Source organism: Camarhynchus parvulus, chromosome 1 (genome assembly GCF_901933205.1).
Source record: "Camarhynchus parvulus chromosome 1, STF_HiC, whole genome shotgun sequence".
Classification (NCBI taxonomy): domain Eukaryota; kingdom Metazoa; phylum Chordata; class Aves; order Passeriformes; family Thraupidae; genus Camarhynchus; species Camarhynchus parvulus.
In genome coordinates, this window is record NC_044571.1 from 89,218,107 (window position 1) to 89,273,199 (window position 55,093).

Here is a 55,093-nt window from a genome sequence, read left to right on the forward strand (position 1 = left end):
CATGGAGAACAATGGATGATGGTGGCCAGTACAAAAGGGAACAACTCTGCATGGGGGGAAAAACAACAACAACAACAACAACAACCAAATAACTTTTAGTTACAAAAACCAACAGCAAGTATGGCCATTCATATGAAGCCTCTGGGAGGAAAGCACCTATTGTGCCAGGCCCTCTTTACAGGCAAGCTGAGAAGAAGGTGGGAGGCACCATGCTTATCTTCTGCATCAAAGGGAAAACCAGGAGCCCTCTCCCTGGAGGAGTGATGAAGAGGAAAGAGGACATGTGCATTCTCTGCATAAGATAAGAAGGTGGCAGAGCAGGGAAGTTTTGCTGTCACCCCTAACAAAACTGGTGCCCTTGGCAGCTGGTCACTCCACCAGAATTTAGTACCAGTTTGGCACACAAGGGAAGAAGAATCATGTGAGCCAGGGGGATTCCTAATATTAGCAGATAAAGCCAAGATAAGTGAATGCAAACAAGGGGGTATGAAGAATAATTGATGATGGGGGGTGACAAATCAGGAGGAGTTTGGAGTTCAGAAAGCAAAGGGTGCTAGAATCTCTTTCAGCAGCCTTCCATTGCTCTGATGAAACCAAGCAGCTGCATACCCAGTCAAAGTGTCCCATAAACCATAGGTGGTTTGAGTTCCCCAGAAGGGAACACAATAGTCAGAGCATAGCCATGAAAGTGCATATAAAAGGTAAAATAAAAACCAGAACAACTTTGAAAAATTTTGTCTAGGAATGTTATTAAATATTCACACGACAGCGATCTTTTTAGAGATAATTATAACAACTCTGCATTTTACGTACTTCATTCTTTCTAGAAATACACTTGGCTGCGCCATAGCTACATGTTTTTTGAAAAGAGTTTATTTTGGTACTTGATTATAGTCTTATTTTTTAGATTAATATGAAATAATCAGTAAAGTGTAATTGGAACTGTACATTAGCTGGATGTTAAATCTTTACCAGGTCAACAGGTGTTAAGCTTCTGATCTCATTTTAGCAATTAGCGTTTTTATTAACCACAAGGAAAAAAACAGGAAAGTACTGCTAATAAAGTTTGCAGATGATACACAGCTTGGTGGAATGATAAACTGCATTGCGCTAGTTGTACACAGCTGGGTTATTTGGTAGGAAGGGGAACTCATTCAAGCAATAAGTCTGAACACACATAAATGGGGAAGGTCACAAACATGGAAACTAAAATACTTGTCACCCTTACATTGTGGGACTGTGGAAAACAATGACACTGAAATTGACAGATATTAGATTTAAAAAATTGAGCTCAGCTCGGTGCAGCAGCTGACCCTATTCTCAAACACATAAATGTTATTTATTGTTCTATTAATCTGTGCATCATCTGCAAACTTTCCCAGTAAAGCTTCTATTTTTATTTTTTTTCTTAGCAAATTGTTGAGAAGAAGCAGATGAATGATAATGAGAATAGCAATAGCATTGCAGCACATTTTGGTGCTTACCCTGAACAGAAGAGCTTAAAAAGCTGAAAAGATTAAGGAGTCACAATTGTAATTTAAAATATGTAAAGCCTATTTTACAAAAGTTGGGGGGGGGCGGGGAAGAAGTCTGTGCTGTTTCTTTAAGAAACAAAAATAAAAACATTCTTTGATTATAAAGGGAGAAGATTTCTTAAACTAAAATGTGTTTTAGCTTAAAAGGCAATGAGGTAACACAATCTAAAATTGGAAAGCAGACTAATTTATATTGGAAATAGGGTATATTTAACAGAAAATGGAACTATTTATAAAAATAAATAATAAGGTTTACATCAAGGTCTTTACATAAGTGTCTGGTGTATAACGACCCCCAATTTAAATGCAAATTAGACAAGCAGATCTCCCTGTACCCTCCTCTCACATTCTAAGGATCCTTATTCCAACAAGCAGGATGAAGGATTCACTTTATTCTTTCTAGATTGTCTTCTGAGTATCTTGGACAACCATGTAAGTCACGAGCAGATGTTCACACTGTAATATATCCTCTAGAGACGGTGAGAGAGATGTCAGATTAATTACCACTGTAAACAGCCAACTGCCAGTTCTCTTACTAAACTGAACAACCTGAGTTACAAAGCACAGGTTCAGACTGTGAATTCCTACCTTTTCCTGAACTTTCCAAATCTGTTTGCTTACGAGAATTTTCTAACAAGCAAGTTCTTAACTTCGCTGACCTGGTTTTGAAACTTTAAAGCTTTAAATTTTATTTGGTTTTTTCAATTAATTCTAGTATTAATATTTGAAGCCTTGAGTTTTTAATATGTTCACAGATATGAAAATATCACCATCTGTTGTGTATACAGGAAGAAGATTTGGCAGATGAGAGAAATAATTAGAAGACAGAAGACCATTCTCACTAATAATGTTGCCCAAAGTGAAACTGTTACTTGAAGATGTGCTTCCAATTTGGAAAGAAAAAAATCGCTGCTGTATACCAGCACAAACCTCCTCACTGCCCAAGACAATTACAAATTAAGAACCAGCCCAGATGATGATTCTATCAAATTGTGTCCCAAATTTGTTCCAGTTTTGCAAACAACAGTTCTCTGGGTTCAAAGGGGTGAGGGAGTACATTAATCTAGTGCAATATATTTTGGATTATATTTGCACTGATGGATATTATTATACTGAAGTTTTAAAAGGAGAGCATTTATGTAGGAGATAGGAAGATCTCAGGGTAGCTTCTAAACAAATAAATTTCCTCCTTTCCAGGGCTAAATTCCTGTAAGAATACCAAAAATTATGAGAAAGTACTGTAAATCTGGTGTCAAGTATTTCTTACATCTTTTCTCTCATTTTCCAGTCTTCTGTTATTTAAAAGGAGACAGATATGGACGGTACATCAGCGTCATTTTTTTCTCTTTTTGAATTCTGTTGACACTGTAGTTTTGGGGTTTTTTTCTGTGGATTTCATTTGACTTCCATGGGGTAAGTACGTCCATTCACCACTTCTAATGACACTCCCTAAGAACACTTATCTGGACAACAATATTTGCATGTAAAATGCAGTTTCAGATACAAAAGACAGGAGTTATTAAAAGCATTGCTCATGTCACACCCAAAAAATTGTTAACCATTTTAAAGATATACAATAAGATAGCTCTCTGCTGGGAATAATTGAAGGTCTCCTCAGACATCCAGGCTGTATTACTCACCGGAAATACAGAAACGGGTTTTCTATTTACTGTAGTAAAGCAACCTTGTCTATAAACTCCTTATTGCTGCAAACCAAAGGTGTGTGTCTGGGGAGGGCAAGGTTTTCCCCTTGATGTTCCAGGACATGGAAATACAATCCTTTTTCAGAAACAGATGTTTGCAATAGAAAACTTTCACTCCACTCTCTTCTGTTTTTAATCTGCTCATGGCAGGAAACACAGATTCAAAATGAATGTAAAGAACACAGTCACCATAACTGATGATAATACAAAAGAACACATAGGAAAGATTTCTTTTTCCCAACTTATTATAGGGAGAAAAGGTTTACAGATTTCAGAGAATTTTAGGTATTTTTATTTCCCAGTGGCTACCAACACTGTTTTTCCATTAACTTCAGAGGATACAGCTCTCAGCAATGTTTTGATACTACCAACAGTTTCAGCATACAAGAGACAGTACAACTCTTCTTCCTGCTCTCTGCCACATCTTCAGCACTTCCAAGTGACTCCCCTGCTAAAGCTTCACTGAACAGACAGATGTATAAAAATGGCCAAAAGATTCTTCCATAGCATGTGTAAAATACAAAATGAAACAGGTAAGAGTAATTGATTCACCCTCTTCAGGCAGTCTTTCTGCTAACCTCTAGGCTCTCAAGAATTTTGAAGATGTGCTTTTTAAACTACACCAAACTACACATCTCAAGTGAAGTTCTTCATGTATGACAGTGTGAAGGGTTTGGCTGGGCTCTTTCCTGTGCTGTCTGGCTGCCTGTTCAAACTTCTCCTCTCACTCTTCTTTACATCACAGCCTCCCTGGTCTCCCTTCTCCAGCTTGCCTAAATCCCTTTTCCTTGCTCTTTCATTCAAGTATTACCTTGCTAATGACAATCTTCACTTGTCAAAAACAACAATATTTGTATATTGATTTCTGCAAATTCGTTTACCACTCTGTGTGTCATGCACTCTTTGATCTGTGTTCACTTTTTTTTAACTGAGAGATATTTGGGGCAGGGGCGGTCATCTGGTGCATGCTTGAGTAATGCACAGCACAAAGGCATCCTATTTTAGACAGTATCTGAGAAATGCTGTAGCAAACAATAAAAACAATTATAATTACCCCTCCCACAAACTATATTAAAATACATGATCACTCAGAAATTAAAAAATGACAGCATCAACCCTTTGATGTGACTTGATTAATTTCTCTCTCTTCTTTTGTATATGATAACACTGTCTCTAGCTAAATCATAGTATACCACTTTTTCTGCAAATGTCTTGCTTCATTGAGTATTGTTAATTTTTTAAAATATTTTTTTTATCCAAAATGGTGTCCAAATCTTTCTTACCATAGGATTTCCTGTCATAATCCCTTCATTGAGTAGAAAGTTACAAATTTCCTTCTACTTTTTTTTTTTGTTATTTTTATCAGAGGATGTGAATGATTCAAGAGTATTAGTGAAATTATTTTGGCAATGCTGACTTGAAGAGCTGTCACTCTGTCTTAAAGATGGGAGATAAAGTGCAGATAAAGTAAGCATAAAACATAAATCTTACATGTTAAATTAACAGATATCTTCCAATATTTTATTCTGTTTCATGTTTCTAGCATATGGTACATTGGAAGCATAGTGACAAAAAAAATAGTTTTTAGCTTGGAGCGCACAGAATTTCTGATATTTTTTCAGGTGAGGAACAAAAAATACTTTAGCACACATGATTTTTCACAGCTGAAAGAAACAAAGCCAAATTTTCAAAATTTATTCAGCTTCTTGAACAATTCTTCCATTTTACACTCTGCTGCTAAAACCCAAACTTCTACTTTCTATGTTAGGTAGACAAGAAGGCTGTGCATAAAAACTCTCTTCACATCCCTAACTGACCCCCAGAAGCCAGTTCACATCCCAGAATGTTACATGCTCCTATGTAAAGCACTGTCTCTTGAAGGCTTCATGAAAATAAAAGTTTTGTGGGCTGTAGCCCAGCTACAGAGGTCTTCCTACCTGGAAAAAAAAAAGAATCAGACTTTCTGTTCTGCTTCTAGAACTTCCTGCATCTTCACTAATTACTTAACTGTACATGTGCCTAGTCTTTTCTTAAATAATTTTAGAGCTATCATGTGTAATTTCCCTGATTTTGATTGCTTTCTAAGCATGGAAACCCAAAGTGGACTTAGCAATTTCTGACTGGTACCCCAGTACTAAAAACTTGACTATATGAGCTACAGGACAGCACTAGAAATAGATTTACTTGTCCAACACAATCTCTAGATCTCTTGCAAAATCACCCTGTCCCACAGGACACACTGATCTGAAAGACTTTGTATAGAACTCTTGTTTTTAAGCCCACTGTCAGTTTGGTAATATTAAAACCAGCAAATTGCACTGGTGATATTTCGACTGAGTTCTGGTTTAAGAAATTTTCCTAATTTGGGTTCTGTAGCAAATTCCTCACATCTCAACAGTCATGAATGTATTCATAATGTGCATTGGAATAATAAGGGTAGGGGGAAAGTGTCTAGGAATAATGCACAAGAGAGGCCAGAGGTGTTTTGGCAGCAGTGGGAGATTTCAGAGAACAATAAACACTAGCAAGGAATCCTTCTCCTCCTAACTTGCCTATCTCTCAGGATGCAAGCTGTCATCTCCTCTGGGATTCTCAAGCCAACCTCTTCCTCATCTTACCTGCCTTACACATTCACCCCACTCTCCCTCGCTGCCTGCACCAAGAACATCCCATGCTTATTCTTCTACCCCTGCCTAGATTTCTGCCATAGCAGGGGGCTCTTCTTGTGTTAAAGAGCTGTTGTAAATATTGTATTGATTTTTTTTTGTTCGTGTTAAATAAAGACCTAAAAGTAATAACACAAGCTCAGTTCTTGTTAAAGAAAGAAACCCAACTTTAATTCAACCTATTACTTCAGTTTCAATTTGATTTCAGAACACGCTTTGCTTTAATAGATTCCTATTATCTGTATGATCATTATCTTTTTAGTGTTAATCACAAGTTTGTCAATATTTGTGTCAACAGCAAATTTCAACATAAATTATTCAGAATCTATTTCCTGATTCCCAGCAGCAGTATTGAGCAGGAAAAAGCACAGCTCACCATACAACTCTACTACAACAGATACTTTTGAAGACCTGTCATCTGATCAGCCCTTTGCCATCTCATGTATGTTTATCAGAATTCTCTGTGATACTAAGTCAAAGGTATTACAAAAGTCTCAAAAATTTCACCTTTTACTGTTCCATTCATTAACTCAAATTCTTATAACCTTGAAAATGAGCACTAATGCTTTTTCAGTAGTATTAACTTCATCTTCGTTCTTTAGTTTTTTATTGCTGAATTCTACATAACTTTTTTCTTCATCATTTTGACTCAAACCAATATTTAACTTACTGATTTATAACCACATTATAATATTGATATTTATTAGATGCTGAAAGCTTTCTCCCTGGTAAACATACTGGAAAAAGATTTTTGGTTTGAATTATCTGCAACTGAAAAATTGTCTTAACGTTTTCTTATCACATTACATCAATTTTCTTTGCAACTTTTTGAAGGTAAGTTTATATATTCCATTTGTCTCCAGCATCATGCTCTTCATGGCATCAGTTTAAGACAGCTCTACCTGCTCCATTTAGTCTCCAAAACAGATTAGTTCTAGTTGGGAGACAGGGTAGGGCAGCTGTCCATCCCTCCCACCATCAGGGGTACTGCCTAATGCTCCACTCAGATCATATCTTCAGTCTCACTTTAGTGGAGCAGCCACAGGCTTTTGTCCTATCATTTTTAGGTCTTAGAACTAGAAAATCTCAAAACATTCGATTTTTCAGCTTCTTCCCTGATGTTTCCCTCATCGAGTTTCATTTTTGTCTAGTTATGTTCTCAAAAAAGGCTGACACATTTTTGCTGAAACACTAAATAAAAACATTAAAGATGAACATCATACATAGAAATTTTCAGCTCAAATTATGCAAAATGTTTACAGTGATGATGCAAATGATGAAAAAAAATTATATATACAATTTCTGAGTTCAAGTAAAAGTTCTTAAAAAATCAAAGTATATTTTTTACAATTTGTATCAGAGTAGTGCCTGAGAAAGTAAATGAAGATTACACTTTCATGTACTAAGCACTCTTCATATATGGTTTTAAAATATAAAAATTGTCACTAACCAATGCATCAAAGTGAAAATAAATAAGCAGTTCTGTAAACCTATAGAGTGTTTAACTACTAAACACAGATTTTAGAGTTGGGAACTTTCCATAATAATATCCCCAGTGACAGGGTTGTAGTGGGCTACTGGAGATAATCACCAGTCCAATGCACGGTGCCACTGGTAACGTACAAGTGCACTTTCCTGATGCTGGTTTGTTTTCCCAGAGCCTGCAAAAGCAGATTCCCACAGTCACTGTCCCACATGTTTACAGACCTGCAGAAGAGCTTGGGTTCACATCACTGGGACACTGGTAACAAGCCTTTTGTGTCTCCCCAGCCTGGGCATTGCACGGGGGAGAAATGAACTGGGGAGAAACCAGGCACCTTTTGCAGAGAAGCTGACAGGAGGGGTTGATGTACAACTTCTTCGGGAACTTTTGAAACCTCATTAGTCACTTCGGTGCTTCTTGCCTTGGTTCTGTTACCTGGCGCAATGGAAGACACATGGCACAACGACTGGATTTGGGGACACGCTGTGTCTGAGGTGCTGGACAGCGAGAGCTCCTTCTGCCTCGGCTTTCGGGCAGAGCAGAGCAGATTGAGGGCAGAAAGCAGCTTTTGGGAGGTTTCTGCGGGGGCTGGCTTTAGTTAGTTTGACAGGACAGGCACAAGCGCGCATTTCCCAGCAGCGACCTCGCTGCGAATCTCTCCGTGGAAGAGCTGCCGTGGGCAAGGCCAGGCGGCCGGAAGGATGCAGGCATGGAGGAGGCGTCGGATGGGACGCGCTGCTGAGAGGAGCCGTTCCAAGGGCACCCCGCAGGTGACACAGGAGCCAGGGAAACCGTGAGGCGATGACCTTCATTCCCTTAAGGGCCTGCGCCCATGCCGCTGCCAGCGCCGCCCCTTCCCGGTAACCGCGCCCCGCCAGCGGCCGCTCCCGTACCGCGCCTGCGGGACATGCGCGGACCCTGCCGGGCTCCTGCCCCGTGTCCCTCCCCCCCGCCTCTTCCTTCCCGCCTTTGCCATGGCGACCCCGAGTGGCCTGATCCGGGCCCTACACCGCGGGACCCTCGGCCAGGTAACCGGCCTGGGGCATCGCCCCCGCCGCTTCCCGGTGTGCCCGGCGTAGGACGAGCCCCGCGCTCCGGCCGCGGCCGCCATCCCGCCCCGCGCCGCGGGCCGGCTCCGCGCATGCGCAGAGCGGGGGGCGGGGCCGGGCCGGCTCTGCCGCCCTTCAGGGAGCCGCGCTCCCCGCCGGCATTCCCGCTTTTCTGTCTGTCCTTCCCGCTCCCGGCTCGTCCCTCCCGCTTCCCGGCTGGTTCTCGCTGGCTCCGCTCAGCCGCAGGGCCTTTGACTCCGCGGGGCGCTCGGGAAGCGGGAGAGAGGGAGGCCTGAGCCGGCAATGCCGGCGTCGTGGGGGCCGTTCAAGCGCTGAGGTGCCGCTGGGGTTGTGCGCGGTTTCAGCCTTGGTCTTTGCTTCTTGCCTTTCGATTTTAAATGCACCTGCTGGCTACAAACTCGTGTCTTCTGCAGCAGGAAGGAAAAAACCAAACTTCATAAGTTTTTGAATGGACGTATGTCCGCCCCTCCCCTTGGTATTTACACGACCTCAGTGGGATGTAGTGTTTGAATTTCTTTAATACATTTGGCATTTTCACTGTAGCACATCAGGAGCCTCCCCCCTCTCATTCCCCCACATTCTACTAGAAAATTGAAATAAAGGGGCAGCTGATTGCTTTGCCTGTATTTTGTAAGATAACCCCAAGCAATCAGTGAGGTCAGGTAAGTATATATTCAGTGTCATCTTTGTAGGCAGCCTCCTTCATAGTTTTACGTCTGTGAACAGCTTGCCTTAGGAATCTAAATTTTTCTGTAGCTTGTTGCCTTGTTTTTAAAATAAGTGGAAGAATTTGATGACAGTAATACTAACATTGCATCATTTTAGAGGATGTTTCCCCTAGTTGGACAATTGGCTTTTTCCATAAAAATCTTGTTTTTGGCATGTCATCCAAATCCTGGATGGTATGGTATGTTTCAATAATGGAACACATTATTCAGAATGGTTGCCAGGGCAGATGTGTCTCATGTTACTCGTGAGAAGAAGTAGGGTAAGCAGAAGATCAAAGATTCCTTTCTGTTTCATGGTGTAATCTGTGTTGTCTGTGATTTTGCAGCAAGTGGGTTCTGTTACTCTCAGCCATGGAGCTGATATTTTGAGCACATCAAGCTGTAACACACTAATGCACAAAAAGTTGGTGTGTATGGTGGTGAACTGGGCAAACTACACATTGCAGGACTATTTCAGAACCAGGATTCTTAAAACTAAAAAGTCAAGGCATATTTCATTATGTACTAAAACAACTGATGACCTTGATTCTGCCCTTTCTATTGAGGAGGTAGAGTGAAAACAAAAGAGGAAGAACCTGTTACGCTATGTGAAGCTTTAATAACTGATATTTCACTTAGCAGCTGTGTTCTTCCTATTAGTTGTTAGTGTGAAGCAGAAGTAACGTTTCTGCTTATATTTTTTGTTTCAGAATTCATTTGTGTATAAGACTGTGTTGAGTTGTAGCAATATAGAAGAGGTAAAGAATCTCAGTATGGCATCCTCAATAAGCTTGCTGGGTGTTTCCATGTCTTGAGGTGCTTTGATTTGACTTCATTTACATGTGTCTAAATCTTCTTAGATTTATCACACTTAAAATATGAACAGTTACAGTGCCCCTGTAAATGCAGCAAAGCAGATCTGCCAAAGATACCTCAAATCACTCATTATTTTTAGAACTCAAAAGTTCCTTGAAAAATATTGAAAGGATTTGAATATGCTTATCTTTCCTGATGCACATGGTGACTCTTTTGGCTCTGTTCAGTATGACAACAGATGCCCTCCCCTGCTTTCATTCCTCCAACAAAGAAATCTCAATTTTCTTGCATAATGAAGAAATCTGCTTTGAGTGAATACAACTCAAATGGCACATGTTGTATTTGAACATTTACTCTGATGTGCATTTCTTTGCCACCTCTGAGTCACCTATCAGGTCAAGATTACTTACCAGGTGCTTTATGATTTTATGGCCCGGTTGCTGTTGCCATGATGTCTTAAAGGTGTGATTGCTCTGAGAGTGTGCTTCCTTCCTGATATTCTTTAAATGTTTTCATTAAAAAAAAACTAACAAAAAAACCTCCCACAAAGTTAGTGTTGGTTCACAGATTCACAGAATATTCTGAGTTGGAAGGGACCCACAAGGATCATTCGGTTCAACTCTTAAGTGAAACCCCATATGGGGATTGAAGCCGCAACCTTGGTGTTATTAGCACCGTGCTCTGACCAGCTTTATGTAGCTTCAGATCACTCACCCTCAAGTAACAGCAGTAATTTAAGTTGTTCCTCTGGTGCTAAATTTGTGAGTCCAGTGTGTTGTGGGATTTTGTCCCTTTTCTCTCTCACTTTAAGTGCCCTCTTATGCCAATCTGGAAAGAATTGCACTGGACTTGAAGTGGTACTTACACTGCATCTTCAAAAGAATTGAGGAGGAAAAATGGCTTCCTTGTTTGTGCTGTTCCTGTTGCCAGGCTGGACTCGGGAGTGGTCCAGCTACTACAATAGACAGTTTGGAACAGATCATGTATTTGCTGCCTGCTGATGAGGAATATTCAAATTTCAAGCTGGAAAAGTGTTTGCCTTCAAGCTTGAGCAGTGTGTCTACTGGCACCCTTATATTTTTGATGTTTCAGTGATTGATAATGCAGTTATAGTCACCAGAAGTCATAATTTATGTGGCTTCAGCTTTGTTTCACTGTAGTGCACAGTTCATCCCTGTGCTGGATTTACCATGCTGTGTGTGGAAAAGTTGCTCTGTACATTTTGTTTTACATATTTCTAGCACACAACTTAAATTTGTAGGGATAATAAATGTGGTTAAGAAGAAAGTAATGTTTTGTTGGAGAGGTTCATTACATTTGGGGTATCTTAACTTTTAAGAGCTTATTTTCAAATTCCCTGATTTGCTGTTCTTCAGTGCTGTCTAAGCCAGGGTTATAGAAAGTCATTTCATCAAGTCTGTTTCTTTGATGAGACATTCTTAAGAATGGCAACTACAGGCACTCCAGGGAATTACTGATAAAATCATGAGAAATCCAACTATGGCATAACCTGTCAGTAGGAAAATGTAATCTAAGGTGAGTCAGTCACTTGTTGGTGTGTGTCCTGATGAAACATGGATTGGGTTTAGTCCTGGCTGCAAAGGGGAAGTAGAAGAATGGCAAGGTCTTGCTTTTAATGATCTCATGCATCACTAGATGGCTTTCAAGACACTCAGCTGGAAAGACACATTTAGATGTTATTTGCCTTCAAGAAATCAGGAGTCTGGCATAATTTTTCTTTTCTAGTATCAAAGTAGCTATCACTATTACAATTACTGTAAGGATACTCTAATACCTGTATTGGTTTTCTTCCTGAGAATATCTTCTAAAGAAAACAAGAACTTCTCATTTTCCTGCCTTTTCTCCTACCCTAGTCTTCCTCTTTGGTAAGAAAGCCTTGCCTTGCCTCCACACATGATGTATTACAGTGGCTGTATTATTGTTGCTAAGCTGTACATTTTGATGTCCTACAACCTTCATCTCTTTTCAACTTTCACAAGAGCGATGCATCAGAAAGTGGATTCTCTGTTAGCTTTATGTGGTACAGAACTGCATCTTCCAGCCATAGAGGTTGGTGTTTTTTAACACAAAATCCTTTCCTCTTTGGTGCTAGAATTTAGTCTTTTTTTTTTTTTTCTGGCACTCCAAGTGGGATTTGCTGTAATGAAACTCAGGACACTGACTCTAGTGCATGCAGGTCATATAAAGAGAAAATTGGTTTGAGTCCCACTGTTCCAAGGATGTTGTTTCTATCTTTTGGTGAGTGTTGCACAGAAAATATCTCTGGTGAATGTTTAGTCAGGACCACTACAAGTGCAGGATCTTCAGATCCAAGGAAGCCAATATAGTGGTAATCTTAGCAGCTCATTTAGGAATGTATCTGCTTCTTTACCTGAGTCAATAGCTATTAAAAACACTGCAGTATAGATCCCTGAATGTAGCTTCTCTGGTTTGCTTTACCGTTCATGACCAAAGGTGGTGCTAAAATCAAGAGGCCTTTACTGCATCTTCCCCTGCTGTGGCAGCCTAATGAGTCTCAAGGCCAGTTAGACTAATCTGGCATGCCTTGCTCTTAACAAATCCACATTTGCTGTAGTTTTTCTCTACTTATCTTCTAGGAAATTGCAGAAGATGGGTTTTGTTCACTGAGTATTGATGCTAAGCAGGCTACTTCACAGACTGCTCCTCTTTTCCTGTGTTTTTGAAGATGGGAATGCCATTTTTCCTTTTTTAGTTTTCTGATACTTTGCTGGGCTTCTGTGAACCTCAGTGATTCTGGCCAGTATTGTCAGTACTTTAAGAGGACATCTTCAGATTGTTTGGGTCTGTGAAATTTGATTTACTTTTTTTGAGGAAGTATTGTTCCTTCTGTATTTAGGCCACCTGATCACTCTATTGTTACTGTGCTAGTCATGTTAATGACTGGTCATGTTTCGTATTTTTTAGCAAATATGGCTGTGAAAAAGGCAGTTAGGTAAAACTTGAAGGGTTGTTTTGGAGAAGACCATTAAAATGCTTTTTCCCAGATTGCAAATAAACAAAATTTTTTAGCTATGGTTACCATATGGGGCTCCAGAGAAAGGAAGTAACTGAAATTACCATGCCCTAATCCTTTAGGATTTCAAAGATTGTAGTTAAAACTACAGTGGGAGAGAGAGTTCAGTTTTCAGAATCATTCAGATGTGTTATGAATGAAATGCAAACCATTTAAATGCATCCATGTTCCCATCTTGAATTTGTTGCTGTCACATAGGGATCGCTTTGTTAACCATTAATGAAATGGGTCCCCAGGTGCATGTAACAAGCTGCACACATACACAGGTTACTGCAGCAGGTCAACTTCAGAATGCCTGTCCAGACACTTGTAGGCTGAAATTGATGGATGAACAGGCAGATTTTTAAGTGCTTGCTCTGGATTTATGATTGTGACAGTCCCCTGTGTTGCATCTCTTTCTTCTAGAGAGCATTAAGGTTGGAAATAGCAAAATGCTTTTGACTGAGGAAAAAAGGCTGGAAATGCAAGTACCCCGATGTCTCCTGGTGTCCAGTATGGGCTGGTTAAATATACTGTAATATACAGGAGCTTTAGGAAAGATCTAAGTGATTTGAGAAATTCTTTCCAATTAAGGTGGCCTCTATGTGGGTTCATTTGTAGAAATTGGTGCCTTTTATTTTTTATTTCCTATTTTCCTGAATTTTAACATTTTTTACTATTGTTATTGGGCACAGATACTGAAAGTTATTTTGTTACTCAGATCCTTATGAAATCAACTAGATTTAGCAACATATTCCAGCCTTTGGATTAAACCTCTGGTGTCTTCTATTCAGGTTGGAATGGAAGTTTTTCCTAATCAGTCATTTCTTTTTATTCTAATCACTAACTAGCTAAATAAATAAATAGGTAAACAATAGCTAAATAATATAAATATATTTAATCCTCTAGGGAGACTGGCTTATCTTTCAGGTAAAGCAATGGAATAGTTCTTTATGCAAGAATGAAATCATTAGCTTTTGTATCATTTTCAGAGTGGAAGGCAAGTTAGTATACAGCGAGAATATACATTTCTTGGATTTTCGCTGGATTTGAGAGATCTCAGGTTTCCACACAGATTTGTTAGACTTCCAGTTGTAGAGAGACTTCTTGTGATCTGCCTTGCTTAGTGCCTTGTCTCTACTGGATTTTGACCACTGTTGTAGATGCAGAGAGAGAGCCCCACTGTAAACAGACATGAAGGATCTTTGAGGCATGAACAGATCCTATTCATTTCATAATGGAGTTCTAACAATAAAATCTGGCAAATATAGATTGTTTTAGCAGGAAACAGCCCTTTATTCTGGCATCTTGTCAGGGCTTGGGTAGAGTCCCTCCATTCTTTCCCCCTCTGGCCCTTGCTTTCAGTGTCTTGACTAACCCTGTTTTTTCTCTTGAGGGACTTCCGAGTTTATTAATGTGTTTTTGTACGGGGAGTTTAATGAAGGATGCTGCTCTGGCCATCGTGGATGTTGGAGTTTGGTGTGAATTTCTCCAGTGCATATGTCCAACAAGCATTGTGAGTGAGTCTGCAGCAGATCACCTCTGTCTCTAGACAGCAGACCGGGGTCCCATTTTAATGCTGGCTCACTGGCAGATAGAATTTCCATTTGCTAGTACAGCAAGTGCTATTCTAGACACTTAACAATTACTTTTTCCATGACACAAGTTGTGGTTTATGCTGCAACTCTAGGGTTAGTTGAACAAACATTTTGTGGAGTTGACTCAAATTGCAGCAGGATCAGAAGCTGAAGTGAAGAAAAACCCCAAGTCAGTTAAGTCATCTTAGATCATAAATTTTTTGAGTTTTGCTGTGTTTGTAATCAGTGAATTGAAATTGTTTTCCCTTTGATTATTTGAGCCCTTAACTAACACTATCATTCTTGAAAGCCCCAACTCAGACAAATCGCATAGCAGATTTTATAATTTTCTGCTGTATCAGGCAAACCTATATATCCACTGGACAGGATTAAATGTATTTTTGCCCCCTGAGATAGATATCCACCTTGAGAGTGTGCTGAAGTTCTTGCTGCATGGGAGAGGAAATAGATACATATTTGTATATGTGTATACACACAAAAATAGATGGTAAAATATATATACTTAGTTTTTCATTTCCCTCATTCTTGTGCTGAAATGTGGTGATTGCTATCAAAAATGAAATATCTGCTTTTACTTTTAGCTTCAAGTTCTTTGAATTATGCTAGGGCGTGCATTTGCTCCTTGGAGCTGGCCAAAGCAATAGAGTGGTGAAGTTGATCCAGTTGCTTCAATGATGCCTGCACAATAACTGAATGAAGAATAAGAGTTGTGTGAAGTTTAAAAATAGGGGTTTCCTCAGTTTTCATGGTGTTGCATATAGTTCATGTTATAAACCCTTCTATGCTTCATTTGTATTTAGATTACACGTACATAACTGTTCAGACTAGGAATTTGTTTTTGTTTAGACTACCTGTATTGTTTATGGATAAGTGGTTTGGAGCTTTACAGTACAGATTAGAAGGTGAATTAAATGCTTCTTATTGGTATTGCAAAGTGTGGTAAACCCATCTCATTCACTTAGGTAGGTGGGTGTCAATATTTCTGTACAGAAAGATCCTAGGGTTGGATAGTGCTATATTTCCATTTTTGAAGCTCAGAGTTTCTGTAAGATTCTTCCGATTCCCAGAAGTATTCAGAAGCTGAAAGGAGGTGAAATTGCATGCATTCTCCATTCTGACAGATGGAACATGCATTGTTCTGAATTCCATCATTGTTGTTGCTGATCACATACACTCTGTGACAATTAATTATTGTATATTGGTCTGCATAGCATTGTCCTCAGAGTCTGGCTGACCTGTTAATCTCATTTGAAGGTTGTTGGACAGCATTAAAAAAGAAAGTAAATTGCAAAAGTCTTCACAACTTCCTAGTCTCACCATCATCTTTTCATTTTGCCAGGTGCATAGTTCTGACTTTGAAATCTGTGTGTGATAGCTGTACCTTGGGAAAGATATAGTAGTGTTTCCAAGTAAATAAAAGATTCCAGGCTTCCTGATGATCTCACCTAAGATTCATATAGCAACTATTGCTGTCATTTGCTTTCACACTTGTGGATGCTCCAATATGCCTGTCCTTTGGCAGTGAGATTGCTAAATGGCTTGTTTTGTCTTTATCCAACAGTTGGGAGCAGTTCTTTTCAGGGATTCTGCCTTAATCCTACATCTCATGGGCATTCACTTCTCTGCTTACCAGCATTGCTTTTTACATGAAAAACAGCAAAGAAATACAGGGAGGTACAAACTTTTAACAACAGAACCACGTTATGCTATCCTTCCTAAATATAATCTTTTTATAGCCACATCAAAGTTTCTTTCAAAGGTGGTCTTTGACTTCTTCTTGAATTGGGTTATCCATTTGCAAATATTTTTCTTGAAATCACATACTTGCCAAGATGTGGAAAGACTTTACTTAATAGGCATCCATAGGGTGCTTTCCGTTTGCATGGAAGAACAAAACAGTTTCAAACATTTCAAAGCCTCTTTGTTGCTTATGTAAAGGGAATGAGGGGTCCAGCCCTCTGAATTCCTGACTGAATCTCATTTTGCATCTCTGCTGGCAACAAATTAGCCCATGTAATTTCTGCAGTCAAGTTCACGTTCTGCTCTTCATGCACTTCCACTGGAGTGTTTTGTTGGGTACTTTTTTAACGATATCTACATTTTAGATCTTTGCAGAGTTAAAGCAATGTCAGCACTCTGACTCTTGTTCATCAAGCGTTAAGCCAGGTCACAACAGCCAGAGGTGCTGTCACTCCCTCCAGAGGGATGTTTTCACAGTTGACCATGAAACATTGTAAGTCCCCAGTATTCAGAATAGCTGCCAGTACCCGAAGAAAATTAAGTATTGTACATCTCTGGGATACTTACAGTAAAAGCAATTGGCTTTTTTTACACTGATATACTCCATGGGGTACATCCAAACTGGGAGTTGGTGATTTGCCTGGCTTTTTGTGGACCAGTTTGAATAATACGGGTAAGTTAGCAAGGAACATCTCATCTCCTCTTTAGGACAAGCAAAACAGTGAGTGTCACACACAAACTAGGGAACTTTTCATGTGATGTTTCTGTCCTCAAGCTGTCTAATAAGCAAGTCACAGCTTGCTGTCACCATTCTCATGTCACTTGGCTACATTCTCTTGACCTGAGCACAGATGAACACTTGTGTGTTCATTGTACCCCTCATCCATTACTCATCTGTTGCTTGCCTTTTCTGTGGGAGCAGCGCAGCCTGGTGATTTCAGGACCAGCCTGTGCTGGTAACAACAGTTTAAATGTAGTCTGTGAGTATTGTCTAGCTCCAGAAAACCTTTTTTAAATTCTCTAGAAGTCCCTTATGCCAGTGTGATTATTATATCTAAAAAACTTAAATTCATAGAATTCTCTCCAGCATAGACCAGGAGGATCAGCTGTAGCATTTTCTTTGTGCATGTGTGCATTATTAGGGAATTTACTGGGATTTCCATATTCTAAGGCCTCTCAACATCCATCAGGTGGTTTTAAAACTTTTCTATTCACCTGAGATGAATTTCATGCTGTGACCACAAGGTGAAAGTTTTTGAACAGCTGTGTTAATTTTGGCCCCATGTGAAACAAAGCCAACTTTTCCATGCTACAGGAAATTGCCAAATAAAATAATGGAGAGGAAATGAGCTACTCTTTGAGTTTCTAGGACAATATTCTGAAGAAACATAGTAATTCCAAACAAAAAGTATTTTTTAAAAAATATCCTTCTAGATGTAAGTTGATATTCTTTGTTTATATCCCATAGGGCAATCTTAGTAGCAAGCTGACTCCTCACTTGAAGAAAATATATAAAAAAATACAATAAAATCTCTTTCAGCTAGAGGTCAGAGAAAGAGCAAGAGCAATCAGATGGTTTTAAGAGATTTGGATACTACTGTGATCAAAAACATAAAACTTCTCTAATTTCTCTGTGAGGGAAGTATTTAGTTGTGGGGGCATTCTTTAGCCTTCTGTTTTGTTTTGCTTCAAGATTGTTAAGGTTTTGGTACTTAGAAGAGTGTAATGTATTAAAATCACAGCAACCTTTCCTATATCAAATAGTCTATAATTTATAAATATATTACACTTTTCACTGCATTTTGATAGTTCCACATGTATTTTGTAGCAGAATAAATGCTAATTTTTCACTTGTTGCTATTAACATTTATTCTGTTGAGCAATGTATATTTCTAAATGTAAGCAGGTACCAGTTTACAAGTGTTAAATGTTAACTTGTATTTCCCATCTTTCAACAACATGGAATGGTTTTTCAAAGCTTGTCAGTGTTCAGCTGCTGTCAGTGTTCAGCTGCTATCAGTGAAATGGCCTCAATTCTTGCATTTTTGTTGAATGCAGTTAGAAGGACTTGAATCTTGAAATGCCATGAGATCTAATCTATCTAAATAAAATTCTGATTTCTTTTCCATCCTCTTTGATCATCTCACTTTGACTTTAATCACGTCTATGTAACATTATGGGCTCAGAGGACTAGAACAGACCCTGCTTGGGGTGATCTGGTGTTTCCCCTGGCCCAAAATAAAAATTAAGTGCCCATACATCTTTATCAACATACAACATTTTTCTTTATTTATTTAATAATACAAAACCTCTCTAAGCATTCATCTGAAATGGTTTGTTTTTCTTACTCTTGGAAACTTTTTTTTACATTTGGTCTGAATCTTTCTTACTTCATCTTAGGCTCATTGTTTAACACCTTTTACTTTCACACTCTTCCTTCCACTGGACTAAAAACACTTTGGACTTTCCTCTGTAATGTTTTTTATTCAGGTCACTCATTGGACTTGGTTGAACTTTTATGGCCTCTTTCTACCACTCTTTTGAAATACAGGACCTAAAATTATCCAACTTCTGCATCTTGAGGCCATCCTCATCCTGAGTAAAATGAGCAAATTGTTTTCTGTCTCCTGGATTTTCATCCTACTCATATATTCCTGTGCAATTTTTGGTGTAATTTATAAATGTGGTGGTTTTGCAGCTGCATGATATTGATTAATGCTCACCTTTTAAAATATTACAAACCTCAGACCCTATTCTGTAGTTGCCTGGGCAGCTGTTCTCCTTCCTGTGTTTATGTGGTTGAGCAGACTTTTCTGTATAAATCTGTGTACTTTTACCTGGTAAATAGTGTTCTGTTTTTTCAGATCGTTTCTTTGCTTTGTCAAGATTATTTTATCTTGAGCCCTTATCATCCTTCTAACTTTATTTTGTCTGCAAATTTAATGAATACTCCATTTCATCATCTAGATCTTGTATTTTGAGATACGAAAATATCAAATAATAATGGACCCAACACAAAACCCGGAAAACTGTATTTGATATATCTTTCCTCAACCACTGTAAGCCATCAATAAGTGCTGTTCTCAAGATATTTTTTTCTCTCCAGTTTCACCCCCAGAGTATAATATTGTATTTGAGGTGCAATTTCTCTAGCTTGTTGGAAACTGAGATAGTATTGGAATTTAATGAAAAGTAGGATATAACCTTTAGTATTTCATTTCCATTCTAGCATCTCTTGTGCTATGGGAGGCTATCAGCATTTTTGAGAGGCACCAGTTCTTGAGAAACACTGCTGTCTTCTGTTATTTCTGTAATTTCTGCAGTTCATTCTTTGTTCCTGTATCTTTCCGGGACGTGAAGTTGAGCTGACTGATACAGAGTAACTCCATGAGGTCCCAGAGTGGAACACGAGGTTCTCTGTGGTCTCCCTGGCCCAGTGCTTCCATGCCAGTGTGTTTTGTGGGGCCACATATGGATCAGAAAGAAGCCAGACCTGATGGGTGCTTTGGGCAGCTGCTTCCAGGAAGCGCCTGTGCCTGAAAACTTTAGTTGTTGCTGGTTCAACCGCATTTTTCAATGAACAGTCAACTACTTTTTATATGGATTTGTATCTTAGGGGTGTTCTTCACAGTGTAACAAAGGTAGTCCTGCTTATCCCTCTCCTTTTCCCTGGTGCCATGTCTTCCAAGCAATGCCTACAGTACTGGAACTGTCAAATTTTCAGCTTTTGAGCATTGAGTGTATCATCTGATGGTTTTGGAAGCAGCATGTATCAATCTGACCTTGCCTTGCCTGTCTGGCCAGAATGTTCTTGCTGATGGTTCAGGCTTAGCTCCTGCTGCAGCTTCCTGTCAGTGAGGCGCTAATTACCTTCCTTATATCATAATTGTTAAAAAATATTGTTATAAATTCCTTTAGCCTTCCACCTACCCTGGGTGAAATGGACTCATAAGACCTGCAGTTAATGTCTATGGTTAGATAGTTTGACTGAAGAAACTTCATTGCCCCAGCTTTAAACAGGCAAGAAAATGGTTTGAGAATCATCAGTCAGGGTTAAGGTTGTATGAGGCAGCATCTGAGGCCGTTAATTGCAGTTCTGTGCACGCCTTTGAAACCCAGGAGGTGTAGAAGTAGTGCATGTTTCAGTGTGCATTGGACCTGCTCTGTAGCTGGGTTATGGCTCAGCTTTGAAAAGGAGCTCTAGCATGCTGTCCTTCAAGTTGATGTGGAGAACTGTAAGGAGCACAGCAGGAAAAATAAAAACCGCCAGGCTGTGTCCTTGCTAAGGAAAGCATTGTGGTTTAGGGTAAGGTTGGTGGCCACTGTTGGCTGCATGCAGACCCAATGCTTGGTTCCCTCACCAGCTCTGCACAAACGTTAGCACAGGTTCTTGTTCCAGGCCCCTGCAGAGAACTGGAGCCAGCTCTTCTGAGGCTGCTGCCTGCCTCCAGGTCCCTCACCAGAGGCTGTATCCCCTGTTCCACTCCCCGCGGGAGGGGAGGGTCCGTGGCTGCCTCAGGTCTGGAGGAACCCTGTGGTGTGTGGCGGCAGAGCTGTGGCAGCCTGGCTGTAGATAATGCTCGGGTCTGTCAGTGCAGCTGTCATTAGCACCCCGAGTGGCACGTGGGGCTCATAAAGCAAATGAGAGAATCCACTTGCGGGATGCAGCGAGCCACATGAAAGGAGCCATTTGCTGAGTCATCTGTACCAAGGCAGCGTGAGAGGGCAGCCTAACCCAGCCGCAGCTTCATTGAGTTCTTTTGCTAGCCCTAGAGGGCAGAGTTAAATTTATAGGGTGGGGTTAGTATGTGCTGTAAATGTTCCTCCTTCCAATGTGTTTTTCATTTGAAATATAAATATTAAAGTCCTACTGAAGTTTGAGTGCATTTGACATTCAAGAAAGGGATACCAGGCAGTTCTGTTTAAATCTTAATTTAGTTCAGTTTCTGGGCAATGGGTTAATCTTTACTCAGAAGCTATTTATCTGAAAACTTGCTCTGGTATAAATATGTTTCTTTCTAATTTAATGTTAGATCTTTATTCTCTCATTTTAAGAATTAAGCATGTTGAAATAGCATTTGTACCAGATGAATTTGACATTTTAAATTATCAGATCAAAATAAGCATGTTTAAAAGTTTCTACAGCAAGTTTGCAGAGAAGTAATTGCATTAAAAGCAATAAAGGAAACAAAGTATGTAATACATACACTGCTCCTAAGTTTCTCTTTTCCTTCATTTTTTTTTCTTTCTGTAACAACATTAATACTTAAATTGTCCCAATTAGGCTTTAAAATTTATGCTTTAGCTCATAAAATGTGACTCATCTGGCTTCCCTTGGTTTTGCTGCTTAATAACTGTCTCAAGACAGGTTTTGCTAAGCCAGTGTTAACAGATGAGCATATTATTTTAGCAACCAGAGCTTTGAAGTTGCAAAGTATTAATAAGGGAAATAAAAAAAATTGTAGACAGACGCAAAAGATGCAGTAGTTGGTGACTTTTGTCAGCCAAAGAATTTCTTTTGTCTCTGAGGCTGGAGCAAGGTTTTGGTTGTGTTGTTTTGGTTTTATTTTTCTTCCCTTTTTGATCCCTGTTGAGAGGATCTTTGTGTTAGAAATTTCAGATTTTCCAGTTTTTGTGTTTTATGCATGTCTGCGTTTGCTTATGCTGCTCTTTCTTCCCTTTGACTTCCACATTTTCTTTTTGTCTGGCAAATTTGAACTCGCTTGAGCTTGGGACAGCTGGGGCAAAATGAATCCCCACGAATAAAATTATAACAAGAAGAGCAAAGTCTGTGAATGATCCTTTGCTGTTTCCTGAGTCATTCCAGTGTCATTAATCAGCACTGGTGCTGTGGAGCCTTGTGGTGCATTATGTCGCCAGCACAGCAGCTTCTCCGTCCCTTTCCCCCACCCCCTGCGTGCCTACACAGTGGGGAAAACTAGAGAGGGAAGCCATCAATCTTCCCTGTCCTACCTGTCAGCAGTGATTCTCCTGTCGACTTCCTGCTCTCTCTGTCGTGCCCACCACCTGTGTTTAGAATTAGCTCTGATGCTGTGGATCTCACTTGGCTCTTCACCTGTTCTGCCCCGAGTAAATGGCTGTTCAAATAAAGCAGAGCAGCTAAATGCTGTGGCATGTGAATGGTAACCATCGCTGTTGCTTGGGGGGGTGATTTCTGTTGCAGCTGCTCTTGTAATACTGTCATAATTTTCTGTAATATTGTGGGCTTTGGGTCTAAAATCTCTTGCTTTTGCTTCAGCCCAGGGTGAGTTTGTGAGTCAGTCTTTTTATTATTTAGAAATTAAAATATTTATAAGATATATTATAGATGGAGGCATAAACCTATCTCTTATATGTTAGGCTGCTGGGATAAAGTCATTAACAAAGTCCAAAGAAACTAGTTAGTCCAAAGCTTTGTCCTTACCTTCAGTCACTCCAAGGATATAATTAGCAAAAGCCTCCTTTGAATTTGATTTTGAAGATGAGTCTGTCTCCCCCATGACTGGGTAGATTGAGAAGCTGACAGGCACCGCCTCTGTATTTCTAGGGCAGGATTAATGTGATCATTTAATGGTTTGTTGTTTTAAACAATAGGTCTTAACTGGACTCCAACCAGACACATTTTTATGTATGCTTTTATGTAATTTTAGAACATGCTTATGCCAAAATAAAAGGAGAAAACAATCCTGAGAATTGTTTGTTTACTGGCAGCTTTCTCCTACCTCCTTGAATGGGCGCTACGTTTCTGTTTTTAAAACCCAAAAGAGACTAAAGCATAGGCATAAGGTTACCCTATAATTGTAGCTTGTCTGCTGTCATTTTAAGCGTGTGATGGCAATATTTATGTGGAGTTGTAAAGAAGAGAGATTCTGAAAACCTGAGTTCTGTGAATGCTTTCACTTGATTTTTTTTCTGTAACTCTTTGTGAAGGGGGAACTATTTTATGACTCATTTTACTACATATTTGAGATGCAGTTTTTTCTTGACTGTACCAGGCAAATATGTGTATCCAACAGGTAAATAAATTCTTGTGTTCAGCAGTGACAGAATTCATGAAACTAAACATGAAATGTATAGCCAGGATACCAAGAATTGTCTGTAACATGGGATGCTTGGATCTGCATGGATCTTTTCCTTTATCAGCTTTGGTGTATCTTCCAGTTCTGGCACATCTATCTCATGAGAGGGAATGATTGTGGTTTTGACTCCTGAATTGAGTCCTTGACAGTTGTAGCTCACCTTCTATACAGAGAAAAGCTCTGCTTTGGTCCAAGAGAGCAGAATTGGATTTTTGGAAGCTGTCACCCTTCATGTTTTGCATTGAAAATGAATATGGTCATGCTATAGGATGGCAGGGCCAGACTTTATCCCTGCTCTGGGATAAGGATGTAATGCTTATTCCTGGTCATTTGAGAGCATTTGGATGTTGATATTTTTTCAGTATAAGGAGTGACAGTTGTTGATCTCATGACAAAAGGAAGGTTAGGTGAGAGAACACCTGAATCTTAATGGGTTTGGGGCCAAACTTCATTCAGTAATGCAGCTGAGAAATACACTGTGGTGTTTAGAACTGCCGTGCAGAGCTCTTTTAGAGAGAAAACAAAAATAGTAGGTGCTAAGTCATCTGTCAGATGCAGCACTTATAGCAGGCATGAGGATTAACGTGCAGCACTAGTGGTGTAGGTGCACACACCACACAGAGTTAAACATACGAACAGCAGGCTCAAACTGTGCTTACTACAGATGTCTGAATGAGTGAGTGCCTGTGGGCTGGAGCTGCATGTCTTGTGGCTTTCACTCTGCTCCATTGGGAAGTCTTCACTCCTTTTGTTTTTATCCTTTTCCAGCTCCAGTGCTTTGGAGCGCACAGCTCCCATCCCCTGACCTAACAGCTCCATTGAAGTGCATTCCAGCCCCATGATTTCATGGTACCAGGCAGAAGTCCCCTGCCACGCTGCTATGCTGCCCGCTGCTTCTCACGGAGTGAACAAACAGGGAACATAAACTCTCTCCAAAGGAGCAATGTTCTTTGTATATTTTTAGTGCAAGAAATCCAAGATTCATTTGAGGGTGTTTTGTGTGGGCTTTTTTTAATATAGACTTCTGCTAACACAATGGAATATTTCATGCCACCCTGTTTGCTGTAACTTCTTGTGCTTTATGTTGTTAAATGGAATCAAAGGAGTTAAAGATGAAAGACTCCTAGTCAACTGGTCCCTCAGCTGGGAGCCAGTATGGGTTTGTTCTTTGTAATGGATTTGCTAATGCTTTACTCAGGTTCAGCCTAGCTCAGTTTTCATTATTGGATTTACTTATTTCTGTGAATTCTCTACTTCAGGTTAAGTAATTGCTGAGCTTAGGCTGAATATAATACTGCTACTGTTTGTTTCTAATGTTTCACTTTCTATTTATTGCCCTTGTACTGAACAAACCTTTTGTAAGTATTTGTTTACCATTTGAACATACAAAGCACCATTAAAGATGTCATGCTTGCCTTCACAGGTATTCTCTTTAATGGATAGAGAACTTGATTCTTTCTTTATATGAAACTGTGTCCATTTGACATTGTACATTGTGTTTTATTTTCAACATGTAGTGTGTCACCAGATGCTAACTTATGTAGTATTGCAACAAACCTACCTTTCATTAGCTCATTGTTAGCCTTTGAATATTTTGAGTAAGTACAGTATTTGAACATACAGTTTATGCTGAGACACTGATGTCTTGTATTTTCTTTGGTGAAAGACATTCTCAGACTGCCTATTTAAATGCCACTATTGCATTTTTATGTATTGAGTGTATTATACTCACATTAAGGGACACAATTTTGCCAATACATCCAATATGTTCATAATAACATTATCTACAGACTGGACAGTGATCCAAGAGGTTGAAAAGGCAGATAATGAACCTGTTATGGGAAACATTGGAAGCAAGGACTGCAGCTGCAAGGGAACTGAGTCTGCCTAACTTGGGGACCAACAAAATTTCTAGACAGAACTGTTCTCCATAGGCTCAGGGTGTTGGCACTTCTTAGGTCAAGGTGTTAGCACATGAGCTGATCTGTGCTGACTGCACAGAAATTCCTGTGCCCTGGTAGAACGCACAGTTATCCCAGGGCGTGGAGCTTCTCCTGCACTGAAGTAGCACCAGCTTCAAGTCCCAGAGAAAAGAAGCAGTAACATCAGGAGACATGTCAGGTGATGCTGTCTTTTACTAGACTGAGGTTGGAAGATGTGCGAGTTTCTGCACTATGCTTTAACTTGGTCATCCTAAGATACTTATTTGATGCAGGTCCATAGTGGATTTCTGGCAAATGATAACATTTCTTAGCTTTTATAACCATGCAGGTAGAAAACATATTTTATATGAAGTGACTGGAGTCAAGACAATAACAGCTTAATTAGTAATAATAGTAATAATCTTAACATGGCATTCTCTATGCCTTCTTACAGTAAGAGCTGTATATCAAGAGCTGTTTGTAAGAGCTCTTTGGGGAAGCAAGGGGTGTAAAGCACAGGTAGAGGAAGAAAAGAATACAGGAGGGATGAAATTGTCTGATAAGAAAATGGAGAGTAGGGGTGTAAGAATTATGGTCTGTTAAACAGGCATATAAATGGGCACCAGAAAGCAGCTAGTTCTGTGGAGAGAAGTGCCACCTTAGTTTTTTAAGATTTTCTAAAGTTTCTGATGTTGACATTCTTGTAGTGAACTTTTTTACACATTTTCTGTAAATAACTCATTGTTTTGCATTCTTTTATGGAGGAGGAGAAAGTTGATAGACTGTTAGTTTGACTAGTGTCATTGGAGAGGTGGCACTGTCACCCTCCAATCTGTTGTCACTTTTAGAAAACTAAATGTTAGAGTTAGAAAATAAACTTCACTTTTTTTCTTCACCTTGAGAACAGCAGTGTGAGCTTGTGTTCTTTCATGTCCTATAGCGACAGAGAAGTAATTGTGAGAAAGAGCATCAAGATTTGAACTTAGTGAGTTGAGATACGGACATGAAAAAAGGTTATGTGTTTGTTGGACAAACAACCAACTGTTCTGGGACCCCAGTAGGGGTAGAACACCATGTTACTGGTCAACTATTTCCTCCCGGACTTCTTATTGTCTTAGTTAAGAAACGTAGGAAGCAAAAAGCAAATGTTATGCCTGTGAAGTACCTGTTGCATTGCCTAGCAGCTGCTCCAGGCCTGTAGTAATAGAAGTACAGCTCTGAAGTCTAGTTAATCCCAAGTTCTGATTAGACTTAATCTCATTTATACACATTAGAATGTTGAATGCCTCCTACTGCAAGAGAGCACCTGGCCCTTCTCAGTGTTAACAGGAAGCTGGCTGTAGTCCTGGGCCAGGTAGTAGCTTAGTGGGAGGTGAGTGGATTCTGTGAGGGGTGAGAAGTTCTCTGATGTAGGTTCCTACGAAAACAAGGAATCAAATGCCAAGTGAGAGATTGAGTATCATAACTCCATTTTTGTGTAATGAAGAAAAGAGACATATGGGTGGTTGAGGACTGGAACACAAGGACTGGAAGCTGGAATTGCTGTTGGAAGAAGTGGTGTTCTTTTCATTGCTTCAAGTGACTACCTTGAAGCTCCTGTGCTGTAGGTTCTCCAAAAACACTTAGAAACTGACTCAAGAATATACTAGAAGTCAAGAAGATATTTGGGATGGGGTGAAGGGGTTGCTGTCAAGACTGAAATGTGTAGGCATTTGTGTGAGCAGGAGAAATTAGCATGACAGCTAGCCCAAAGCTCCTCTTGATATGTCAGCACAAACACTTAAACATTGGGTAAGAAAATTGTTTTGATCTTAAAAACAAGCTTACTTTAGAAGAAAAGAGAATTTTCCAGCAAATTTAGAAAGAAATACTCTAGGCTTTTCTGTGCTATACATCATGCTTAAAAGTAAAAAAGTCCCATTCCACTTGGAAACACTTTCTCATTCATTTTTCTCAAGTCTGAGTCAAAATGAATTAAATCAATTTGAAGTCCTTTTTTTAATAGTTAAAAGTAATGGTACTTGACCTTGACTTTTACTGCCATTTTGTGTGGTTTAATAGTTGTATGACTTTTTTTGTCCCACACATTTGTAAGAGATTCACAGAAAAGAAAACAGATTACATCAGTAAATAAATTCTTCCTGCTAAGTTATAGATGTTGCTCATAAAATTTAGCAGGAAAAAACTGTGCACACACAACTGAGTCTGAGGACTTGTATTGTATGTGCTGTGATGGGAGGGACCCTCATTTATAAATGAGCGGTCTTGCATGCTCTTGCAACTTGGCATGTAACAAGCATTTTCACATAAAACATTGCTGAGCTACTTCTGAATATGGTGGAATTCTTTGGGAAGGTCAGGGAGGTAATTGATCATATGCTGACAGCTCAGGGCTCTGAGAAAATGGTCAGATGGAGGGCTGGGATGCAGGAAAACAAACTTTCTAAGATGGTAACTGTCACTTAGCCAAGCTATACATGTTTCAAGCCTTTTAATCTTTGCTCACAACCTCAGCTTCTTAGTCTTTTTTTGGTTTTGCTGTTTCTCTGTGAACTCTTTTCCGATGTTGGTCCTGATGCATGGACAGTATTCCAGGTGCGATCTTGAGCTATAGCTGTATTTCTTTGTAGAGCTCTTCTAGAAATTCTATTGCTGCCAAAATGGGGAGTTTCAGAACTTTGATGATCTCTTTCATTATTCTTTGACCTTTGGGTCAAGAAGCAGGTTTCTTTCAGGAACTGCTCAAAATGTTCTTTGCAGCTAGAAAAAACTTCAGTGTTCATGGGAGTTAAGATGGCAATCTACTGTAACATTGCATGAGTTTACAACAAAAATGTTTGAATTTCTCTGCTCTGTGACCCTAAGTTTCTATATAAGAGTGGATATAGAAACTGAAGTGTGGATAGAGAAACTAAAGAGAAACATACAGCTTTGGTGCGAAAGAAATTAAAGAATCTACCACTTGCTTTCTGAGACCAGCTTTTCACCAATCTTATTTACAGCTGGTTTGTTTTTTTTTTTGCATATGCAGTCTGACAGATTAAAATTATGGTAGTTGTTAATCTCTCTGCTGTAAGATAGAGTATTTAACTGACTTACTGCCATTATTGGTGTTGAGGTCATTTATACATTAATACACTGACAGGTGGGGAGAAGAGACAGGCATAAATGAGGCTTTTTAAATTACTTTATAAAATAATCTCTCAAAAAAAAGTGTGTGTTAATCTTGTCAATGCTTTGTCACAGAACATGGTCATGGATCGGATTTTCTCTGGTATCCAGCCAACTGGGACCCCTCATCTGGGTAACTACCTTGGAGCCATTCAGAACTGGGTGAATCTGCAGGAAGAGTGCAGCTCAGTGCTCTATAGCATTATGGACATGCACTCTTTCACCATGCCCAAGGAACCAGCTGTCCTGCGCCAGAACATCCTGGACACCACTGCTGCCATCCTTGCCTGTGGAATTGACCCCAAGAAGTGTCTCCTATTCCGGCAGTCGCTGGTGAGTGCTCCTGTTGTGTTGGATTTGTTTCTGATTAAGTGGCTTTCCACAGATCTTAATGAGTGAGTGTAGCATTGCTGAACTCCTTTATCGTGTTTGTGTTGGTGGTCCTAGAAAATGTTAGCAGTGTTGGATTTTAAACTTACCCCTTGCTGCAGTTTTGAAATTTTGAATGCTGCAGCCATGACTGAGAAGCCCATTTAGGGATAAGTACACTGTAAATTTCTGAAGCAGAGCTAGGAGTTTGTACAGGTTATGAGTAATATACTTCAAAGACCTCTTAGAAGACCACTAATTTGTCTCTGCATCACTTTAGTCACGAAACATTAACTCATAAATGCATAAACATGGCCTGTGGAACCATAAAGGTAAGGAAAACATGTTTCTATGCTTTTGTATCAGCTCTTGCCGCTTATTCTGCCAGCTGCACAGTAATCACAAAGTAACAGGTGATTAACATGGTAAGTTTTGTATCAGTTCCACTGTGATCGTCAGGAGGTTACATCTCTGGGGCTTATTTTCCCTTCTTTGCTATAACCTCCTTTTCATGCAGACACTTTTCCCTCTGATCTGGTAATTCTTATGTAAACCATGTGCTTCTCTTGACTACCCCAAGGGGTACTGGGCTTACCTTCCCACTTGGCCTACAGTTAGCATATGTTATATTTTCCTGGAACTCAACTTAGTTTCTTGCTTAATGAACTTTCTGTTACTGACTCTAAACTGACAAACTTCTATAATTTCTACAGACACAGATGTATCATAGCTTCTGCTCTTGCGAAGACACCCACAAGTGGGTGTCCACCTTGCAGCAGAACTGCAAAGGTGATGTGCACACAGGATCTGAATTTTATCAGTGCAAGCTGAAATGGTATTGTATTCTCCCTTTCAACATGATTCTTTACAGGCAGAATTTCCTGGAGTTGTTAAACTGCAAATGGCAATCATGGCTCTATATCCCTGATGAATAATGAATTGATGAAGACAGATATACTTCCTGCTTCACTTGTCCTCTGTATTAAAAAACCAGTCTAAATAGATGAGCTCAGAATTCTACTGGAAATATGTTTAAATAAATTCACCCCATTTTTTTCATATTTGTTTATCATTTTAAATATGTTACCAGCTTGGGTAACATATTTACTTTTTTTTTTTGTTTTCATTTTCCTGTACTCTGACTTGTCAGCTTAGAATGATGAAGTCATTAGTGGAATAATCGCAAGGTGAGTTCCAAGCCAATGATGCAGTAAAAACCAGTCTAGAGAGGTTTTTTTCTTGTTTTCAAGCAACTTAACAATTCAATTAGTTACAACACAGGATCAGTGACTAGATACACAGAGAGGACTCTTCAGCATGAAGGATAAATGCTTTGCAGGTTATGGTTAGAGAGGAATAAAGTGAAGGTTTATAAAACTGCTATTGATATGGAGAAATGGTTTTGTCCACTGAAGAATGTGAACTGACAAACATCGAAACAAGTTAAAACCTGGAAGATTTAACACAAGCATAACAATGCATTTCACAAAATCCACAACTGGGCTACAAAACCCCATGACACAGAATACAGTGCATGCTGAAATTTATATGAATTCAAAAAGGGACTCGACAAATTAATCTGAAAAATTGCTTTGGGACTGTTGCATATCTGAGCAGTCACCTCTACAGGAAGTGGTGAAACCACAGATGGGAGGGTATCCATGCTTTTCTGTGCTTACATTCATTTTTTTTTTGTTGGTTGCTGTCAGAGGTGGATATTTGATCTGGTCCAGTGTTGCTTTTCTTATATTCCTACTGGTCTAAAAGCTAAACTTGTGCTGTTCAAGGTCTTGCTAAAACACTCAGGCTTCCCTTGAAGGCAGCAGATTATCTGTGAGGATCTTACATTGCACTCCACCACAGAAAGTATGTTGTATCTTTCAAAATATAATAATGCAGAGATTGAATCTTTGAACCCCCAAAGAGAAAGTGTCAGACTCAGGAAATGATGAATCTTTGTGCAGTGCTTCTACAGTACCAATACAGTCAAAAACCAATGAAAACCTAAGATAGCTAAACTTGAACATATTCAGCTTTATCAAACAAAAGTTTTCACCAAATATGATTCTGATTTTCCTTATGGTGGTTAGGCTGGCCTCAGTTAAATAGACTTTAATTTGCCTTTTTACCTTCATTTTTCTGTGTCCTTATCTGTCCAGATCTAATGGTCATTGTTCTTATTAAATCTAAACCTTGTATTGAATGTTATTCTTACTTACCACACAAGTATCCATACAACTTTAAGAAGTGACTGATTCTAGCATATTTTTGAAAGCTCATTGTCATGCTGCAATCAGAAGAACTATTACAGTTGTTTGTGAATATAGACTGTTTCAGGACTGATTCAGGCTGAAGTCAGCTTCCCCAAACCAAGTCTGTGCAAGCTGTATGAAGTGGTCAGGTATACCCGGAGATGCACTGTGATCTGTTACATTTACAGGCAGCACCAGATGTTTCTCTGGAAGCAATTAAAAGGAGTATCTGCATGTAGCTCTTGATGTGAGGAAAGGAGACAGGAACCTTGCTAATGTGATTATTGTTTTAGCATGATAATGAAATAGTACGTTATGGAATGTCATAATATCGAGATGATTGTTCCTGAAAATGAAGGTGTAAGATGGATTACAGCTATTGCTAATCAAGAAAGTTTATTGCTGGATTTTGATTGGAAATTTCTCGGATTTCAAGAAAAAAAGGAGCTGACCTCCTTTTCAGCCACTGTAGCAGTCTCCAGGGGTGGTCTAAAAGAGTCCCACTTTTGTTTACAAACATTTGGCTGAGGTGTAAAGTGACCAAAACTGATTGTATACTGAAATAGGTGTGTACTTCCAGAGATAGCAGGAAAGCAGTGAAAATCCAGCCACAAATAGAAAACTGGATTAGGTATTTAATTATGGACAGAGCAGGTTTTTTCCATAGCAGATCAAACTGCTGAATGAGAATTCTCAGTAGCTTAGCATGCTGTAATTATTGTTGTATTTTGAGTTCTATCTAGAAAATTACCAAATCTGTAGATCACAGGAATGTTTCTTTAATTATTCCCGAATCACATTTCTGTTCATTTTTTTAAACAAACATCATGCAAAAAATTGTATTGTTTATGAACTTCTAGTTTTAATCACCAAAACCCACCACAACTAATGACTTTTTCTGTACCCTGATTCTGTAGCATTAAAGTAGAATGAAATTCTTGCACTACAGAAGTGTGCTAGTAGTGGTACACCCCACTAAGGGAATTGCTCATGCATTCATTCATGTAAATGCTGTTATGTCCTCTCACTTTCTCTGGATTACACTGGGCAAGAGTGGTTTAGAATTGCTGAGAAGGGCTTGGTTTTTATTGTTCTTTACTTGTTTGTTTGGCTTACTCTTTCTGTATTTTGCTGTTTGTGTTGCTTCTCTGGAATATGTTGGCCATGTGTGAAAAAATATAATGCTACTTGGTTTCTCAAAAGGCCTGTGCCTTTTGGTAAGGGTTTCATTTATTTTACTTACTTAGGCTCTTTTTCAAATCTCTAATCCAGTGATATCTGAAATACCTGCCTCCAGAGTTTTCACATACTTTATCATCCTTTTCAATACAAGCAAGTGGCAAAAGGCTGAACAATACGGATCACAGACTGACTGCTGGGAGAAAGTCTGATGAGAACAGATACCTCTCATGGTTATACTAGGTCCAAAAGATCCTGTTATGATAAGGATACAGGTGAGGCACATTTGGAATCCCAGAACAGATTTCAGTGATGTCCTCACCTTTCAACTAAAATTAAATAAAAGTGACAGAAATTTTGCATAGGCAAGTTTTTTATTGTATTTTTAGAGAGCATATGGCCTATGTTTTTTTGTATTGGATTTACAGCTAAATTACCTATAAATGGAAAGTGCTAGTTGGATGAAAATTAGTTTTGTATGCTTCAGAATTTACCATTTATAGATTATATTGTTTTAAAGCATGTACAAACAGTAAGTTAATGGCTGGCTGTATATTTGGTCTTAATACGTTGCAGTTCAACAAATATCTCCCACACTTCCATTACCATATAAAAACTTGAACTCCAGCCTGGGGAAGTAGTGGCTACAAAGAACAAGTGATGATAACTTGAAAATATTTAGAAGCAAGAAGGATGCAATGAATAATTAGTGTAGTGTTTGGAACCACATTGTCTGTGAAGGGTTATAAACAAGCACATTTAATTAGAATATCTAGAAAAACAATTGTGGTGTATGTTGGACAGTAAAATGGCCTCCCAATGAGAGAAGCTCTTTCATTACAGCTTGTTTAATTATATTTTCTCAAGTAGAAAGTTATAGAAAAGTGACAATTTTAGTAAGAATAAAAAATAAAAATAATTGCATTTTTCAAAATAGTGCATTTTTATTTGGAGTACAGCTGCAAGATGTATGAAACCCTCTTAGAGAAAATAATGTCAAGATATGCTTTAAGTGGCTGCCTTTGCCTAGGGGGCATAAAAAAGAAGTTATGGAATAATGACTTATACAACATATCATGAGAGATATTAGAAGAAACAGAAAATATATTCCTTAAATTGTACTATAACTGATAAAAGCTGTAACAGTCATCTTTCATAAAACTTAGATCTTTTATTAAAACCAAAAAGGACTGTGGGGGGGTAAATAAGGAAGACAGTATGCAATCTGCACACATGGTAAACTTATATGATATAACCCATTTTCTCTGATTCATGGTGGGTACACTACACATTTCAGTTCTTACCCATAACCATCTTGTATCTCATCTGCTTCACAGTCAAAACAATATTGGAAACTTATTTTGCTTTTATGTGGTCTCGGGCTGTTCTTCCTGTCCACCTATCTATTGTAGCAGACACATGCTAAATGTCCCAAGGGAAACTAAAATTCCATCAGAGTTAATTCAGCAGGCAGTGCTTGATACGCTGCATGAGCACTTCTCTGAGGAGTCCTGTGAGTTTCTGGACAACATAATGTTCCGTTTCTGGGCGGAAAATTGCAGTTTTCATCCTTCTGGGTAGGCTGATTTATTTTCTGGGTATAATCAGCTGCAGTATTCTTGCAGTGTGCAAGCAAATTGAGGCAGTAACTCTGGGAGGTGGGAATTTGCAAATTTGTCTTAGCCTTAACTCCAAAAGCCAAAATACAATGATATAAATGTGTGCACTGTTTCACTGCTGTTATTTTCCAGAAGTATCCATCTGCTTTGTTTTGTGGGCAGAGTTTGAATGGATTCACGCTACCCCTTGTCCAATTTTCAGAGGGGCTGAAAAGCTTCTATTGCATCATAGCTTATAAATTCATTAAAGTACATTAATTTAGCATGGTCCATTGAAAACTTCCTGTCATAAGAGGAAGTATGTGACTGTTTAATTTAGAAAATTATTCTGCTTCTCTCATTCCTCTGTTTTCTCTCCCATGGACTGGACTAGACATAACTAGAGCTCAGTGGGAATGAAAGTCATGGTTCACTGGGATTTCTCTTTTTTTTTTTTTTTTCTTTTCTACCTTAATTTACCTTCTTCATCTCATACTATTATGTAGCTGTTATATTTTCCTCTCTTCACCAGTCTTCTGGACACACTAGACTGATTTTTCAAACAGTATTGTGGGTTATAGTAGGAGAACGTTTCTGAAAATAAGTTAATTTCATAATAAATAAAGGAGAGGGAAGGGTGCTTTGGCCAAATTGCTGTGGTCTGTTGGGGTTTATAACCAGTAAAGCTTGATTCCAGTAGGAATATTCTTGGTCAGGTTCTTCAAAAAGGAAAGGCAGATCTTATTTCTGTATATTTTAACCAAATATAAAGAAGGATATGTGACTAAATTGTTCCAAGGTAAAGGTGAAAGCTGTAGATACTAACACATTTACTGACAATAACTAGATAACCACCCCCCAATTCAATATGTTGCTTAACATGTTCTTTAAATCTGATATTGCCTTTGTAACCATAAACTTATTCTACCCAGTCAATTATTTCTTTGAACAGGAATTTGGGATACTGTGTCAAATTTTCTGTCATGAGAGTACCTGCACTGTGTACATTTGATTCAAGAGTAGTCTATTTTTTTGTCTTGTTTATGGTCTTTTTTGTTCTTTAGCTGTGTATATAGAGACACATTGCCAAGTATCTTGAACGTATTGCCTGCAACCTTACACATTAATAAAACCTTATCTCTTATTCAAGAAAAATGTAAGCATCCTTTGCTTTTGAAAAGGACCTCTTGAATTTTGCAGAAGCTCTTACTGGTACTTACTGGTGCTAGAAGAGACGAAAGTCCTAAGAAAAGGTTTAATTTATTAAATGTAGGACTCTTTCCCTTCTCTGTTTCAATTTCTTTTAGGACACAGCTATCCAAATTACCTCCTGAGACTTTGCTTGTACTCTATCAAAATTAAATCTTTTAAATTTACTACCCCTTTCAAATGTAGCCCTTAATGAGGTTACTCTGCTGAGGAAAGCTGTTTCCACATGATAGATATGCAGCAAATTGGCAGTGCCTTACAGAGAAGGGCTATAGGTTGCAACTTGAGGAAGTCCATCTTGAAAATAAAACACTGCATCTCTTTTTGCAGAAAGCCACTTCAGCTGCCAACACACAACTTTGTATTATAACCTCAGAAAGCTGAGGCGCAATGTCACTGATTTGCCTGCTTTCAAATCTCCTTCCACTATTCATGCCTCTCCCACTGTTCTTGAATCTCACAGCTTGCTGTCTTCCTCAGCTGTATGTTTCATCATAAAAAGTCATGTAGAATTATTTGGACTAAAAGCAGCTACTGTTTTCCATGTATGTATCATTGGCTGTGGCAAGGGAATATCAACAATAATTTGGTAAGGAATAGCTAGGATCAAGGACAAAAAAATAGATTTACAGGAAGAAAGCCTGAGATTGTACTCCAGCATATAAAGCTCCAGAGATTCAAGTATGAATTGTGACCCGAGTTTAATAACTTCAAATGGCTGTACAAGTAAATAATGAAGAAGCTATTTGTCTTTAAAAAGGGAGGAGCAGGGTGCTCAGGTGAAGAAATAGAAGTGTTTGTGCCTTTTAGATAACTGCTCGTTATCATTTGGAAATGGTCACCTCTGTTAAATATGTGCGCTTTAAAAAAATTAAAGGAATCTGGGTAGGCAGCCTTGGCCTTGTCAGGCCACAGGGAAGGAATGTAAGTAGTTTACTCTAGAAATAACTCTTTGATTACTGATTAGTAAGCCAGGTTGTGGGGGATGCTTAATGCAATGGAGATTGAAGGAGGAAATGTGTCCCTGGTAATAGCATAGAGGTGGCCATCTCAACCCTTTGAGAAATGTTGATGGTTTTTACAGACTTGTGTGAGATTAGAAAACAAAAATTGTTAAAATAGGCAAGAGCACAGAGCAGGAACAGAGAGAGAAACTTGCTATATTTACTGAGAAGAGCAAAGGGTAGGATTTGGGCTGTCTGAAAAGGGGGGATTGCTATATGGATATGGGTAAGAAGTTTTGGAAAATTTTAAATGGGAAATAGTTGACTTTATAAAGGGAAACAATAAATAGAACACTTAAAAACTGTTGTTCCTGGAAATATTTTCAGCAAGGCTGCAAGAAATATTTCCCAAGAAAATAATGTTTATACTGAAAACAGACTATTATATTTTTTTCAGGACATAAAAGTAGCTGAAGTTGACCTGAAGGATTTAATTGATTAGATAGCTGATTTTCAGAATTACCAGTGATTGTGACATTCTTAGAGTTTGGTTCGACATACAGTTCAGCGACTGTCACTGGTTGTGAGTTTTGTTAATTGGAGATGTAATTCTGGTTTTCTACCATTTGTATTACTTCTCTACTGATGTACTTGGAAGAGAGGACACACTGAGAAAATTATGTCTTCATTGGAAAAGAGTTATGGTTATTATTATCTGTTCTCTTTTGAAAAATTGGGTGATCCTGAAGTACATTGTAGCTCTGGACAGTAGTTTTAAAATACAGTTTGTATTTTAAAATCTGACAGTTGTTGTCAGATTTTAAAATACAAAAGAAATTGAGTTCTTTGTTGATTAAAGTGTAGACAGAATAGGCTGAATTAATTGGAGCTTTTTATACTTCTATTTCTTGAAATCCTAGTCCAATTTGTGGGTAACCTCCTTTAAAAAATAAATTATAAAAGCAAGCAGAACACCTCTCTAACAGTCATACTCTTTTTAATGAAAGTTGTGTGAAAAGCAATGCTTCTCTGACAACGGTTTTCCTTGTGATGGCATAATAAACACTACCTAATACAATAGGAGTCGACTGAAAATCGTTTTGTAGATTTTTGCAAATATGTGATCTCTCTTCTCTGTTTCCTTTCATATCACTGTTGAAAGCCACATAGGCTGTAATGCTCCCTTTTTTTTTATTTGAATGGCGCAGTCAGCAGTCATGTTCCTCAGGGATTCTTGCTGGGAGCAGTTCTAGTGAACATTTTCTTTCATGACCTGAAGAAAGTAGTGAACAGAAGTTCACTGGCAATACTAAGTCCTTATGTGTAGCCAAATGCTATGCCAAGGAAAGGAATTTCAAAAGAACTCATAAAACAGAGTGGACAGGCAAATAAGGAGTAGAAGAGCTTTAAATATTTTAAAACATCTGGGTAAAAGTATTCTAAACCTTCTTCACACAATGCAGGAAAGAAAGTCCTGGAGTCATCATTGGCAGTTCTCTGAAATCATGGGCTCAGCACAAGCAATTTTTTAAAAAGTTAATGATATGTCATCATCACCACATCACCAGAAAGGGTATTGTGAATAAGACAGAGATGACGTTTTGTCACCATGCAAAACCTTAGTGTGCCCATTTTTTGAATACTGGGTGAAGTTTTAGAGTCTCTAGGATGAACTAATGACTTAGATATGATACAAAGGAGAGGAGTTCGTGCAGCAGGGGATAGAGTAGCTGCCTTAAGAAGGAAATATTCAGAAGTCAGTGTTGAAGAGGAGAAGGCTGAGGCGTATATGCAATCACCGTTTACAAAATCAGAAAAACACTGAATAAGCTGGATATGGAATTGTTCACCAAATTGTGAAATATAAGAAACAGGTGGTATTCAAAGACAGTAAACAAACATGGATACATTAGTGGCTAAATTATTTCTTTACACATCAGGTTTAAGCCTCTGGAGCTTGCTGCTCCATGAGGTTGTGAAATGGGCAATATCAGCTGGTTCAGAAATGGATTAGACACATTCCTTGGGGAATCTGGATACATTACCAGGACTGGGCCAGGGATGATACCTTCTGATATTGCCTAGAGCAACAATTATGGATGCTGGAGAAGTGTGAGGGGAAGATACTGTAGGAAGCAGTAGGCTCCTGTGTTTGCCCCAAGTGCTAGTCCTGGAAATAGAGCATGAGGCTGCATTGCCTTTGTTGTGATCCAGTACAGAGTTATTTCTTACATTCTTGTGTTTTGGTTGTTTAATGAAGACATTTGCCTGCAGTTTTAAATGGACCTGCATCAGGTCCATCAGCAGAAGCTTATGGAGTTTGTGTGGGAGAATGGCTTCTCCTGATTGTGATCCACGGGTATTACTCAGTGAAAGGAAAAGTAGACTGAGACATTATTTTACTGGTGTCATATACATCATCATATACGTCTTCCAGTTTCTTTGTATCAGATTTGTGAAATCAATGTGATGAAATACTAAAATAGCTAAATGAGTAACATTTGAGCAGATGCACCATGACCAGCCAAAGGCAGCAATTACCTGCCCCTCTTGCCAAGTAAAACACAGTAGCTTAAACTGTGATTTAGTCTGACAAATGATTTATGGTTTAAGCCTAGAACCTCCTGATTCACACACCAATATACAGCAATTTGGATGATGAATGCGGACTCATTAGCCTTCAGTACTGAATCTTATTCCAGCTGAAATTTCTGCCCTTTGGTATACTTCTATGTATTTTGTCACCATTTTATCAGGCTTTTTCTTCAGCATATTCAGCACTTTAGTAATATTTAGGAAAGGACTGTGTGTTTGAAGATGGGAAGTGAGTATAACTTGGTAGGACCAAGAACTGTGTATTCAACCCAACAAATGCTGTTTAGATCACTTGGTGTTTTGGTTACTGATGTAATGTCAAATCCACTGATCCAGTGAAACACACGTGCAGTCTTGGCTGCGAAAGCAACATCTGACAGGGCTGAATCAATGACTGCCTAGCTTTTAAAGAGGGTTCTTGTCAACACAAGTGCAACAGAGCACCATCTCCTCTCCGTCCGTGACTAGAAGAAAGAAATGAGAAACCACTTTCAACCAGATGGTGATTCCTTCTAGATGAAATAGGAGTCTTGTGCTTAGTATTTTCCGTGAAGTTCATTTTACTCCAGTATTTTGTTGCACTTTGTCTTGTGCACAGAAGATTGCAGGTCAAATGAGCATGAGGGAATTAATAAAAACCCTGAATCTGTGGGAAAGGCAGAAAGAAGGGAAAGAATCAACCTGAAATATTAAACCACTAAGCTGTAGTCTGGAGGTTGGATACTTTTACACATTGGTCACCAAAGTAGTCCAATGACTACTAGCTAGGAAATTACTGTATTTAAAATGTGACAACAAAGGAATTGCAATTAATAATCCTAGTAGTTCTGACTTGTTAAGAAACACTTTTTACTGCCTTCTGTCTGGGTTGTTATATCATATTGCAGGCATGAAGCTTTGAACCTCTTTGAGACAGCATGCTCTTAAAGATTCAAACCTGCCAATGTTGCAAAGAGTGAATCAAGCATTCAAGCAAAGGAGTTTACATGTGTGCTCAACTCTGCTGTTGCTAAAGAATTTTCTTGTTTAGAATATGAGTGGATAGGATCAAAAACCTTGCTATACTATTTTAATATAGGGCATTCAATCCTGGCAGTGTCCAAAACTTTCCATTAGCTTGTCGCTTGACCTTACTGAAAAAGTAATATACAGAAATAAATGGTTTTCTCGTCTTTGATGCAATTTATTCTTACTGACTTTGAGAAAATATGCATATAAAGGAGGAAGATTTAAATAGATTCTAACTTCATACTTTCAGGTTCCTGAGCATGCAGAACTTGCCTGGATTCTTGGGTGCTTAACTAATGTGCCACGTCTGCTACGTTTGCCCCAGTGGAAGGTATGGACGGTTTGGTAAATTTAAAAGAAATTCGTGGGAATTGAGTAGAAATGTTATCCTGGAAATACTTGTCATCTATGAAGTACCAACTTTACCTTGGTTGTTCTTGCTTTAGGTTTAAGTAATTCTGTAGTCCTGTGGTGGAAGGGGTAAAACATACCTCTCCAGGTCTGTTCCTCTTAGTGAACATTTTCCTGCTGGAAGCTGCAGAATTGTGGTTTTGGCAAAGATTTGCAGAAAAACTGTACTAAAAAGGCGGTTTGTTTGCTGTTATTAAACTGATTTTGCTAGAACATTCAGTGTTATTTCAGTGCTTGTTTAATAGCGCAAAAGTAATGGAAGATATTGCAGTGGAAACCTTGGGCCTTGCTGATTAAGGAGTTCCATAAACAGCTTTTCGTTTTCCACTATAAAGAGTGGCTGCTCTGTAGATTTTATGGAAGAGTGTTCAAAAGAGGCATATGTTTGAAGAGGAGTATAGAAATTATAAATATTAAAAATGTGCTGAGTGATATTGTATCTTAAATGTTTGCCTTTATGAGTGTCAAATGTTCATCTTAATCTCCGTGTTGCATCAGCCTGACTGCATCAACAGAGTTCTTGCATTTAAGTTCCTTGTATTTTATTTTGACATTTAGTAAGCAGAAAAAGACAGGAGAGAGAAGTATCTGAAAAAGGGGGAAAAAAACCCCAACCATTTAAGAGTAGTTTGGGCTTGCAGAGTTCAGAGCAGTCTTAAATACCTCCAGATGTTTTCTTTTTTCCTGTTTTCCTTCTTAATTAAATAAAACCAGTAAAACTTAAATACAGCAACCAGTGTTAATGCATGGCATAGATTAAAGCAAACCTTTTCAAACCTGAGGTTCTAAAGTTAAGCTCTTAAATCCTACTTTGACTGGATTGACTTTCCAGACCTACAGATAGGTGTTACAGGTACTAGGCTTTGCAAATTAGGTTCCCTGAACTCTAGGCACTTAAGATGGAGAAAGAATTCAGGATCTGTTGGAGAGTGTGAGACAAGTCTAAATATATTTGAACAGTCCTAATAAAATAATTCAGATTTCAAGGGGGTTAGTATATTTAAGTATTGCTAGAAGTAAAACACAGATATGTCATTGCTAGAACAGAATTAGTGTTTGCAGCCTGACTGTCTTGATCTAGGTGATCCATATCAGGGACCAGTAAAGGACTTGAATGCATTAGGTGGATTTTGGGGAGCAGTGAGAACTGATGGAGAGAGCACTGGACTCTGTAGTTCTGGCTTCTCCCAGCTGTCACTGGCCATTCTGGTGACTGTATGTGATCATTGTGTCTTGCTCTCTAACACAGGTGTTAATACCTTTTTGTATCTCCATTATGAAGTGTTTCAAAAATTTATTGCTGAAGACACTATTTAAAAAATAGGAATTATGTGTAATATTCAAGTTTAATAACTTAGCATGATGGTTTTGCATTTGAAATCATTTCCATTAATAAGGTTACAAACAGAAAACAAAAGAAACCCTGTGTTCCCTTCTTACTAGAATATCAGAACAGTGTAGAGAAATTCATAAATATAAGATATAAACCAGAATATATTCATAAGGAGTGGATTTTACATGACACTGTCTTCTGTAGAGCTACATAATAAATTACTCAATTATTCAGAATTCTAATTAATTAAAATCACAGACCTTGATACCATTAGTCAAAAGTGTGATTCTTCTCTGTTTTTCTTTTCCAAACAGATGAAGCGTGCCAGCCAGAATAGCGAAGGAACTGTTGGTTTGTTGACTTACCCTGTGCTTCAAGCAGCAGATATTTTGCTGTACAAGTAAGAGGCAGAATGTGAGCCCATGGGCAATGTCTGTTCAGCTACATTGGAATGAATGCTTGTCAGGTCAACATGCTAAATTGTTGAGCAGGGGAGCTGGGTGTGATTAGATCAGAAGATTGGAAATGGATGACAGACTCTCAAGTGGCTGGTTGAAATCTAGCCTGGTTAAAAAGCTACTGACAGGGCTATAAAGAGAAAAATCTGGTCATGTGAGAATAATTCTTAGGCAATTATAACAGACTGATTTTTAATTATATATAATACACTGGTACACTTTTTAAAAAGTAGTTATGCTTTATTTTATGCAATGTACTGTAGAGGTACTTAAACTGTCTGTATGTAGCATACCAATATGAGTGGGGGATTTTGTGTAGGCGAGTTCATACTGATGAAAAAGAGTAACTTATTGACTGCAGACTGTAGTACCTGGGCTAGTGCTGCAGTGGAAACAGCCCGTAGTGAGGGACTGGGAACTCAGCATGCCTAAGCCTGTAGCCTGGATAATAGAATTTGTAGTGCATTGTCATTACTGGTTGTATTTCATAATATGATTTAAACTGTCTCAGTAAGTAAATGTTGAAGACAGTGCACCATATATGAATTTTTTTTTTATGTTCAGAGCATATGTACTTTGTAGCATTGTTCTGAAGGAACTTGTGAGTATTGATTGGGACAGAGAATTAACACAGAACTGAGGACAAGGATGTCAGGTCAACTAACCAAGATTAACCAGTTGTGAATTCAGAAAAATGCATCTAGAGAAATCTCATGTTAATTGATCATAGTAGGGAAAACAAGACTGTTAAAAGACCAAGAGATGGTATTTCTAATTTACCTAAATTTTAACTAAAAATAACAGGAGGCAAGCAAAAGGCAGAATTATTTTGAATATCATGATTTTATTTGAAGTGAGTCCCATTTGATTGTCAAATATTTGAGTGATTTGAGTGTCAAGTATTTAAGAATGAAATTTAGACAATTTTATCAGAAATCACATTGTTTTGATTGAGCTCAACCATGTCTGTCTCTTCCATCTCTAATAAGATCAGGTGTTTCATCTTTCCTTAGCAAAGCCAGTGGTTTGTTGGCTACTATCTGTATTAACAGCAGGCTGTTCACCCAGAGCACAAAACAAGGAATTGAAAGAGAAACAATATCTCTTTGAAGAAACTTGACTTAACATCTTTAATAAGAAATGCTTTAATGCAAACAAAATAATATGAGAAACAAGAATTGGTGAGAAATGGAAGCACAGGAAGGGAACATCAGTCATGAAGTAGAATTTAGAGCTGGAGGAGGGGGAGAAACAGTACTAGCTCAGATGAACCAAGGATCAAAGAGACAGGAAAATGGACAGAAGGTAAATGCACGACAGAAAGAAGTAAAAATAGCACCAGAATAGAATTTTTTTTTAAAGCCAGCAAGGAAAAAGGCAAGGTATCGTGCAGAGACTTTTATGGAGATAATATGTTTTCTGTTTAGTGGCAAACTTTGTGAATATGGAACCATTTTGGCATATGGAAGCATTTCTTTTGACCTGCTTAAAGTATATTGATTATGGTAACTGATTTTCTCTCAGTTATAGGGCACTGTGATTTCCTATTGATTCCTACTGTAGCTGTTTTTAGGTTGCCTTGCTGGCTGGTTGGGAATAAAGGTGGACAAATTGATTCCTGGATATCAGCCCAGTAATTCAGAATTGGAAGGAAAGTGTACCATGTTGATCTGAAATTTTCTGGGAACTTAAAAGATGCATGGTGAACTTCCTTATTTTGGAACATGTCCAGTATTCATAGCTGAATACCCCGTAAGCCTTAGGAAAAAAATCTGCTGGGGGATGGGAGAGTAATCAAAAACTGGCAAGATTTCAAGTCTGCCTCATCTAAAAGAATCATACATTTTTAGCAAGTATGATTAACTGTGGGAAAGAATCACCAGGGGAAGTAATGGATTCTTCACCTCCTCGTGTCCTCTGATGCAGATTGTGTTTCTCTCCAGAAGTGTATTCAAGCCGTTAATTCAATACAGAAAATCAAATTATCCTTTGAATCCAGCAGTTCTAATCCTCTAATAACACTTGTGACAATAGAAGCACTGGACCACATGATTTATACAATTGTGATGAAGAAGAAACACTCTCTTCTTTCCTTCCCTTGATACATCCTCAGTACTAACTTCTCAACAACAGTTATGTTTTCCTGAGACTTGACATGACGAGCTGCTTGCACTTTATGCCTTGCAGATCTTTCTTACTTTTTTTTTACACTATAACATGTGCTCTTTGATCTCTAAAGAGGCAGCAGGAGATACTAAAGAAACCTTTCTTTGAGCTGAGTTTAATGAGTTGCTCTTACAGGTATCTTTGCCATATATGTCTTCACAAAGGGCTATTTTTGCCCGTGGTTATGTGCTTCAGTTCAGCACAAAAAGCAGAGTCATCCTTGAATATGTTCAGTTTGGGATCTTGCTCCCACAGCACCAAATCTAGCTGGGACTGAGTGTTTGGCTCAGTCTGGCCCTCAGTCATGGCAGAAGCTGTTACAGTCTTGAGTAACATTTCAGCAGAACCAGAGAGCTTTGCTGAGTTTCCTGTGTCTGTCTTTTATTAAAAGGTCAACACGTGTTCCTGTTGGAGAAGATCAAGTCCTGCACCTGGAACTAGCCCAAGATATAGCACAACATTTCAACAAGAAATATGGAGAATTCTTTCCTGTGCCCAAAGCCATTTTAAGTGAGTTGGTTATTTTTTTCCCCTTAACTGCAATTCGAAGTTGAAGATGGATTTAAACATTGTGGAAATAGTTTCAGGGACCAAGAAAAGGGGGCAAACTGATATTAAGGGAGTGGAAAATTAAAAACTGGCAACAAGAGCCCAGAGTCTGTGAAAATGAACTCCCAAGATAGATATAAGGCTTTAGAAATCCATGGTTGAGGAATGTACGTGACGTCTGGTATTCTAGACCAGGGGGCCAGATGCACTCTATTGCTGCCAGTCAGCCTTGCTCTTCACGCACTGGACTTTTTAAGAGTAGGGTCTCTATTCCATGTTGCTCATTCAGGAGACATGTAAGCAACAGGGCAAGAGACCTCTAGCAAGCAGAATTCTTCAGTGTCCAAGTCAGAGATGTTTACTTTAAGGATGCTGAACAGCCTGTTGGTTTATATGTACAGTGCTCCAATTCTTTTTAAGGGTGTTTAATATATGCTTGAGTATTTCAATATGTGTTTGTCACAGAGTTAAGACTTTAAGGTTTTGATCTTAGTCTCAGGAAGACTTACAAGGAAAATCTTCTCAGCCATTTTTGAGCTGTAAGGTCATAGGCCGGGGGGTGAGGAGGAGTCAGATGGCGCAAATGGCATGTTTGCTAAGAAACGTGAAGAATTGGGCAAGGATGAAGCATTGCATCTTTGTTGTAAGTAATGTAGAGGAATGCACAGCAAAGACCTTCGCCCCCAAAAGGGCAAGGAGCTCTCACCTTAGAAAAGACAGGCAGTAATAAACCTTTCTCAATTTTCAAGCCTCAGTGACGAAAATTATGTTAGACCTGTAGTGGTGTTTTGAGAATATTAGGGATTGCAAACGCTACAGTTTCTAATGGAGTACTAAGCACTATAAAGAGGAGCTGAGTGTAGCCTCTGATGCAGGTGAGACTGTTTACCGTTAAATAAAAAGCTCAATTTGGGAAAAAAAAAAGGAAAAAAACCATTTCATTTTGCTCCCAAAAAGCATTTCTTCTTAAGCTCACAAGTATATGCAAATCAACAAAAAATCCTAGATGAATGGAGAAGGTAGAGACCTATTCAGACTCAGTAGCTGTAGACAATTGAATTACCTAGACTCTTTCAAGTTTGCAGAAAAGACTCTTCCAAAAGGTGATTTCAGAACAAAGCACTTTCTGAATTGTATGCTGGAAAAACCCTTATCCTTTCACTGAGTACATAGGCCATCTATGAGCAGTATGCAGGTAATTTTGTTGGCTGTATTAGGTGTCTAAAAACAACTGGTATGAGTACTCTGTAGATAAATGATACTTTAGGTATACTCCATGAATGATATTTCTTGGTGAAAAACTGAAGCAATGTGGCTTGATGCTGTTAAAGTACTTTGCAATATTCTCCTAATGCCACTTATCTGTTTAATGTACATGCATGTATCTTAGCAGTTTGTACAACACCCACACCTTTCTTATCTAAACAGTGCTTTACATCTAACAGAGCTGGTCAGTGTTGAGTTAGAGAATTTTAATAGCTGTTTTTACTGAGATTCAGGAGAATTTCCAAGAGATTTTGAGTGGAAGAGTTTCCTGAAATAAGGAGATTAACTGTTATAGGATTTTTTTTTTTACCAGTGGAGTTAACCTGTTTCTCCACTGCTCAGAACCATTCAGTAAGGTGCAGTAATAGGTGGGGGAGAAATTTGGGGGGAAATCAGCATGTAAGCCACATAAAATATTAGGAGTAGCCCCAGCAGAAGTTCCTGCTTAGTGAGGATGGGAGAGATGGAAGGGGCTTCATTCAGTTTATGAGAGGAGAAAGGTGGCTTCTTAGAAGGACAGGAAGGGCACAAGGACTAAACAGAACATACATGGTTGTGCTCACAGTTCATTTTTGAGCAAGGATAAACAGCTTAATCATATAGCTGCACACTGTTCTTAACAATTGTCATAAGAAACCATTGTCTGTGCTCATAATTTTTTTTAAAGGTACAACAAAGAAAATAAAATCCCTCAGAGATCCATCGGCGAAGATGTCCAAGTCAGACCCACAGAAGTTAGCCACTGTCACCATAGCGGACAGCCCAGATGAAATAGTGCTGAAGTTTCGCAAAGCTGTGACTGACTTCACCTCAGAGGTGACCTACGAGCCCGCTGCCCGCCCCGGTGTCTCCAATCTGGTGTCCATCCACGCTGCAGTGGCGGGGCTGAGCATCAAAGAGGTGCTGCACCAAGCCACGGGTCTCGACACTGCTCACTACAAAATGGTGGTAGCAGAGGCCGTTATCCAAAAATTTGCACCCATCAGGAATGAAATCAAGAAACTCCAGGAAGACAAGTCTCATCTGATAAAGGTTTTAGAGGATGGAGCAGAGAAAGCCAAAGAACTGGCTGCTCCTATCTATCAAGAAATAAGGAGACTGGTGGGATTTCAATAGAAGCTGCTGAGTAGTTGCAAGGACTTTTGTATCATGGGACAGAGATTTTGTTATTTGTAGCAAAATCATTTATTAATTATTAATCATTTTGGTTTGAAACAAAAACTTTTTTTCCTGGAAGATCCAAGGAGAACATTGAGGGTGATTGCATTAAAAAATGTGCATGAAGCCAGGTATTTCCTGTGGGACCAGCATTAAGCTTGTCTGGCTAGTCAAAGAGGGAGGACAGAAGCAATCACAATTCACAAAGAAATTGTGCAAAAGCAGATTATAAAGTTGCCTGTATGGGGTTTTGGATTTTTCCATTGACCACTGCAAGAAGCTAAAGTGTAGGTAAGGTGATCAGAATCTAGCAGAAGGCTTTGTAATCCCCTCAAGAACATACTTAGCTGTGTATGTGCTGTTGTTACACATGGACAATTTATCGTACTGGGGGTTATTCAGCTTTGATATGGTGATTGAACATGTTCTTGGATAACCAGAATAAAAGCAGACACTTAAAAATAAATGCTCAGGATGATGAAGAAGGAACTTACTGCTTGTCCTTATAGTTTCATCAAATTCAGTGTGAATTATTTTTTTGTATCTATGTAGTTTGTATGAAGCGAATTTCACTTCTGCCATTTGTGCCATCCTGCTGGCCAGGTCTAAGGTGCTTCAGTGAGAAATGACATGTGCTTCAGCTGCCCCCGTTTCACCTGCTGTTCTGTTTAACAGGCAGCTGCAGGATTTTCAGTTCAGCATCAAGTCTAGAATTGCTTTAAAAAAGATGTAGAAGAGAAGATGTTATCCTGAATCAAAGAAATCTTGGGTTGAGAATCAGAGAACTTTCTGTAAAGTTTACAAAATCGCTTCTTTAGAAAATTGTGCTAAGGTCAGAGCCAGACTAGAGTTAAATAGATCTTTATGGACTCTTCACTACTGAGCCTTGAGAAAGTGTAGTGATGGGAGAGCAGTGTTAGCCTGCCCTGATCTTGGGCCTCCCAACATCCACAGACTCGGACCCATAGATTGTGGCACCTGTTGGGGAATGTGTGGCAAAGGGGAATTGCCAAAAGGAGACACCATGTTCTGAGGAGGGGTAGTAGTACATGTTAAAAGGTAATGAAAGCCCTACTGATCCTGTGCCAGCATATTTAGCTGTGTCGTTACACTTCATGGTGCTGTGTATGAAATTGCTGTACTGTAAATTGAGTTAATCCTGTGCTCTGGCAGCTCATAACCATGCTATGACTGTGGCATTTGTCATGAAAGATGGCAGTCTTACATGCCTGAGTTAGTAAAACATGGGGAGGGGGTTCTACACAGTGCAGTTGGTTGGTTGGTTGTTTTGGGGTTTTTAAAAAGCAGTATTTAGTTAATTATAGTGAGTTAATTCAGAAAGAAATATTTAATTTTTCAAAACATAAAGCTGAGAACTGAGTGTCTCCAGATCTGTGCTGAGACCTGTATTTATTTGTTAGGGATCTGAAGAAGAGAACTGCCATGCAAGAACTTGATGATGACAGATCTTCTAGAATTAGTCAAGACTAGAGAAGCAGAGTGGATGGAGACAGACTGATTGGAACCAAACTCAGTGTAGACAAGCCTAAGGTAATGTCCTCTGGAAAGAATAAGTATATTCAAAAGTTGTCCCTGGTTTTAAATAAGCTGTAGTGGATAAGGAAAGAACATGTTATAACTGTACATTTTTACATAGTTTTACAAAGCTTTTGTCAGTGTTTAACAGCTGCAGTAGAGCACTAAGATGAAAAAATAAGGCACACAATTACTGCTGCTTCCTGACTTGGCATAAAATGTTTGCTGTGGCGCTCTTTAAATAGATTGATTTCTGCAAAGGTCCCACAGTGTGTACCTTGGGAAAAGCTAACACTGTCCTCATGAAGACTCTGAAAATCTTTAATACTAGTGTATCTAGTTTCTACCTGTACCTCTTTTTCACTAGCAAAGATAGAAGCATATATTCAACAGACAACTTAGAGTTTCAAGGTCTCTTTACACTTCTGATACTCAAATCACCTAATATATAGAGTTGCAATTCAACACACCTTCTCTGCAGTGAAAGGAAAATAGGAGCATTCGTGGGAGGGGTTGAAACCAACGGGTGATTTTGGTTTGTTACTTAAACTGTTTTGAGCAATCTTCCCAAAACTGTTAGATTCTTTTTCAGAAAATCATGTAAGTAAAGCAGGGGAAAAAAACTTCAAAAGAGCCTTTTCTTTAAAGGTGGGGGTTTAAGGCATTACATATTTAGCTGTGTTTCAAGCAGATTCACTAATTTGCCTCTTTTTAATTCAATAATGCATTGGAGGTTTTTCCTTCCCTTTCCCCTATCAGTCAAACAAGTCTTATTTGCCTGACCTATTTCCTTCAAGTAAGGAAATATACATGTTTTTTCATCTTCAGAAAAGTTAAACTTGTGTAAAATGAGTATATTAACACACTGATTGCTGACTAAGCTTTTCATTTTAGTTGCTCCTGTGGAGGAATTCTCAAAATATGTGGAGGAATTCTCAAATGTGTTTGCCCAGTTTAATTATCCTGATTCCATTAACAACCATGATCTTTAGAATCCCTTGAGAGGAGACAACAAATGTAGATGTTTACAGGTATCTGTTGCCTATTTCAGTTTTTTTAGAGCATGTTTTTTCTGCAAAGTTAACCGTCTTGGTACTCATGTGGTTTAGCTGAGCTTGAAGCAATGAGTTGATTCCAAGCTACTCTCTCCTCTTCTACCTCCCTGTTTCCCTTTGGGAATGTCATATAAACACCCATTCTGTATAGAGTTCTGTGGCAATGTTTACTAAGGAGTGCAGTTGAGTTGGAATAGCTGTTTTGATAACAATTGTTGGAGAAGATTTATGCCTTATGTTTCATAGTTATTTGTTTCACAAAACAAATTTGTTTCACATAGTTGTTTGTTTCATGCAAACTCTAGTGCTGGGGATTTAATGTTTGTTTGCAACAAAATAGGTGCACTCCTGAAACACATTTTCATGTTTGTTTTTATCCAAATCACATCCTCTAAGACTTCTCTGTGATGTCAGTTGAAGTGCAGTTGGTGGGGAGTTTCTGCAGAAGCACACTCCTCATCCCAGCTGCAGAGTGGTAGAGACATGCCCTGTGTTATTATGGAAGTCACTGTAAGATGTTCTTCCAGGACAGAGTGGGAAAAAGGTCCAAATGTATCTTTCCTAATTGAAATAAAAAGAGTCAAAAGGTGGAGAGGTATCCTTACCCCATGCTGTGTTGCTCACTGAAGAAAAGGAAGCAGAAACGATGATCCTTTATTTAGAAGACATCTGTAATTTGTGCCTTAGACTCAAAATCTCCTCTTTTGCCATTCCTGTATGTTACTGCTCCTGGCCCACTGCAGATCCCAACCATTACATATGTATGGGACATAGCATCTCCTGGTAAAACTCACTCACCTTTAGAGATAAAACATCAACAACACAGTGAATTACTTTCAAAAATCTAACAAAAACATTTATACACTTGAGACATTCATTTTTCCAGCTGGTTGTTCCTAGGAAGTCATAATATCACATACTGAGTCTCAGCTCTGTGCTTTCAGTTTAGAGTACAGGGTTTACTGAGAATTTTAGATTCAGGAACAATGTTTTCTGCAGCAGAGATTCCAAATGATGGTTGGCCCCATAAATTAACTCTGGGACTGCTCCCAGCCTATGTCCCTGCCTCAAATAGCTGGAGTGCATGGATATTGTAGTTATACTGGAATGTAATTGTAACTCTTAAGGATGATACTTAGTTTTCAAACACTATGACCTGGCTTCTCAGATTCCCCAGAAGGCTTTCTGCATAGTTCTGATTCAGTGTGTGTTTATCTACAACCAATTCAATCAGAGCTCCTTTGCAGGATTATGGCTGCATCCATTAAAGGCTAGAGAATTCATAAAAATGAGCTGAAAGTCTAAGGAAGGACAGTGAAATGGGATCCCTGGGGACTGACCTGCATCTAAATGTTTTGAGAACCATAGGTTAGCAAAGCAAATGTTTTCTTATCCTTGGTTAGGGCCATTATGATCCTGCCAACAGTGTAGCAGTAAATGCTGCTGATGAAAGTGTGTTCTTTCAGCAGTCCAGCTTGGTTAGATTCACGTTCAGAACAAGGGATGGATCTTTCACCATTTTGATCTATGCATTTAAGCTCCTGGATGCTGCCTACCTTTTTTTTATGACAGGCGGACTGCTGCATAGAGAAATAGTCTAGCAAGTTGGTGGAGGAAACTTAGTGGAAAAGAGATTTTGTTCAGGAAATATATTGTCTGTTCTTGACAGGAAAAGAAAACCCCTCTTTCTGCTGTGTTGGACTGTCTAATTTCCTTTTAATTATTTGATCTGTTCATTCTTTCTAGGTAAATTTGACAGTAGCTGCAAGAAGAATGTCAGTATTTTGTGTAGTCAAAAGCCTTGAAAGGACCCAGACATCTCTCATCTTTTCTAAAGTGTCTTACATAGTAGGAGTTTACTGTTAGCATCAGCCAGTTTTGGGAAAAATGCTGCGGCAAAACTGTAGTTATATGTGACATTAATTTATGTGCTTAAAGCTTTGGTGTTTTGGTTTGGATTTTTTTTTCCCTCACTCATCTGTGAAAGAAGACTTACTAAATATTGAATTCCCGATGAAAGTTTTTATCACATAGTCCTGTCTAGATGACAGCTGATGTAATTGAAAATTTTCTTTATTATCACAAAAGATTCTGCTCTGATTCTCACTGTCTTTTCTGTTATTCTGTTGGTTGTGCTAATGGTCATATTGTGGAAGGTTTGACACGTAAGTATTTGTTGTGTGTCAATAAGAAATCATCTTACCTGCAACAATCTCATATTGTTTTGGAAATGGAAGATTCACTGATCATTTCATTTGTAGGCAGCAGCCTTGGTGTCACAATTATTTTATATAAAACCAAATGCCAACCTCCTGCAAAGGTAAACAGTTTAACACCTGGGAAGATGTTCTGCCACTGTTGTAAATTGCTGTCACAGAACACCATGACTGAAGATGAGATTATCCACTGCAGGAGTGGGCTCGTGCTGCCTGTGGACATAAAATTAAGCACTGAGCTTAACGTCTGTTGTGCTGTCGTGCTCTCAGCATTCCAGCATGGCTGTGAGACAGGAGCAGAGCAAATCTGTGCCACACCAGAAGGCTCAATCAGTTCCAGATGTGCTGCATTTGCTGTATGTGCAAGATGAAATGTCAAGACAAGAGTTGCAGAACAAAAATCCTTAAAAGTTATTAAATGTTTGGAAGTAACAGCCTGCTTGCAAAGCTTGGCTTATGAAGCCTGTGATAGCGTGGTCTTAGCCTCACTCATAGAGCTGACAGGAGCAGTCACACAGCTGAGTGTGATGGTGGCATAAGGTAAGCCATCTGCTTCCTCAGTACAATAATGTAAAGACAGTATGAGTCTAATTTGAGGGGTTACTGGATTAACCCTCACAGGTGGGAAATAATAGCTTATGGCAGAGCAAGGTAGTACCACATCTCTCTTGTGTCCTAAACCATTCTGAAACCAGATGCTCACAGCTCAGGTGGGGACACAAAGCACAGAAGAGATGCTGCATGGACAGTGTCACTTGTCCCACGTGCTGTTGTATCTATGACTCTGCAATTCCTCCAATTTCAGTTTGGTGTGACTTTATTGTCACCCATCAATGTGAAATTATGTTCCCATGCTGATAAAATTAATGGAACTTTGGTTTGAAACACTGGATGTATGTTCTCTACTATCTTTGATGAAAAGTTCTTTCCTGATGCCCCAGGATTTATAGAAAGAAATCATTAAGGCAGATAAGAAGAAACTTATCAAAACAAGGCTACTTTCTGGCATTATCCAGAGTTTCTGGTGTAGGTGGTTTCTGGCTTCATTCACCCTGTTTACCTTCATGCTTCATCCCCTAAGCCACATCTCTCTCTGAGTAAAGTAAAACCTGTATGTTGAATGTTGTGAGACTGATTTTTTATTGTGACTGGAAACCTTTTGTCAAATATATTTGAAGAGTCTCTTTGTTTGCTGAATGAATAACAAAGATTTCAATAAGTGCCTCTTGAGTATTTAAGCCAAGAAATAAATATGAGTGGGTTGGGGTTTGCTCTGCCCATACTTACTCTTCATGGCCTGCCTGGCAGATGTTCCTACAGCAAGAATGGGGAAAAGAGAAATTTTCTCCTTAGGGTTGAAGGCCAAATGTAAACTGTGAGTGGCAGTGTGGCATCCATTATTTTTAGACAGTCCTCATTAACTTTCTCTTATATCTGGTATATCTGTTTGCACACTCCCAAAGTTGGAATTGTGTGGTTATTCAGGGGGAAAAAGCCCTGGATGTGAATGACTAAACCCATTTCTGTCTCAGAGCTACTGTCTTTGCTGTGCGTGAGCATTGGCACATGAGGAGGAAGGGCCTTGCTGCTTGGGAGAGGATTACTGTTGTCACCATTGAGACAACTGATCCAAACTGTGACACTCCTACCTTAAGTTTACCAACATGAACCTCCCTAGAAGGAAGTTGTGAAGTGGATGAATTTACTGTGTACACTGCATAAGTGCTGCCAGCTCTGTAGTGTCAGTGTGACCTGTTGGGAAAGTATCATTTTGTTGTTTAATAACCATTTCCAGAATAGCCCAAGAATGTGCTGGGATTCTGAAGATCTCAAATATCTTATGAGGAAAAGTTGAAAGAGTTGAGCTGGTTCAGCCTTGAGAAGAGATGTCTGAGTGGGGGCCTCATCTATGTCTGTAAGTGTCTGCAGGGAGGATATCAAGAGGATGGAGACAGGCATCCAGTCACACACACCCAGTGCTTGGTGGTGCCAAGCGCTGGGACAAGAGGTGACAGACAGAAACTGATGCACAGGAAGTTCCATCTGAACACAAGAAAGAACTTCTTTACTGTGCAGGTGCGCTGGAACAGATTGCCCAGAGGTGTTGTAGAGTCCCTTTCACTGGAGATATTCCAGAACCATCTGGGCACAGTCCCTTGCCATGTGCTCTGGGATGAACCTGCTTGAGCAGGGAGGTTGGAGGAGCTGACCTACTCTGGTCCCCGCCAACCTGACCCATTCTGTGATTTCGTAAATTCAGGTGTGTTCCTGATTTGTTTGTGGGTTGCTCTGGCTCCCCTGAAGATGAAATGTGCTTTTTTGGGTGACTTATATCTAATGGGCCTAATTTCTACAGAGATGTTGTTAAAATAAACTTCAGAGTTCCAAAATATCTGTGTAGCATAACAACAAAACTGAAGTGATGAGCTTTGCTGCTGTTTTAATCCACTTTGCTTACCAGCATCACACACTGGCAGGAGTAGAAACTCACTTTTTTTCTTCTTCAAGCCAACCAAGTTCTGACCCAAAGGGCTTCATTCTACTTTCTGCTTGCCTTTGAGGAGGTGGATTAGCTTGAGTGTAAATGTTGTCTTTATGGCTTATGAGGATATTTCAGTAGCTGAGGAGTGGTTTGTCAAAGGAAATCTCTGGGTGGCCTGAGAAGATTTAATGGATGCTGCCAGGTTTTGGGGAAAATGCTTTACCTCTTTCAGTTAAAAAAAAGGAAAAAAGTGTAATGTAGTTGCAGATGAGAATTTAGTAAATAGAAAAGATTGAATATTCCCTATTTGTTTTATTGAATGTATTGCTACAGCTTCATAGAAAACAGCAAAATGTGCATCATAAAGGCCATTTTGGTGTATTGTTTTTAATCTGATTTGAGCCTTTGTTGTCTGCCTTGCAGTTTTCTGTTCTTTTACTTCTTTCTCTGGAAAAAGAGTTTTGCTCTTTGGGTAAGCAAAGAAAATCTAAAAACGTTTTACTTTTTATTTCTCTTTTGCTTTTGAGTAGGAAGCTTAACTTAGAGCAGGATGCTTTGCCTCAGTTTCCTCACTATAAATGAAGCATAGGAGACTTCATTAAACATATATTGGGAGGCTAAACTAATATTTACCAAGCTTTTTGAGCCTTCTAATTTAAGATGCCCTCCTTGGCACTGAGTTAATAATATTTCTTCCTGAAGTACTCTTTTGGTGATGCTTGTGGTGCAAGTAAACAGTGAAAAGTGTCGAAGGGCGGACAGTTCAGTATAGGCTAATAAATAAT

At 38.9% G+C, this 55,093-nt stretch overlaps 1 protein-coding gene across 2 annotated transcripts; it reads left to right on the forward strand.

Annotated features, from left to right (window-relative positions):
• Positions 1 to 8,019: 8,019 nt before the first annotated feature.
• Positions 8,020 to 50,502, forward strand: WARS2 (tryptophanyl tRNA synthetase 2, mitochondrial). Of its 2 annotated transcripts, none has more exons than XM_030959918.1 (7): positions 8,020 to 8,157; positions 28,600 to 28,857; positions 39,929 to 40,009; positions 41,737 to 41,822; positions 44,438 to 44,556; positions 46,529 to 47,310; positions 48,441 to 50,502. In XM_030959918.1, exons 1-6 carry the CDS (start codon positions 8,089 to 8,091, stop codon positions 46,975 to 46,977), a joined length of 1,062 nt encoding a protein of 353 aa, XP_030815778.1. In that variant the 5' UTR covers positions 8,020 to 8,088; the 3' UTR covers positions 46,978 to 47,310; positions 48,441 to 50,502. The 2 variants fall into 2 exon arrangements, with proteins under 2 accessions (XP_030815778.1, XP_030815787.1); XM_030959927.1 differs by having other exon boundaries at positions 8,036 to 8,247.
• The last annotated feature ends 4,591 nt before the right edge of the window (positions 50,503 to 55,093 follow it).

Excerpts from the sequence above, each read along its gene's own strand:
- WARS2 (XM_030959918.1), top strand. The coding sequence starts at position 8,089 with ATGCAGGCATGGAGGAGGCGTCGGATGGGACGCGCTGCTGAGAGGAGC. Across the intron at positions 8,158-28,599 it reads GTTCCAAGGGCACCCCGCAG|AACATGGTCATGGATCGGAT; the intron begins GTGACACAGGAG and ends GCTTTGTCACAG. Across the intron at positions 40,010-41,736 it reads TACGTTTGCCCCAGTGGAAG|ATGAAGCGTGCCAGCCAGAA; the intron begins GTATGGACGGTT and ends TTTTCCAAACAG.